The sequence below is a fragment of the Somniosus microcephalus genome, unplaced genomic scaffold (assembly GCF_052327205.1).
Source record: "Somniosus microcephalus isolate GS21.2 unplaced genomic scaffold, FLI_Smic_1.0 unresolved_chr8, whole genome shotgun sequence".
Classification (NCBI taxonomy): Eukaryota; Metazoa; Chordata; class Chondrichthyes; order Squaliformes; family Somniosidae; genus Somniosus; species Somniosus microcephalus.
The window spans coordinates 37,851,002-37,918,551 of record NW_028225186.1 but is presented as its reverse complement, the minus strand read 5'-3'; the positions used below and the strand labels follow the sequence as shown (position 1 = coordinate 37,918,551).

The window sequence follows — 67,550 nt, the reverse complement described above, 5'->3', positions numbered from 1 at the left end:
TGTAGTTTGGGCAGAAAGTTTAAGGTACACATTTATTTGGTTATGGTCTGAGAGGGGGGATTGCTGCCTGACAGTGAATGCGTTGATATCGCAGGGGTCCAGGTCAGTGATTGTATAGTCCACCATACTAGACCCAAGAGTTGAGGAGTATGTGAGTCTCCCTAGGGAGTCCCCTCTGAACCTACCATTAACTATGTACAGGCCTAAGGCTCGGCAGAGTTGCACTACCTCCCTACCGCTTTTATTTATTTCACGATCAAGGTTGTTCCGATTTGCGATGGCTGGTGTGACATCTAAAGGGGTCTGGCCAAACACATGGTTGTTTCCCTGTGGGTCTATGAAGTCAGGTTCACAACCGGTCCTTGCATTTAGGTCCCCACATATTATCACCTTTCCTTGGGCCTGGAAATGGCTGATTTCCATGTGGAGAGTATCAAATAACTCCTCTTCGAAATATGGCGAATCTATTGGAGGTATGTAGATCGCACATAAGTAAACATCTTTTTTTGCTATTCCTATATTTTTATCTAGTTTTAGCCATACGTGTGATTTCCCCTGTTTTACCGGTGAGATGTGTTTGTCCAGTTCTCCCTTATACCACACCAATATTCCCCCGGAGGTTCTGCCCTTGAGTGTTTTAGTGTTCTTTACTGAGGGCACAATAATTTCATGGTACATTGGAGGACAGTGGGTCGGCATGTCCTTTTGGCACCATGTTTCTGTTAACACAATTATATCAATGTCTTTTATAGCTTTTAGGAATTCAGGGTCTGTACTCTTCATCCCAAAAGTTGAGGAGCGGAGGCCCTGGATATTGCAGCAGCTTATGTGGAAAGAACGCATTTATATAGTTCAATAAAACGAAATAAAATGGACCTATTTTGTGGGATGGGTGTGGAAACACTATTTTCTATAATGCTAAGTGATGATTTAGTATAAATTTCATGAGGCATGCACATATATCTATCTAATAATAGTAATAATACTGATAAGATAACAATAATGATAATGATAAATAACAATATTAATAATTTCTCTCTCTCTGTCTGTCTCTCTCTCTCTCACTCTCACTCACTCTCTCTCTGTCTCTCTCTCTCTCTGTCTCTCTCTTTCTTTCTCTCGCTCTGTCTCTGTCTCTCTGACTCTCTTTCTCTCTCTCTCTCTCTGTCCTAAAGTCCGGCAGCAAACAGCACACAGCACGGGTAAACTTGTCCATTCATAAGCAGAGAGGTTGTGTTAAATTTATATAGGACCATGGTTAGACGGCACTTAGAATACTGCACACAGTTCTGGTCTCCATTTCACAAAAAAATATAGGGAACTGGCGAAGGTGCAAACAAGATTGAGAAGGATAATACCAGAACTAAGAGGGTATAAATATCAGGAACGTCTGAACAGGCTGGCGCTCTTTTCTAGGGAAACAGGAGGCTGAGAGCTGACCTTTAAAATTCTATTAAATTATGAAGGGGTTTGATATTTCAAATTAATGAACAGATCTGCTTCGAACAGGGTTCAAACCATCACGCCTAAATCACATTGAACTTCGAGACCAACGCCGCAACCAATCAGATATCGCACCTGAAAATAAATCTCTTTGAAAAAGACACAGATACAGAATGATCATAGAATCATAGAATCATAGAATGGTTACAGCACAGAAGGAGGCCATTCGGTCCATCAAGCCCATGCTGGCTCTCTGCACGAGCACTTCAGCTAGTCCCACCCGCACACCTGCCCGTTCCCCGTAGCTCTGCAATTTTTGCTCATTCAGGTACTTATCCAAGTCCCTTTTGAAGGCCATGATTGAATCTGCCTCCGCCACCATTTCCAGTTACTAACCACTCACTGCGTAAACAAGTTTTTCCACATGTCGCATTTGGTGCTTCTGCAAATCACATTAAATCTGTGCCCTCCGGCTCTCGACCCTTCTGACATAAGAACATAAGAAATAGGAGCAGAACTCGGCCATTTGGACCTTCGAGCCATTTTCTGCTCTGACTAACCCGCTCATGATTTTGAAATGGCCAGGGATTGACATGATCTGTACAAACAGCACATCCCATTTAAACAGACACGGAATGATCTGGGACTGACTGTACAACCCTTTTAAAAAGAAACAGAATGATCCGGGACTGACAGTACATCCCTTTTAAACAGACACAGAATGACCAGGGACTGACAGCACATCCCTTTTACACAGACACAGAATGACCCGGGACAGACAGCACATCCCTTTTAAACAGACACAGAATGATCCGGGACTGACAGCACATCCCTTTTAAACAGACACAGAATGATCCGGGACTGATGGCACATCCCTTTTAAACAGACACAGAATGACCCGGGACTGACAGCACATCCCTTTAAAACAGACACAGAATGACCCGGGACTGACAGCACATCCCTTTTAAACAGACACATAATGACCCGGGACTGACAGCACATCCCTTTTAAACAGACACAGAATGACCCGGAACTGACAGCACATCCCTTTTAAACAGACACAGAATGATCCGGGACTGACAGCTCATCCCTTTTGAACAGACACAGAATGATCCGGGACTGGCAGCACATCCCTTTTAAACAGACACAGAATGATCCGGGACTGGCAGCACATCCCTTTTAAACAGACACAGAATGATCCGGGATTGACAGTTGATCCCTTTTAAACAGACACAGAATGACCCGGGACTGACAGCACATCCCTTTTAAACAGACACAGAATGAATCACTTTCGTACTGGGACAAACAAGTCGTTTGCATCATTCAGTCCAAAAAAGCTGATGGTTACGAAATTCCTGAATTGATGAACCACAGGCAGCCTTCAGTTGTCTGTAAAGAAGCAGACTCTCTAACATGCACCTTGCACATTAACCCACCAGGGTGCACACTCGCCTTTACTTACACTGCAGAACTGCTTACATTCACCGTGCCTGTTAACCCACCAGGTGGGGCACATTCGCCATCATTTTTAAAGTATAATTATATTAATAGCAATTTTTGTTGAAAAAATCTATTATTTTCCCCTAATACCCTGGTCTAGCAAAAGTCTATCGATCTCAGATATACAATCATTAAATGATCTAGCAACAACTGCCTTTTGTGGGAGGGAGTTCCATTGTTCGACCTTTCTTTGTATGAAGAAATGGTTCCTAATTTCTCTCTTGAACGGCCTGGTTCCTATTTTAAGGTTTGGTCCCCTTGACCTAGACTCTTCCTCACCCCCCCCGCACCCCACACCTCCCCCCCCGCCACCCCCCATCCCTCGCCCCAGTGGAAAACGTTTCCCTCTGTCTACTCTATTAATTACCTTCAATATCCTAAAAATCAGAATCTGCCCACATGGCATACTGGTAAGACAGGTAAACGCCCAAAGGATCCAAGGAAAGTGACAAGTTGGAAGCAAAGTGTCGTGGTCGATGGGAGTTTGTGACTGGAAGGCTGTTCAGTGGGGTTTAGGATGGCTCAGTACTAGGTCCCTTGCTTTTTGTGTTATATATCACTGATTTAGACTTCAATGTAGGATTAAGAAGTTTGCCGATGTTGTATAAACATTGTCCATGTGGTTGTTAGTGAGGAAGAAAGCTCCAGGCTGCAGGACGTTATCAATGAATTGGTCAGGTGGGCAGAAAAGTGGCAAATGGATTTCAATTCGTGGAAGTGAGAGGCAATGCATTAGGAGAGGGCTAACAGGACAAAGGAATACACAATAAATGGTAGGATATTGAGTAGCGTAAAAGAACAGAGGGACATTGGAGAGCATGTCCACAGGTCCATGAAGGTAGCAGAACAGGTAGAAAAGGTGGTTAAGAAGGCAATTGCAAAAGACTGCGGATGCTGGAATCTGAAATAAAAACAAAAAGAGCTGGCAATATTCAGCAGGTCCTTATTTCAGATTGCCTGCTGAATATTTTAGGCATTTCTGTTTTTATTTCAGATGAGCTGCTGAATATTTCCAGCATTTTCTGTTTTTATTTCAGATGAGCTGCTGAATATGAGAATACCAAGGTCAAGGAAATAGAAACAAGAAACTGTGAAGGCAGCAAGAAGTAAAATAAAAAGGCTAAACTGATCTTTGGCTGCTAATGTGGCTGGCGCCAACAATGTTACACCTTGCTGTTAGAAACAATGTAAGGCAGAGTGCAGAAGTTACACAGACAATAGGCGATCAGAAAACACATTACCGTGATTGCAAACGCATTACCATAATGGTTAGGTGATCGGGAACCCATTACCAGGATATTTACTTAACTGTAACCCATTCAGTAAAATGTGACTTCTTTATTTCAAACTGCCAGGCCAGGAAATCAAATTAACTGTTTATACAGCTCGGGATTGGTGCAGACTGTACGATGTGTTAATGTCTTCTCAAATGCAAGTATAATAATGTAACACACTGTACGACAAACTGCTTGCTCTTTTGGATTCGCAGACTCTTGCAGGAGTTGGTGTCGATATATCAGAGTAAGACTCCGCGGATAATAAATCGTTTGAATTCTCCAGTTGTTCGACTCAGTGTTTACTGAACCAGACTGAGGGTAAAAGAATCCGTTCTAACATTTGGTGTCAGAAGTGGGATCTCAACGGACAGTCACGAAGAGTTTGCGAACTAGGAGCTGAATCATCTCGGACGTGGAGGGAGGAAATGGGCCCCCGATGTGAGTAATTTTTGTACTGCCTCGGTTTTCCTCCGATTCCGCCAGTCCGACGATGAGTTAGCCAATCGCTAACTCCCGTGTGGTGTCTCGCCGAGATCCAGGTCAGTCTGGCGAATACTGGAAGGGATAGGTGATTAGGTCAGTGATCGGATATCACTGAGGGTCATTGATCGGATATCACTGAGGGTCAGTGATCGGATATCACTGAGGGTCAGTGATCGGATATCACTGAGGGTCAGTGATCGGATATCACTGAGGGTCAGTATACATACTGAGGGAATAACTAGGAACTGTGTAAACTTAGAAATAACACTTGTGTCAGGTAAAGAGTGTCGACCTTGTATCTCACTTGGCCCGCCTAGGCTCTGAACAAGTTTAAAACGCGACTGTGTAAAGTTCACAAGGGGAGTAAGATGGGCAACTGTTTAGATACCACGAATGAATCGGGTAGCGCCTTACAGACCCTTTGTGAACAACATCCTGACAAAGCGAAGCAACTCAGACAGTTGTCAGGAGGATTGAATAAGAAATTAGGAAGTGATCAATGGCCACTAGGAGGAACTAAGAATCTAGATGCCGCTAAAAAGGCTCAAGAACTAATTTGGAAAAGTAACAGGGGTACCACAGCCAAAGAACTAATTGCCCTATGGAGACAGTACTGTCAGGAACTGAAAGAAACTTCCTTGTTAGCAAGCTGGCAGGATAATGCCTTAAAATTAGGAATAGCACTTACAGGGGGAGGGGGAGTCAAATCAGTAGAGGTATTGAAAAAGGAATGTGCTCATGAGAAACGCTCAAAACAGGAGTCTGAAAAGACCACGAGCGAGCCTGGAAAGGCTGATAAGAGTGGATTACGTAATCCAATGGTTGGCCTTGTCTTGACAGAGGGAGATGCTGATGATGATTTGGACGAATGGAATCACAGGGCTCAGGTTGTTCCCCACGCTCCCCCCACCGTACGTTAACATTTATCCCCCGGTGGCACCCGCACCAGCTGTACAAACCACCACGCCGACACCTCAAGTATCTGCCAGTGCCGTTTCCCCGCTGCCGTCAGTCATGGTTCAAGTAAATAATCCCCCGCCGGTCCAGATGGGAGACCAACAACCGGATCCCCAGTTTACCGACCCTGTTGCCTTTAACACCCGACTCAGGACTAAGAATAATCGGCCCCCGACGACACCCTCCGCACCCCAACCCAATCCATCAAGGTCACGAAAACGGAGAAATCAAAGGCAGATGATTCAAAGTCAGAGACTAGATTCAGAGCCAGAGTACCCTCAAGGCTTTAAGGTCCTTTTAGAGTGCCGGGACCATAGTGACATTGAGAGTGGAGATTCAGGAGACGACTTGCCATCCCTGGAATCAGAATCCGATACCGAGAGACCCGCCAGACATAAACCGACACCCCGGCAGTTTCCGGTGAGACAAATGCCTAACCCTGCCTTTAATGCAAATATTCCAGTGGCCGCCGATAACCCCCGAACCATAGGTATCTTCTACCCCTGGATACCTAACGAGATAATGGCTATCTTAGCCGGGATGCCAGATAGGAAGAAATCCCCCACCTTCTTTGTAGAATTCCTCCGCACTACTATACTCGTCTATAATGCTGAATCAAGAGACTTATGGGCGTTAGTACAGCAGATCTTGAATCCCGCCGAACATGCAAGGTTAACCTAGGCTTTGAGGATCATGCCACATTCGAGGCTCAACACGCACAGAGTGCTGCTCGTCAACGCGCCATACTCACTGCTTTAACCACTAGCCTGCAGAAACCCATTGATATAGTCAAGGTGTTGGATGCTAAACCACGAAAGGGCGAGGGAGCAGAGGAATTCCTAGAGAGATTCTCTGAGGTATATCGGAGTCAGCCAGGAGATGCTAATTACCGGAACGGAACAAACTCACTGCAATACTGTGCTATCCTGATAAATTGTCTACCAACCTCGGTGTCTGAAGCAATTAAGACTAACAATATGGACCGGTCAGAGAATAGTCCCAGCCAGATGGCCAGGGCAGTGAAATATTATTGGAAAGAGAGTAAGAGTCAGGAGAGTCAGCCCCAGGTCAAGGTCAAGACTGAGTACATGATAAAAAAGGAAGAGCCAAAGCCCACCTAAGATGTGATAGGATATCAGACGGAGCCCCAGTACTGCGTCCCAGGGTGGGTTGATAGACAAGGGTACAGAGATACCAGCCATCCCAACGGACCAACCGTCCCTAATTATGGCCCACCCTACGCTCCCCCAAGACAAAATTTCGGCGATAGAGGAAGAGGAGGGAGGCAAGCAGGGTCAGATACCTGTTTTAAATGTGGCCAGCAAGGCCATTGGAGCAGGGAATGTCCCTCCCGAAGATAAGGAAGAGGGGGCCACATGCAAGGACAACGGGAAGGTTGACAGGGAAATCGGGGACTAGGAAGATATGCAGACTTCTCCCAGAATAATCCGTTTCCCCAGAACTGACTAGCCAACCTCGTGGCGAACGGGTTCCAGTCAGACAAGGAGCACCGTTCTATCCCTGCTGATTGAAGGGAGCCGACATACGTTTCTGGTAGACACCGGAGCTGCTATGTCATCTGTCTGATCAGAGCTCAATCTCCCTAAATCCGGGGAGACACAAAGCCTGTCCGGATTCCAAGGACAAGTGTGCCAGTACCCAATATCAGAACCAGTTGAAGTAACATTTCAAAATGAGTCTGTGAAACACCAATTCGTGATCACAAATGGGCTGGATTGCAATCTCATGGCCAGAGACCTGTTATGTGCATTTCAATTAAGAAGCATTGCACTACTATCAACCCAGCATGTTTTCTCACAGAACCACCCCTCGAACAAACAGACCCAGGACAATATTGTCTATTTTTAATCAAGGAAGATACCTCCGTCAGTGAGGATCTATCTGATGCCACAATGCAGAGTCCTGACACAACCATGTATGTAGATGGAAGTGCGTCCATCAGTCCCCTTGGGAAAAGAATTTCTGGATATGCAATCGCAGATCAGGACAGTAATACTTTGGAGTCTGCCGCCTTTGAGTTTCCGTATTCCGCCCAACAAGCAGAACTGTTCGCATTAATACGAGCTTGTATCTCAGGGAAGGAATTAAAGGTTAACGTTTATACAGACTCGAGATATGCCTTCGGAGTGGTTCATGATTTCGGACAATTATGGAAAAACAGAGGGTTCCTAACCTCTGCAGGAACACAGATATCCCATCAGAAATTAGTATCTGATTTGCTACAAGCCCTCATGCTACCAAAACAGATCTCCGTGATAAAGTGCTCCGCACACACAGCAGGACAGACCCCTGTAGATATAGGAAATAGATGCGCAGACCAGGAAGCTAGGGAAGCATCCCAGGAACAACGAGTGGTTGCGCCTAGAATGATGAGCCAGACTAAAAGCTCAAATAAAAGCAAGTCTCCCTCGGAAAAGCCAATGCCAACCATCCAAGACGTCATTAAGTTACAGGAGGACGCTCCTGACCGTGATAAGGGACTGAGGAAACAGCTCGGTTGTACATATGATTGTGTGTCTAAATTATGGGTCGCCCCTGCCGAGCAAAACTTGTATGTCAGATGAGCTAGCATTATGGGCTATTGAATGTATACACTTTGCAACTCATTGTGGTACCAGAGTGATGCGCTATCAATTACTCATAAAAGACTGAGAGTTAGAAGAGTAACTAAAGGCTTTTATTAACAACAGAATGGAGGTCTGCCTCGAGTGGTCGACCGGTCCAGGATACAATGGGCTGTAAAGCAGTCACCTTTATACTAGGACCTGTGGGAGGAGTCAGCCGAGGCATGTCCAGGCATGTACACAGTGGAATACAAACAGGACAAACAGGAATACAAACAGTGGTTTACCACATTCACCCCTTGTTTAAAATTAAGTCCGGCGGGGTGAAGTGTATTAAAAGTTAGTGTATTGGAGTCTCTCCGGAGGTCTTGTCTGCCGCTGTGATTGGCGTGGCGACGGCAGGGGTAGTGAAGCTTCCGGCGTCGAGTCCAGCGTAGGCTGTGACACAGGCGTGTCGTCCTCGTACATGTCGAGCGGGTCGCGGGGCCCAGGCCTGCCGTCTGCTGGGGCAGGATATCGGATCGTGGGGGGGGTGGTAGTGGGTAGTGGGTTACTGTTGTCCCCGAGGGTGCAAGGTCTCTTATGGAGACTGTGTCCTCCCGCCCGTCCGGGTATGCGATGTAAGCATACTGGGGGTTGGCGTGGAGGAGGTCGACCCTCTCGACCAGGGGGTTCGTTTTATGGGTCCTCACGTGTCTTCTCAGTAGGACCGGCCCTGGGGACGTCAGCCATGGCGGTAGCGATGTCCCTGATGTGGACTTCCTTGGGAAGACAAACATTTTCTCATGAGGGGTGGCGTTAGTGGCAGTGCAGAGCAATGACCGAATAGAGTGGAGCGCATCGGGGAGCACATCCTGCCAGCGGGAGTTTGGAAGGCCCCTCGACTTTAAGGCTAGCAGGACGGCCTTCCAAACTGTCGCATTTTCTCTTTCCACCTGTCCGTTCCCCCGGGGGTTGTAACTGGTGGTCCTGCTTGTGGCAATACCCATAGTTAGCAGGTACTGACGGAGTTCGTCGCTCATAAACGATGAGCCCCGGTCGCTATGGATATAGCTGGGGTAGCCGAACAGGGTGAAGAGGTTGTTCTGACATTTAATGACCGTGGCACTGGTCATGTCCGGGCAGGGGAAGGCGAACGGGAAACGGGAGTACTCATCAATAATATTGAGGAAGTACACATTGCGGTCGGAGGAGGGGAGAGGCTCTTTAAAATCAACGCTCAGGCGCTCGAAGGGGCGAGTGGCTTTTATCAGGTGGGCCCTGTCTGGTCTATAAAAGTGTGGTTTGCACTCAGCGCAGACTTGGCAGTTCCTGGTCATGGTCCTGACCTCCTCAATAGAGTAAGGCAGGTTGCGGGCCTTGATGAGGTGGAAGAACCTGGTGACCCCCAGGTGGCAGAGGTCATTGTGGAGGACCCGTAGTCTATCGATCTGCGCGCTGGCGCAGGTGCCACGCGATAGCGCATCCGGGTGTTCATTTAGCTTCCCTGGCCGGTACAAGATCTCGTAGTTGTAGGTGGAAAGTTCGATTCTCCACCTCAAGATCTTGTCATTTTTGATTTTGCCCCTCTGCTTGTTGTTAAACATAAAAGCAACTGAACGCTGGTCAGTGAGCAGGGTAAATCGTTTTCCGGCAAGGTAGTGCCGCCAATGACGCACAGCCTCCACAATCGTCTGGGCCTCCTTCTCAACAGCGGAGTGTCTGGTCTCCGGGCCTTGGAGGGTTCGTGAAAAGAAGGCCACGGGTCTCCCCGCCTGATTGAGGGTAGTGGCCAGGGCAAAGTCGGACGCGTCGCTTTCCACCTGGAAGGGGATGGATTCGTCCACTGCGTGCATGGTGGCTTTGGCAATGTCCTCCTTGATACGGTGGAAGGCTAAGCGGGCCTCTGCCGTCAAGGGAAAAGAGGTGGACTTGATCAGCGGACGGGCCTTGTCCGCATAGTAGGGGACACACTGGGCGTAATAGGAGAAAAACCCTAGGCACTTCTTCAGGGCCTTGAGGCAGTGGGGCAGTGGAAGTTCCATAAGGGGACGCATCCCGTCGGGGTCGGGGCCGATGACTCCGTGTTCCACAACACAGCCAAGGATGGCGAGGCGGTTTGTGCGGAATATGCACTTCTCCTTGTTATATGTCAGGTTTAGGAGTTGGGCGGTGCGGAGGAATTTTTCGAGGTTTGCGTCATGGTCCTGCAAGTCACAGCCGCAGATGGTCACATTGTCCAGATATGGGAAAGTGGCCTGCAACGCATTTTGATCTACCATCCGGTCCATCTCCCTTTGGAAGATAGAGACCCCGTTGGTGGCGCCAAAGGGAACCCTAAGGAAGTGATAGAGGCGGCCGTTTGCCTCAAAGGCAGTGTACTGGTGGTCCTCAGGGCGGATGGGGAGCTGGTGGTACGCTGATTTCAGGTCAATGGTCGAGAAGACGCGGTACTACGCAATCTGGTTGACCATATCAGCTATACGGGGGAGTGGGTAGGCATCCAGCAGGGTGTAGCGATTTATTGTCTGGCTGTAGTCGATGACCAGGCGCTGCTTCTCGCTGGTCTTAACGACCACAACCTGGGCTCGCCAGGGGCTGGTGCTGCCCTCAATAATCCCTTCTTTCAGGAGCCGCTCCACATCGGTTTTAATGAAAACCCTGTCCCCGGCACTGTATCGCCTGCTCTTTGTGGCGATGGGCTTACAGTCGGGGGTGAGGTTAGCAAACAGTGGTGGGGGGGTGACTCTGAGTGTGGAGAGGTTGCACCTGGTGCGCGGCGGGCAATTTGGAAGCTGCTGGCTGCGGACTGTGAGTGGGGGTAGAGGTCCACCGTACGCCATCGTAGCACTTTTAAGGTGGCACTGAAAATCTAACCCCAGCAGGACGGCAGCGCAGAGGTCAGGCTGGACCAGAAGTTTAAAATGATCGTACACGGTCCCGTCTACTACGAGTGTCACCATGCAGTAGCCGCCGATGTCCGCCGACTGGGACTCGGAGGCCATAGAAATCCGCTGTTGCGCAGGCAGGACTGGGAGAGAGCAACGCCGCACCGTGTCGGGGTGGATGAAGCTCTCCGTGCTCCCAGAGTCAAAAAGGCAGAATGTATCGTGACCATTTACCTTAATGTCCATTGTGGAACTGGCCAGTTGTTGCGGTCTCGCTTGGTCCAGTGTAACGGATGCCAGCGTAGGGGTCGGTGTGACGCTGCGGGTATCAGATGAGGCGGTGTCGTCGGCCTGCTGCGTGCCGGCTGTCGTCCAAGATGGTGGCGTCCATGATCCCCATGTGGCTGGAGGCGTCCAAAATGGCTGCTGTACCGGTGATTCGCACACGGCCGGGGAGGTCCAAAATGGCGGCCCGCATGGCCCACACGCGGCGCTGCTGGGGTTCGTGGTGGCTTTGGCCCTGCAGACGCTAGCGTAGTGTCCCTTCTTCCCGCAGCCCGAGCAGATCGCGTTTTTCGCCGGGCAGCGCGCTCTGGGGTGTTTTGCCTGGCCACAGAAGTAGCATTTCTGGCCTTGGGGCACTGCTGTCTGGCCTTGGGACACTGCTGCGGTAGTTGGGCCGTTGTTGGGGTGTGGCTGGGGTGGCACGGCGCTATGAGGCGGTCCTACCGTGTCCCAGGCTGTCATTCCCCGCGGCGTCCACGGTGCAGAGGAGTAGGCATCCATGCCCTGGTAGGCTGCATCCAACGATAGTGCGAGTTCAGAGGCCTTGTTGAGGTCGAGGTTACTCTGCTCCAACAGTCGCTGTCGTGTGTAATTGGATCTGTGGCCCGCTACAAAAGCGTCCCGGATAAGTTCCTCTGTGTACACGGCGGCCTTTACATCCTTACAACCACAGGCCCGGCCAAGCACAGACAGTGCCTGAAGGTATTCCACGGTCGATTCCCCAGGTTGTTGTTTACGACTCCCCAGGAGGTGCCTGGCGTACACTTCGTTCACTGGGCGCGTGTACTGGTCCTTGAGGAGCTTGATAGCATCCGCGTACGAGGTCGCGTCTTGGATGACCGAGTACACTCGGTGGTTCACTTTGGAGGTCAGGACATCCAGTTTGTCCTCGTCCGATTTGATTGCTTTGGAGGCGGTCAGGAATTTTTCGAAACACTTAAGCCAGTGAGTAAACTTGATGGATGAGTCCGCCTCCCGATGATCTAAGTCCAGGCATGCTGGTGTGAGGATCTTCTCCATTATAAAAATGTTGTTAATAAAATTGATGCGCTATCAATTACTCATAAAAGACTGAGAGTTAGAAGAATAACTAAAGGCTTTTATTAACAACAGAATGGAGGTCTGCCTCGAGTGGTCGACCGGTCCAGGATACAAAGGGCTGGGGAGCAGTCACCTTTATACTAGGACCTGTGGGAGGAGTCAGCCGAGGCATGTCCAGGCATGTACACAGTGGAATACAAACAGGACAAACAGGAATACAAACAGTGGTTTACCACACAGAGCAACTAGTGACAAGTTATTAGCTACATGGTGGCATCCTAGATTACAAGCTCTGGCTCAAGGTATTAGCAGCCGCTGCCTCATTTGTCAGCAGCATAACCCGGGAAAAGGCATACTTGTGAAATGGGTAAGACGCCGTTACCCATGGGTCCCATTGAGACCCTCCAGATGGACTATATTGAGTTAGAAAGGTGTCAGTGTTATAAATATGTACTGGTTATTGTTGATGTATTTAGTAAGTGGATTGAGGCCTACCCGACTACGGATAACAAAGCCTCCACTGTTGTAAAAGTTTTAATGAGAGAAATTATTCCAAGGTACGGAATTCCAAACCGATTAAGTTCAGACAACGGCCCTCACTTTGTGGGTCTGGTAAACAAGGAGTTCTGCACTCAAATGGGCATCCAACAGCAGCTACATTGCGCCTACAGGCCACAGGCCGCCGGACTGGTCGAGCAGGCTAATCAGACCTTGAAAAATAAACTTGCCAAATTACAGGCCGAGACGGGAACTACATGGCTCAAATTACTCCCCGTGGCCTTGTTCCAAATACGTACTATCCAGGCTGGTGCCACCCCAACTGCTGCCAAAGTAGAGGGAAAGAGTGCTTGGGTCCACCTCCACCACTGTAAAACTGTCAGTAATGCTATGCCTAAAACTTAAAGAATGCTAACCTCTCTTGCTTCCAAGAAATCTCTCCCTAAACAGACGTGCCGCGCCGACCAGCCATGCAAACGTCGCTGTGGATCCTCTCTATCAGTGCCCTGATCACCCTTGGAATAACTCAACGGCCCAGAAGGTGGACATGCCGGCGGAACCAACCCAAGCGGGTACACCACCTATGCCACGGAGACGTGCTTCGGTGCAATGATGATAACCCAGGCGGGTTCGGGAAATGGAACGTGATCAACTGGGACAGCTACATTGGGCTTATTAGACAGCCCCACCGCTCGCTAATGCTGAGTTACATAGACAGAGGAACATTGCCATGCCATTGGACCAAGTGTAAATTTGATTACGCCTGTTGACGCCAGGTGACCAAGTCTGTTACTGCAGGACCATGCAACAGAACTACCGATAACAAGGGACAAAGCTGTTATCCAAAGTCCAACCAGGAAAAGAAAAGAAGTGGACTGCCCCCTATGAGCAGCTTCGACTATTCGAGGGTAGAAGGTACCCTCACAAAGAGACGTAAACGAGATCTCCAACACACTTTCCCTGAAGAAACCCCGACGGGCAACCTATTCCTCCAGACTCACGCAGCCCTATTCTCACCAGAGTCAATTGTTTGTTATCCGCCCCTGATATCTGTTGAGGGGGTGTTTACCCCAACCCCGGTTATTGTTCCCCCGGACTTTCTTTTAGATGCTCACCTTCTCCCTCCCACAAACAATATAACAATACCCTATACCTTAACCCCGCCCGCAAATTGCCTGAAACCAAGCAGGAACCCTGGTGGCTATGAGAATTGTTGGAATGGGACGGGCTATGGCTGTAGGTCAGTATGGGTTAAGCAGAACTACACCTGCTTGGTGACACGCTGCCTCCACCATCAGTGTACGATAGGACCAGACACCGGTAGCTGCACATGTGAGCAATCCGTATGTGTGTCAATAACCGAAGGAGTACAAGTTTTATGTGGAGAAGGGGATGGGACAACTCTGAAGGTAGGGGGGGGAACCTTTATGCTAGTTAAAATAGCTAATACCCAGCCTACTGATACTCGTGAGTTCCAAGGTTTTGACTATTTCCTTCCCCCGAGCCATTTAAGCACAAGACAGAAACACATATCCGTGATATATACCAAACCAGGCTACTGTTTCTTGAGCCAAGGAAAAGCCACTAATTTCATGGTAGTAGATACCGCCCCCAGACGGTAGCCATCGCTACCTTAACCGCTACCACAGTACCCTGCCCCTCCCAATGGACATCCCACCGAAAAATAGTAGTCAGGGCAGCCTCGAAAGAGTTTTGCTCCAAGTGGAAAAATCCTGAATCTCTAGGAGGACACAGAACCTCTATAGGATATGGATTTGCTGGCCTGTTCTCTATAGGCTATATTGGAGCCTATCTGGCCGCCAATAACCGGAACTACCTTATCTGTGGCCTCACCATCCTGGGTATGCTACCATGGGGGCCCTCGACGCAGTCACTAAAGAATTGTCGGAACTCAGGTTATTCACTATGCAAAACAGATATGCCCTAGACTACCTGCTGGCCCGAGAAGGTGGTGTCTGTGCAATAGTAAAAGGTAAATGCCTTATGGGAGTCCGAGACCAGACAAAGAACATCACCCACTTTATCACTAAGATAAGGGAACAAATGGATAATATGAAGGAAGCAAGTAACTGGGGAGATTGGGGATTTGGAGGATGGTATGACTGGTTGATAAATATGGCTATGTACCTAGTAGTTGCAATCGCCTGTATTTTTATTGGACTAGCAATCATGAAATGTGTGCTAGGAAGAATGCAGCTAGTTTTGGAAAAAAATAGGTAGCCCGAAGATGTTAATGGTAAGACTGACCAATGAATGTGAAATGAAGGAAGTAAAGTACGATGACAATGAAGAATTTGATCGACTAAATAAGATAGACGTAACCGAATAACGGTTGGTTATCATAGAATGATAAAAGGAGGGATTGAGAATACCAAGGTCAAAGAAATAGAAACAAGAAACTGTGAAGGCAGCAAGAAGTAAAATAAAAAGGCTAAACTGATCTTTGGCTGCTAATATGGCTGGCGCCCACAATGTTACACCTTGCTGTTAGAAACAATGTAAGGCAGAGTGCAGAAGTTATACAGACAATAGGCGATCAGATACACATTACCGTGATTGCAAACGCATTACCATAATGTTTAGGTGATCGGGAACCCATTACCAGGATATTTACTTAACTGTAATCCATTCAGTAAAATGTGACTTCTTTATTTCAAACTGCCAGGCCAGGAAATCAAATTAACTGTATACGTGCACAGCTCGGGATTGGTGCAGACTGTACGATGTGTTAATGTCTTCTCAAATGCAAGTATAATAATGTAACACACTGTAGGACAAACTGCTTGCTCTGTTGGATTCGCAGACTCTTGCAGGAGTCGGTGTCGATATATCAGAGTAAGACTCCGCAGATAATAAATCGTTTGAATTCTCCAGTTGTTCGACTCAGTGTTTACTGAACCAGACTGAGGGTAAAAGAATCCGTTCTAACAAATATTTCCAGCAGTTTCTGTTTTTATTATTGGTTAAAAAGTCCAAGGGAATATTTTCCTTTATTAGGCGGCAGGTGGTTAAGGCAAATGGTATCTTGGCCTTCATAGCGAGAGGGTTTGAGCACAGGAACAGGGATGTCTTGCTGCAGTTGTACAGGGCACATCTTGAGTATTGTGTGCAGTTTTGGTCGCCTTATCTGAGGAAGGACATTCTTGCAATGGAAGGAGTTCTGCAATGATTCACCAGGCAGATAGCTGGGATGGCAGGAATGATGTATGAGGGGAGATTGTGTCGATCGGGCTTATACTCACTGGGGTTTAGAAGAATGAGAGGGGATCTAATTGAAACGTATAAAATTCTGACAGGACTGGATTGACTAGATGCAGGAAGGATGTTCCCGATGGTCAGTGAATCCAGAACCAGGTGTCACAGACTAAGGATAAGGGATAAGCCATTTAGGACAGAGATGAGGAGGAATTTCTTCATCCAGCGAGTGCTGAACCTGTGGAATTCTCTACCACAGAAGGCAGCAGAGGCCAATACATTAAATATATTCAAGAAGGAGTTGGATATATTTCTTAAGGCTAAAGGGATCAACGTTTATTGGGAGAAAGCAGGGACCGGGTACTGTATTTGGATGATCAGCCATGATCTCACTGAATGGTGGAGCAGGCTCGAGGGGCCGAACGGCCTACTCCTGCTCCTATCTTCTATGTTTCTATGTTTGTATTAGCCAAGGCACAGAATTCAAGAACAGTCTGGTTATGTTTGAACAGTATAAAACACTTGTTAGGCCACAGCTAGAGTACTGCAGACAGCTTTGGTCACCACAGTACAGGAAAGATGTTAATGCACTAGAGAGGGTACAGAGGAGATTTACTAGGATGTTGCCAGGACTGGAAAATTTTAGCTGTAAGTAAAGATTGGATAGGGTTGGGTTGTTATCTTTGGAGCAGAGGAGGTGGAGTGGAGACATAATTGAGGTGCATAAAATTCTGAGGGGCCAAGATATAGTCGATAGGAAGGACCTATTTCCCTTAGCAGAAATGTCAATGATCAGGGGCGTAGATTTAAAGTAACTGGTAAAATGATTAAAGAGGAGTTGACAAGAACCATTTTCACACAGAGAGTGGAGCGGATCTGGAAGTCACTACCGATCACATTAATAGAAAGCCCTATGGACATGTACTTGAAGTGCTGTAAGTTACAGGGCTACGGACCCAGAGCTGGAAAGTGGGATTAGGCAAAATATCTCTTTTTCGTCCGGCAAAGACACGATGGGCCGAATGGCCTCCTTCTCTGGCGTAAATTTCTGTATTTCTATGATCACTGCCCTTAATCTTCAATATTCCAGGGAATACAAGCCTAGATTATGTGATCTCTGCTCATAGCCTAACCCTTGGAGCCCTGGTAACACACTCGTGAATCTGCACCGCACATCCTCCAAGGTCAATATATCCTTTCTAAGGTGCAGTGCGCAGAACTGTACACAGTGACCTAACCAGGCCTCTGTGCAGCTGTCACACAACTTGCTTCCATTTATATTGTGCAGGGAAGTTGTCTAATAGTTTGCATAGGTCATTTCACTGTTGAAAAGTTACATTTGCACAGCTGCGATGGCCGAGTGGTTAAGGCGTTGAACTTGAAATCCAATGGGGTTTCCCCGTGCAGGTTCGAACCCTGCTCGCAGCGATTCTACTGCAAATTCTTTATTTTATTTCATCGGTTCCCTGTGGAGATCACTGGCCCCGAAACTGATTAGAATTCCCTCCACTGCACGTTATGACACTGATTAACCCAAAGCTGTTGTTCCAATTGGAAACACTAATTTGTCATCAATTAGAAATTGTGCATTTGTTTGAAACTATTTGCAAAGATCAGTGAGAAATTTACACATAAGACACCACGTAAAAATTCCATTTAATAAAGAACCCTGCAATGTTAGGAAGGAAAAGAGTGGAAACGCGGTTTGGTTTTCTAAAGTTGAACCCGAATTAAAAAGTGTGTAAAACGACCACGGCAGGACTCGAACCTGCAATCTTCTGATAGCATTCAGAATTTACACCGAAGTCAGACGCCTTATCCATTAGGCCACGCGGCCACACAAAAGTAAACTCAACAAATCCTAATAATGAGTGATTAAACTCCGTTACTGTGTTCATTTCATTAACAACAGAGAATACTGGAAACACTCAGCAGGTCAGGCAGCATCGAGTGAGGGAGAAACAGAGTTAACCTTTCAGGTCGAACCCTTCGTCAGAACTGGAAAAGGTTAGGGAAGAGGGATTATTAAGCAGGGGTGGGTGGAGGCGAGGTAAGAACAAAGGAAATGTCTGTGATAGAATGGACGGCAGGAGAGATTGACTTACAAAAGGGATGATGGTGCAAGGCAAAAGGAGAGGTAATAGGACAAGTTAACGAACAAAAGATGGCTCAAGATGAGGTGTGAATGATTATGGCAGAAACATTAACAACTGTCATGTGAGGAAAAATGAGAACAAATTAAAAAAATTAAAGAAATACAGGGGCCAATTTACAGACTGAAATTGTTGAACTCGGTGTTAAGTCCAGAAGGCTGTAAAGTGCCTAATAGAAAGATGAGGTGCTGTTCCTCGAGCTTACGTAGAGCTTCATTGGAACAGTGCAACAGGCCAAGGAAGGAGAGATCAGAGAGGGAGTGGAGCAGATAATTATAGTGACAGGTGACCGGAAGCTCGGGGTCACACTTGCCGACTGTTCTGCAAAGCGGTCACCCAATCTGCATTTGGTGTCACAATGTAGATTCAGCGAATACAGTAACTACATTGGAAGAAGTACAGGTAATCGCTGATTCACCTGGAAGGAGTGTTTGGTGCCCTGGGCGATGGGAAGGAAGGAGTTAAAAGGGCAGGTGTTGCATCTTCTGCACTTGCATGGGATGGTGCCAGGCGAAGGAGAAGGGGTATTGGGGTGATAGAGGAGTGGACCAGGCTGTCTTGGAGAGAGCGGTCCCTTCGAAATGCTTAAAGGGAGGAGGGGAAGATGTGTTTGGTGGTGGGATCATGCTGGAGGTGGTGGAAATGGCGCAGGATGATCCGTTGAATGTGGAGGCGGGTGGGGTGAAAGGTGAGGACAAGGGGGGAACCCTATTATGTTTCTGGGAGTGAGCGGAAGGGGTGAGAGCAGTCGTGCGGGAAATGGAACAGACTCGGTCGCGTATCATGTCAACCATGGTAGAGGGGGATTCTCAGTTGAGGAAAATGGAAGACATACCGGAAGCACTGGTATGGAAGGTGGCATCATCAGAACAGATGCAACAGAGACAGAGAAACTGGGAGAATGGAATAGAATGGAATGGATAAATCCCCAGGGACTGATAATCTACATCCTAGTGTACTTCAGGAAGTGGCCCTAGAAATAGTAGATGCATTGCTGGTCATCTTCCAAAATTCGATAGACTCTGGAACAGTTCCCATGGATTGGAGGGTAGCTAATGTTACCCACTATTCAAAAAAGGTGGTAGAGAGAAAACGGGGAATTATAGACCGGTAAGCCTGACATCGGTAGTGGGGGAAATGCTATGTGGCTGTGGTGTATTTGGACATTCAGAAGGCTTTTGAGAACGTCCCGCACAAGAGATTAGCGTGTAAAGTTAAGGCACATGGGATTGGGGGCAAGGTACTGACTTGGATAGATAACTGGTTGGCAGACAGGAAGCAAAGAGCTGGAATAAACGTGTCTTTTTCCGAGTGGCAGGCAGTGACTAGTGGGGTACCACAGGGATTGGTGCTAGGACCCCAGTTATTCACAATATATATTAATGATCTAGATGAGGGAACTAGATGTAATATCTCCAAGTTTACAGATGACACAAAGTTGGGTGGGCATGTGTGCTGTGAGGAGGATGCCGAGAAACTCCAGTATGATTTGGACAGGTTGGGAGATTGGGAAGAAGCATGTCCGATGCAGTATAATGTGGATAAATGCGAGGTTGTCCACTTTGGTGGCAAAAACAGGAAGGCAGATTATTATCTGAACGTCAATAGATTGGGAGAAGGGGAAGTGCAACTAGACCTGGGTGTCCTTGTGCACTAGTCGCTGAAGGTAAGCATGCAGGTGCAGCAGGTGGTTAAGAAGGCAAATGGTATTTAGGCCTTCGTAGCGAGAGGGTTCGAATACAGGAGCAAGGATGTCTTGCTACAGTTGTACAGGGCCTTGGTGAGACCACATCTTGAGCATTGTGTGCAGTTTTGGTCACCTTATCTGAGGAAGGATGTTCTTGCCATGGAGTGAGAGCAGTGGAGATTCACCAGACTGATACCTGAGATGGCAGGAATGACATATGAGGAGAGATTGGGTCTTATACTCGCTGGAGTTTAGAAGAATGAGAGGTGATCTCATTGATACTTATAAAATACTAACAGGACTAGACAGACTAGATGCAGTAAGGATGTTCCCGATGGCCGGGGATTCCAGAACCAGGGGTCACAGCCTAAGGATAAGGGGTAAGCCATTTAGGACAGAGATGAGGAGGAATTACTTCATCCAGAGAGTGGTGAACCTGTGGAATTCTCTACCACAGAAGTCAGTGGAGGCAAATTCATCAAATATATTCAAGAAGGAGTTAGATATATTTCTTAAGGCTAAAGGGATCAAGGGATATGGGGAGAAGGCAGGGACAGGGTACTGAATTTGGATGATCAGCCATGATCTCATTGAATGGTGGAGCAGGCTCGAGGGGCTGAATGGCCTACTCCTGCTCCTACCTTCTATGTCTCTATGTCTCTATGTTTCTATGAGCCCTTACAGCAAGTGTGGTGGGAGGAAGTGTGTTCCAGGTAGCTGTGGGAGTCAGTGGGCTTATAGTGGATGTTGGTCGATAGCCTATCCCCAGAAATGGAGACAGAGAAGTCGAGGAAGGGAAGGGAAGATTCGGAGATGGACCATGTGAAGGTGAGGGAAGGGTGGAAATTGGAGGCAAAGTGAAAGAAATAATCTCGTTCAGGGCGAGAGCAGGAAACAGCACCAATACAATCATCGATGTACCGGAAAAAGAGGTGAGGAAGGGGACCTGAGTAGGACTTGAACAAAGAATGTTCCACATATCCCACAAAAAGGCAGGCATAGCTAGGACCCATGCAGGTACCTATAGCAACACCTTTAATTTGGAGGAAGTGAGTGGAATCAAAGGAGAAGTTGTACAATGTGAGAACAAGTGCAGCCAGGCGGACGAAGGCGGTGGTGGATGGGGACTGGTGGGGCCTTTGTTCAAGGCAGAAGTGGAGCCGCTTAAGGCCGCCCTGGTGGTGGATGGAGGTGTAGAGGGAATGGACATCCAGAGTGGAAAGGAGACGTTTGGGGCCAGGAAACTGGAAACTGTTAAAGTACGGAGGGTGTTGGAAGAATCGTGCATGTAGGTGGGAAGGGACTGGACAAGTCGAGAAAAAATAGAGTGAAGACAGGAAGAAATCAGTTCTGTGGAGCAAGAACAGGCTGCAACAATTGGTCAACCAGGGCAGTCCTGTTTGTGGATCTTGGGAAGGATGTAGAAGTGGGCAATGCAGTGTTGAGGAACTGAGAGGTTGGCGGCCATGGGGGGAAGATCTGCAGAGGAGATGAAGTCAGTGACAGTCTTGGAAACAATTGCTTGATGTTCAGTAGTCGGGTCATGGTCCAGGGGGAGGTAGGAGGAGCTGTCAGTGAGTTGCCGTTCAGCCTCTGGATGGTACAGGACTGTTCTCCAAACAACAACAGCACCACCTTTGTCAGCAGGTTTAATGACAATGTTAGGGTTGGATCGGAGAGAACGGAGTGCTGCAAGTTCAGAGGGAGTTAGGTTGGAGTGGGTGAGGGGAGCAGGGAACTGGAGATGGCCGATGTCATTTCAGTCTCATTCTTTGCACTCCAAACCAACAGAGAGAGTAGACAATGGTAATGCAGTAGATGTAATTTATCCGGATTTTCAGAAGGCCTTCGATAATGTACCCCATAATAGACTGATGAACAAGGTCAGAGAATTCAGAGTCAGCCGAGAAGTAGCAGACTGGATTACTGGCTGGTTTAAGGAGAGAAGGCAGATAGTCCGACTACCGGGTCGCTTATTCATAGTGGCAGAAGGTGGGTAGTGGTGTTCCACAAGTATCAGAGCTGGAGCCACTGCTGTTCGCAATTTATTTTAACGATTTAGACTTAGTAATCAGAAACACAATTTATAAATTTGCAGATTACACCAAATTGGGGGGGATAGTCAATACTGGGGAGGACTGCAACAAGTTACAGGAGGACATTAATAAACTTGCAGAATGGGCATAGCTTTGGCAAATGAATTTGAACACAAATAAGTGTGACGTATTTCATTATGCTAGGAAGAATAGGGAGGTCAGCTTAAAAGATCTTTAAAATTATGAAAGGTTTTGATAGAGTGGATACAGAGAGAATGATTCCACTTGTGGGGAAGAGCATAACTAGAGGCCATCAATATAAGATAGTCAGCAAGAAATCCAATCGGGAATTCAGGAGAAACTTCTTTACCCAGGGAGTGGTGAGAATGTGGAACTCGCAACCACAGGGAGTGGTTGAAGCGAATAGTTTAAATGCATTTTAGAGGAGGCTAGGTAAGCAAATGTGGGAGAAGTGAATAGAGGGTTATGCTGATAGATTTAGATGAGGAAAGACTGGAGGAGGCTCGAGTGAAGCATAAACGGCGGCATGGACTGGTTGGACCGAACGGTCTGTTTCTGGCGGTATGTTAATAATGAGTGATTAAACCCCGGGATTGTATTTATTTCAGTTCTATTCTTTGCACTCCAAACCAATCAGCAGCTGTGAACCGTTCACTGATTGAAATACGAGAAGTCCCGATGGATCTGGAATTGTTCATTTAATGTTGGAAACGCTCCGCAGGTCATAACTCAGGATTTCCAGCTTTGCTTCAAAGTATTGCAGGTCCCGTGTGAGTTTCCATCCAAACTTTTCAACAAATAACAAAATCAAGAAACTACCCTCTCTACCAAAAATCAAATGGCCCGTACGGGGATCGAACCCACGACCTTGGCGTTATTAGCACCACGCTCTAACCAACTGAGCTAACCGGCCATTGGGTTTGGTGCATGTGTATAAGCTTATATTTTCGAGACTCTAGCTGACGATTTCCTGCATTAATCTTTCAGCATACACCTGCAGTTGTCAATCATACACTATCCTATCGGCAAATACTGTACATATGGCACTGTGTGCCACACATGACAACAGCCAACACAAGTGACAGGCAATGGCCAGCTCCAACAAGCGAAAGTCTAACCACCGCCCCTTCACATTCAACAGCAAGACCATCACCGAATCCCCCACCACCATTCCCAACAACAACTTGCATTTATATAGCACCATTAACGTAGTAAAACGTCCCAAGGCGCTGCACAGGAGTATTTTCAGACAAAACATTTGACATCAATCCACATAAGGAGAAATTAGGGCAGGTGACCAAAAGCTTGGTCAAAGAGATAGGTTATAAGGAGCGTCTTAAAGGAGGAAAGAGAGGTGGACAGGTTTAGGCAGGGAATTCCAAAGCTTAAGGCAACAGGAAGGTTGAGCGATTATAATCAGGGATGCTCAAGAGGGCAGGATTAGAGGAGCGCAGATATCTCAGGGGGTTGTGGGGTTGAAGGAGATTACAGAGATAGGGAAGGGCGAGGCCATGGAGGGAACAGAAAAGCAAAATATTATTGAAATGGAGAGAGACTACAGAATGCTGCGGTTAAGAGGGATCTAGGTGTCCTCGTACATGAAACACAAACAGTTAGCATGCAGCAATTAAGTAGGCAAATGGAATGTTGGCCTTTATTGCAAGGGGCATGGAGTATAAAAGGAGGGAAGCCTTGCTACAACTGTACAGGTGAGGCCACGCCTAGCGTGCTGCATACATTTTTGTTCTCCTTATTTAAGGAGGGATATACTTGCATTGGAGACAGTTCAGAGAAGGTTCTCTAGGTTGATTCCTGGGATGAAGGGATTGTCTTATGAGGAAAGGTTGAGCAGGTTGGGCCTATACTCATTGGAAGTTAGAAGAATGAGAGGTGATCTTATTGAAACATATAAGATTCTGAGGGGGCTTGACAGGGTAGATGCTGAGAGGCTGTTTTCCCTCATGGGGGAATCTAGAATCAGGTGGCATAGTTTCAGAATAAGGGTTTGTCTATTTAAGACGCAGATGAGGAGGAATTTCTTCTCTCAGAGGGTTGTGAATCTTTGGAATTATCTACCCCAGAGAGCTGTGGAGCCTGAATCATTGATCATATTCAAGGCTGAGATAGACAGATTGTTGAACTATCGGAGAGTCAAGGGTTATGGGGGAACAGGCAGAAAAGTGGAGTTGAGGCCAAGATCAGATCAGCCGTGAACTTATTGAATGGTGGAGCAGGCTCGAGGGGCCGAATGGCCTACTCCTGCTCCTATTTCTTATGTTCTTATGTTCTTATAAGGGCAGCAGGTGCATGGGAACACCATCACCTCCAAGTTCCCTTCCAAGTTACACACCATCCCGATGTGAAAATATATCACCATAACTTCATCGTCACTAGGTCAAAATCCTGGAAATCCCTCCCTAACAGTACTATTGGAGGACCTTCACCACATTGACTGCAGCGGGTCAAGAGGGCTTCTCACTACCACCTTCTCAAGGGCAATTAGGGATGGGCAATTAATGCTGGCCTTGCCAGCGATGCCCAAGTCCTAGGAACAAATTAAATTAAATTAAAATAGTCACGACTGTATGTGGCAGGATTGCAGAGCTTTGATCTGATCCGTTGGTTGTTGGATCGCTTAGCTCTGTCTACACATGCTGTTTCCATAGCTTAGCATGTGTGTAGTCCTGTGTTGTAGCTTCATGAGGTTGTCACCTCATTTTAGGTACGCCTGGTGCTGCTCCTGAAATGCTCTTCTACACTCCTCATTAAACCAGGGTTGGTCCCCTGTCTTGATGCTAATGGTAGTGTGAGGAATATGCCGGTCCATCAGGTTACAGATTGTGGTGGAATACAATTCCAAAACTGAGGCCCCCTCTGCCCTCTCGGGTGGACATAAACGATCCCATGGCACTATTGGAAGAAGAGCAGGGGGTGGTGAGGTTTACCCCGGTGTCCTGTAGCCAATATTTATCCTCAAATCACCATCACTAAAACAGGTTATCCTCGATTATCACATTGTGGGAGCTTGCTGTGCACAAATTGGCTGCTGCTGTTTTTCCTACATTACAACAGTGACTACAACTACATTGCCTGTAAAGCGCTTTGAAACGTCCTCAGGTGAAAGGCGCTGTAGAAATCAGAGTCTTTCTTTTACAGCCTTCGAAGTCACAGAATCACAGAAACCCCACAGTGCAGATAGAGGCCATTTCGGCCCATCGAGCCTGCACCGACACATATCCCACCCGATCCCCGTAACCCCTACACCAACACATATCCCACCCTATCCCCGTAACCACACGTATTTAATCCCCCTAACACTAATGGTCAATTTACCACAGCCAATCAACCTAACCCGCACATCTTTGGACTGTGGGAGGAAACCGGAGCACTGACAACTGACAAAAACCAAAAATCAACATAAATTGAATTTAACAGCCAAAGCTGTTAAAGCAGGCTGGTTAGCTCAGTAGATTAGAGCGTGGTGCTAATAACGCCAAGGTCGCGGGTCCGATCCCTGTACGGGCCATTTACTTTTTGATGGTGTGGGTAGTTTCTTAATTTTGCTATTTGCTGAAAAGTTTGGAGCTGCAATACTTTGAAGCAAAGCTGCAAAACCTTAGTTCTGCCGAGAGCTCAAGGAACTGGAAGGTTGACCCTGTGTCTATCAGTCCACAGATGGCGCTGACCTACAAATTACTCCTACTGGTCGCGTGGCCTAATGGAAAAGGTGTCAATCTGCGGTGTTAATTTTGAGGTTATCAGAATATTGCAGGTTCGAGTCCTACCCCGGTCTTTTTACACACTTTTTAATTGGTGTTCAGTTTTATAAAACCAAACCGTGTTCCCACTTAGTAGCTGAAGGTGATTCCATAGCAAACACTGCAGGGCTCTTTATTAATTAGTATTTTTGATGCTGCTTTGTGTGTGTATTGCTCACTAGTTCCCCAACAAATCCACAATATCTAATTGATGCCGATAAATTATTCGTGTTTCAATTGGAACGTTGGGTTAATCAGTGTAATAAAGTGCAGTGGAGGGAATTCTGATCCATTTCGGGACCAGTGATCGCCACAGGGAGCCGATGAAATAAAATAAAGAATTTGCATCAAAGTCGCTGCGAGCAGGGTTCGAACCTGCGCGGGGAAATCCTATTGGATTTCGAGTCCAACGCCTTAACCACTCGGCCATCGCAGCTGCAAGCTCACATCAAGAAAATGCTTTCTATTGTGAGTGAGACAGGAACGAGCTCAGCGAAGACAGGGCATAAATACTCACCGATAAATCCAGCAGGGAATTCAGGATTAACTTCTTTGCCCAGAGAGCGCTGAGAATGTGGAAGGAGCTCCCACGAGCAGTAGTTGAGGCGAATACTACAGATGCATTTAAGAGGAAGGGAGAAAGGAATAGAAGGATATGCTGATAGGATTTTTAAAATTCGTTTATTGGATGTGGGTGCGCTGGCAAGGCCAGCATTAAATGCCCATCCCTAATTGCCCCTTGAGAAGGTGGTGGTGAGCCGCCTTCTTGAACCGCTGCAGTCCGTGTGGTGAAGGTGCTCCCACAGTGCTGTAAGGGAGGGAGTTCCAGGATTTTGACCAGGCGACGATGAAGGATCGGCAATATACTTCTAAGTCAGAATGGTGTGTGACTTGGAGGGGAACTTGGAGGTGGGGGTGTTCCCATGCGCCTGCTGTGCTTGTCCTTCTAGGTGGAAGAGGTTGCGTGTTTGGCAGGTGCTGCTGAAGAAGCCTTGGTGAGTTGCTGCAGTGCATCTTGTAGATGGTACGCACTGCAGCCACGGTGCGCCGGTGGTGGAGGGAGTGAATGTTTAAGGTGGTGGATGGGGTGCCAATCAAGCGGGCTGCATTGTCCTGGATGGTGTCGAACTTCTTGAGTGTTGTTGGAGCTGCACTCATCCAGGCAAGTGGAGAGTATTCCATCACACTCCTTACTTGTGCCTTGTAGATGGTAGAAAGGCTTTGGGGAGTCAGGAGGTGAGACACCCGACGCAGAATGCCTAGCCTCTGACCTTCTCTTGTTGTCACAGTATTTATGTTCAATGGTAACTCCCAGGATGTTGGTGGTCAGCTCCTTTCTTCATGTTGGACCAAGGTTTTAATGAAGTCGGGAGCCGACTGCTCTTGGCAGAACCCAAACCGGGCATCAATGAGCAGGTTATTGGCCAGTTAGTGCCACCATACAGCACTGTGGATGACACCTTCCATCACTTTGCTGATGATTGAGAGTAGAGAGTAGACTGATGGGGCGGTAATTGGCTGGATTGGATTTGTCCTGCTTTTTGTGGACAGGACATACTTGGGCAGTCTTCCACATTGTTGGATAGATGCCAGTGTTGTAGCTGTACTAGAACAGCTTGGCTGGAGCACAAGTCTTCAGAATGATAGCGGGGTGTTGTCAGGGCCCAGAGCCATTGCTGTATCCAGTGTGCTCAGCCTTTTCTTGATATCACGTGGAGTGAATCGAATTGGCTGAAGACTGGCTTCTGTGATGGTGGGGACCTCAGGAGGAGGCTGATATGGATCAGGCCAGGTGGTCCGTCCAGCTTCATTTTTATTATTTTGTTTCATAGCGGTTTGTTACAACTGAGTGGCTTGCTAGGCCATTTCAGAGGGCAGTTAAGAATCAACCACATTGCTATGGGACTGGAGTCACACAAAGGCCAGACCAGGTATGGACGGCAGATTTCTTTCCCTGAAAGACATTAGTGAACCAGATGGGTTTTTACGACAATCCGATAGTTTCATGGTTACCATTACTGATTCTAGTTTTATTTGGGGGGTGAGGAGAAATAGAGAAGGAGGAGGCTCGTGTGGAGTCCAGTTCGTGCAAATGCACTGTTTCTGTGGGGCAGACTCTATAATATTATGTAACACCCGTTTTAATCAGACACAGAATGATCCGGGACTTACAGCACATCCCTTTTAAACAGACACAGAATGATGCGGGACTGACAGCACATCCCTTTTAAACAGACACAGAATGATCCGGGACTGACAGCACATCCCTTTTAAACAGGCACAGAATGACCCGGGACTGACAGCACATCCCTTTTAAACAGACACAGAGTGATCCTGGACTGACAGTACATCCCTTTTAAACAGACACAGAATAATCCGGGACTGACAGCACATCCATTTTAAACAGACACAGAATAATCCGGGACTGAAAGCATGTCCCTTTTAAACAGACACAGAATGATCCGGGACTGACAGCACATCTTTTTAACAGACACAGAATAATCCGGGACTGACAGCATGTCCCTTTTAAACAGACACAGAATAAACCGGGACTGACAGCATGTCCCTTTTAAACAGACACAGAATGATCCGGGACTGACAGCATGTCCCTTTTAAACAGACACAGAATGATCCGGGACTGAAAGTAGACCCCTTTTAAACAGACACAGAATAATCCGGGACTGACAGCACATCCATTTTAAACAGACACAGAATAATCCGGGACTGAAAGCATGTCCCTTTTAAACAGACACAGAATGATCCGGGACTGACAGCACATCCTTTTAACAGACAAAGAATAATCCGGGACTGACAGCATGTCCCTTTTAAACAGACACAGAATGATCCGGGACTGACAGCATGTCCCTTTTAAACAGACACAGAATGATCCGGGACTGAAAGTAGACCCCTTTTAAACAGACATGGAATGCTGCCTGACCTGCAGAGTGTTTCCAGCATTTCATCTGTTTATACTTCAGATTTCCAGCATCAGCACTATTTTGCTTTTGTAATAGAATTTTAAGTAATTGGCTCTGTGGCGCAATGGATAGCGCATTGGACTTCTATTTGTATGACAGATTAAGGCATTCAAAGCTTGTGGGTTCGAGTCCCACCAGAGTCGGATTTTGGGTCAGGGTTCGGTGGTTCCTCCACTGACGGTACATTTTGCAGGAAATCGGTAATTCAGAGAAGGGAAACTACCGCCCGACACTTTCCCTCTGAGTACTCTCAACCCCTGAGTCAGTTACACAGAAGCAGGAGGAGGCCATTCAGTCCCATGGCCGTTTTACATAGGAACAGGGGGAGACCATTCAGTCCCATGACCCTTTTACACAGTAACAGGAGCAGGCCATTCAGCCCCTTTAGCCTGTTATACAGGAACAGCAGGAGGCCATTCAGTCCCTCGAGCCTGTTACACAGGGACAAGAGGAGGCCTTTAACGCCTCGAGCCTGTTGCATTGGACAGGAGGACGCCGTTCAGCGATACAAGATCTGTACAAGAACAGTAGAACTCCATTCAGCCCCTCGAACCTGTTACATAGGATGAAGAGGAGGCAAATCAGACCCATGATCCAGTTATAAAGGAACAAGAGGAGGCAATTCAGACCCACGAGTCTGTTTCACAGGAACAGCAGGAGGCCATTCAGCCCCTCAAACCTGCCACACATGAACAGGAGGAAGACATTCAGTCCCTCAAGCATGCTACACTGGAACAGGAGGAGGCAATTCAGACACACGAGTCTGTTATACGGGAACAGGAGGAGGCCATTCAGCCCCTCAAGCCTGTTATACATGAACAGGAGGAGGCCATTCAGCCCCTCGAGCCTGTTATGCATGCACAGGAGGATGCCATTCAGCCCCTCGAGCCTGTTACACAGTAACAGGAGGAGGCCATTCAGCCCCTCAAGCCTGTTACATAGGAACAAGAGGAGACAATTCAGACACACGAGCCTGTTATACAGGAACAGGGGGAGGCTATTCAGCCTGTCGAACGTGTTATACAGGAAAAGGAGGAAGCCATTCAGCCCCTCAAGCCTATTAGACAGGAACAGGAGGAGGCCATTCAGCCCCTCGAGCCGGCTACACAGGAATAGGAGGAGGCCATTCAGCCCTTCAAGCCCGTTATACATGAACAGGAGGAGGCCATTCAGCCCCTTGAGCCTGTTATACAGGAACAGGAGGAGGCCATTCAGCCCTTCGAGTCTGTTATAAAGGAACAGGAGGAGGCCAATCAGCTCCTCGGGTATGTTACACATAAACAGGAAGAGGCCATTCAGCCCTTCGAGCCTATCATACAGGAACAGGAGGAGGCCATTCAGCCCCTCGAGCCTGTTATGCAGGAACAGGAGGAGGCTATTTAGCCTGTTATGCAGGAAAAGGAGGAAGCCACTCAGCCCCTCAAGCCTGATATACAGGAACATCATGGGCAAGGAAACCTCCTGCTGATTACCACCTACCACCCTCCCTCAGCTGATGAATCAGTGCTCCTCCATGTTGAACACCACTTGGAAGAAGCACTGAATGCAGCAAGGGCACAGAATGTACTCTGGGTGGGGACCTCAATGCCCATCACCAAGAGTGGCTCGGTAGCAGCACTACTGACCGAGTTGTTAGAGTCCTGAAGGACATAGCTGCCAGTCTGGGCCTGCGGCAGGTGGTAAGGGAACCAACACGAGGGGAAAACATATTTGACCTCCCCCTGACCAATCTACCTGTCACAGATGCAAAACAGTTCAAAAAGTATTCATTGGCTGTAAAGCACTTTAGGATGTCCTGAGGTCGTGAAAGGCCTGTAGAAATGCAAGTCTTTCTTTGACAGCCTTCAAAGACAGTGACTTTGCGGGCAAAGACCAGAAACAGGGATGGTACTATAGATGCACTTTACAGATGGGCAGGTTAGCTCAGTTGGTTAGAGCGTGGTGCTAATAAAGCTCAGGTCGCGGGTTCGATCCCCATACGGGTCATTTATTTTTCGAGGGAAGGTTAGTTTCTTAATTTTGTAATTTGTGAGCAGTTTAAAAGTTTAAAAAGTTTAGAAGGAAAGTCACACGGGACCTACAAAGCTGCAAAATCTTAGTTCTATCGAGATTTCATGGACCTGAAAGGTTAACCCTGTGTTTTTCTGTCCACAGATGTTCCCTGACCTGTGGAGTGTTTCCAACATTTAATGAACATTTTCAGATCCAGCATCTGCTGCATTTCGCTTTTTATTTTACCGCAGTGTCCTCGCTTCTATTAACAAAAGTCAAAATTAAGTTGTAGCTAACGGGAAATGGGCCTTGCTATTTCTGTGAGCATTAGTGGTTCAGGAGTAGAATTCTCGTTTGCCATGCAGGCGACCTGGGTTCGATTCCCGGCCAATGTAGGTTAAACTTTTTAACAATTTATTTCAGAGCAAACACATCACATGAAACATTAATAATAAATTGGCTGTTCCTGTGTAACTGGATCAAGGGAATTAATGGCCTCCACCTGTTCCTGTGTAACAGGCTTGAGGGGCTGAATGTCCTCCTGTTCCATTGTAACAGGCTCGAGGGGCTGAATGGACTCCTGTTCCAGTGTAACAGGCTTGAGGGGCTGAATGGCCTCCTCCTGATTCTGTGCAACTTGCTCGAGGGGCTGAAAGGCCTCCTCCTGTTCCTGTGTAACAGGCTCGAGGGACTGAATGGCCTTCTCCTGTGTAACAGGCTCGAGGGGCTGAATGGCCTCCTGTTCCAGTGTAACGGGCTCGAGGGACTGAATGGCCTCCTCCTGTTCCTGTTTGACAGGCTCAAGGGGCTGAATGGCCTCCTCCTGTTCCTGTTTGACAGGCTCGAGGGGCTGAATGGCCTCCTCCTGTTCCTGTTCGACAGGCTCGAGGGGCTGAATGGCCTCCTCCTGTTCCGGTTTGACAGGCTCGAGGGGCTGAATGGCCTCCTCCAGTTCCGATTTGACAGGCTCTAGCGGCTGAATGGCCTCCTCCTGTTCCTGTTTGACAGGCTCGAGGGGCTGAATGGCCTCCTCCTGTTCCGGTTTGACAGGCTCGAGGTGCTGAATGGCCTCCTCGTGTTCCTGTTTGACAGGCTCAAGGGGCTGAAAGACCTCCTGTTCCAGTGTAACAGGCTTGAGGGGTTGAATGGCCTCCTCCTGTTCCTGTGCAACATGCTCGAGGGGCTGAATGGCCTCCTCCTGTTCCTGTGTAACAGACTCGAGGGGCTGAATGGCCTCCTCCTGTGTAACAGGCTCGAGGGGCTGAATGGCCTCCTGTTCCAGTGTAACGGGCTCAAGGGGCTGAATGGCCTCCTCCTGTTCCTGTTTGACAGGCTCGAGGGGCTGAATGGCCTCCTCCTGTTCCTGTTTGACAGGCTCGAGGGGCTGAATGGCCTCCTCCTGATCCTGTTCGACAGGCTCAAGGGGCTGAAAGGCCTCCTCATGTTCCGGTTTGACAAGCTCGAGCGGCTGAATGGCCTCCTCCAGTTCCGGTTGGACAGGCTCGAGCGGCTGAATGGCCTCCTCCTGTTCCTGTTCGACAGGCTCGAGGGGCTGAATGGCCTCCTCCTGTTCCGGTTTGACAGGCTCGAGGGGCTGAATGGCCTCCTCCAGTTCCGGTTTGACAGGCTCGAGGGGCTGAATGGCCTCCTCCAGTTCCGGTTTGACAGGCTCGAGCGGCTGAATGGCCTCCTCCTGTTCCTGTTTGACAGGCTCGAGGGGCTGAATGGCCTCCTCCTGTTCCGGTTTGACAGGCTCAAGGGGCTGAATGGCCTCCTCCTGTTCCTGTTTGACAGGCTCAAGGGGCTGAATGGCCTCCTCCTGTTCCTGTGCAACAGGCTCGAGGGACTGAATGGCCTCCTCCTGTTCCTGTTCAACAGGCTCAAGGGGCTGAATGGTCTCCTCCTGTCCCAGTTTGCAAGGCTCCAGGGGCTGAATGGCCTCCTCCTGTTCCTGTGTAACAGGCTCGAGGGACTGAATGGCCTCCTCCTGTTCCTGTTCGACAGGCTCAAGGGGCTGAATGGTCTCCTCCTGTCCCGGTTTGACAGGCTCGAGGGACTGAATGGCCTCCTCCTGTTCTTGTTTGACAGGCTCAAGGGGCTGAATGGACTCCTCCTGTTCCGGTTTGACAGGCTCGAGGGGCTGAATTTCCTCCGCCAGTTCTGGTTTGACAGGCTCGAGGGGCTGAATGGCCTCCTCCTGTTCCTATTGAACCATGTTTCAGGCACTGAAGTGGCTGATGTTCCGATTGTGCCCTCTGCTGTCCCGGCGCAGAAAGAAACACAGTGCCAGTGTATAAAAGCCCAAATCCTTGTACTTTCTTTCTTTCTTTGAATCTTTCTTTCATTTCTTCCTTTTCTGTGCCATATGCTCCTTAATCTATTGTTCCTTAGTGATAGATGTGTTCATATTTGCCGGTTTCAACGTGTTCATTGCTTCTGCTGATTTGAATTGTGTCGAAAAAGTGAGCTGAATTTCTCCACCTGTATGAAGCATCCTTGGGTTCGAAGCTGTTTTGGTTTCAATCAAACAAATGCACAGATTTCTCGAACTCGCTGAGCCTTTCCTGGCCAGTATTTGTTTCTTGCTTCCTTGCATTTGGAAAGGCCCAGGCTTCATCCCCGGCCTGTGCTGAGGGAGCTGACCAGAGCCTGGGCAGCGGTTACAATTGGTGTCTGTGGCCCTGTGTTAGGGAGAGGGTGAATGAGCCTGGCTTCTTGTCCACTCGCCCTGCTGGCTGTGGGCAATGGCTGAGCAGAGGACCAGTTGTGATGGGTGTCAGCAGGAGGGGAGAGGTGGAGAAGGGAAGTTGTAAAGATAAAGAAAGGGACTCCCAGCTGTGACAGCTGCTGCTGCCCACAGTAGGCAGTTTGGACAGTGGGTTACCGCAGCCCATTACACACACGAGCCAATCCAGCCTCCTCGTGGACTGCCTTCACTTACACTTCTCCTTTTTAAGATGAAACTGTCATTTTATTCATGTGACGTCTAAACCACATCCCCTCTGATTGTCATTTCAAAACCATTGCACTTACAGTCTCAGCTCAACATCGGCAAACCCCAGCAGCAAGCAGGTGAGATTTACAATCTCTTAATGATCAATGATCTTTCACAGGAACGTGTCAAATCAGTGCTATGTTGTTAAAGTCAACACAGGATGTCAAGGTCTTAGAGAGGGTGCAGAGGAGATTTACCAGAATGGTACCAGGGATGAGGGAAATCAATTATGTGGAGAGACTGGAGAAGCTGGGGTTGTTCTCCTTAGAGCAGAGAGGGTTAAGAGGAGATTTGATAGAGATTTTCAAACTTATGAATAGTTTTGATAGCGTAAATAAGAAGAAAGTGTTTCCACTGGCAGAAGGTTCGGTAACCAGAGGACACAGATTTATGGTGATTGGCAAAAGAACCAGAGGTGACATGAGGAAACATTTTTTTTAAGCAGCAAGTTGTTGTGATCTGGAATGCGCTGCCTGAAAGGGCGGTGGAAGCAGATTCAATAGTAACTTTCAAAAGGCAGTTGAATAAATACTTGAAGGAAAAACATTACAGGGCTATGGGGAAAGGGCAGGTGAATGAAATTAATTGCAAAGCTCTTTCAAAGTGCCGGCGCAGGGCTATGGGGAGAGAGTGGGGCACTGGGGTTTTTTGGGATTAATACAGGTCTATGGGGTGTGAGTGGGGCAGTGGGATTAGTTTGGGATTGATTCAGGGCTATGGGGTGAGAGCGGGGCAGTGGGATTAGTTTGTGATTGATACAGGTCTATGGGGTGTGAGCGGGGCAGTGGGATTAGTTTGGGATTGATTCAAGGCTATGCGGTGAGAATGGGGCAGTGTGATTAGTTTGGGATTGATTCAGGGCTATGGGGTGAGAGCGGGTCAGTGGGATTAGTTTGTGATTGATACAGGTCTATGGGGTGTGAGCGGGGCAGTGGGATTAGTTTAGCATTGATTCAGGGCTATGGGGTGAGAGCGGACCAGTGGGATTAGTTTGTGATTGATACAGGTCTATGGGGTGTGAGCGGGGCAGTGGGATTAGTTTGGGATTGATTCAAGGCTATGCGGTGAGAGCGGGGCAGTGGGATTAGTTTGTGATTGATACAGGCCTATGGGGTGTGTGTGGGGCAGTGGGGTTAGTTTGGGGATTGATACAGGGCTATGGGGAGATAGCGGGTCAGTGGGATTAGTTTGGGATTGTTACAGGGCTTTGGGGAGAGAGTGGTGCAGTGGGATTAGTTTGGGATTGATACAGGTCTATGGGGTGTGAGCGGGGCAGTGGGATTAGTTTGGGGATTGATACAGTGCTATGGGGAGATAGCGGGTCAGTGGGATTAGTTTGGGATTGTTACAGGGCTTTGGGGAGAGAGCGGGACAGTGGGATTAGTTTGGGATTGTTACAGGGCTTTGGGGAGAGAGTCGTGCAGTGGGATTAGTTTGCGATTGATACAGGTCTATCGGGAGATAGTGGGTCATTGGGTTTAGTTTAGTATTGCTGTGGCAAAGACCCAGAATTAACACAGTGGGCCGAATGGTCTCCTCTGCTCTGTAAATATCTATTGTTGGAGACTCCTGGGCAGCTTTTAACACACCATTTGCTGTACATTTCCTCTCCATATTCTTCTCTAAATGTTCACTGACGGTTCCTTCACAGCTACCCAGGCTCCCTGTTTTTCGTGTTAGCAGCAAATGTCGATACGTCTGCCTCCTGTACCCAAGTCCAGATTGTTGAAATAGCAAGAAGGGCAACGGTCGCAGCAGTGATGCAGGGGGGCCAACTCTTTACATTGTCCAGTCAAAAAAACACCCAATAACTACCGCACTCTGCTTCTGTCTTTTAACCAGCTTCCTGGTTTCGAGAACGGTTTCTAGTTGAGAATTAATTTTATCCCATATAAGGACATAGAAACATAGAAACATAGAAGATAGGAGCAGGAGTAGGCCATTCGGCCCCTCGAGCCTGCTCCGCCATTCAATGCGATCATGGCTGATCATCCAAATTCAGTACCCGGTCCCTGCTTTCTCCCCATACTCCTTGATCCCTTTAGCCTTAAGAAATATATCCAACTCCTTCTTGAATATATTTAATGAACAGACCTCTATTGCCTTCTGTGGTAGAGAATTCCACAGGTTCACCACTCTCTGGGTGAAGAAATTCCTCCTCATCTCAGTCCTAAATGGCTTACCCCTTATCCTTAGACTGTGACCCCTGGTTCTGGACTCCCCGGCCATCGAGAACATCCTTCCTGCATCTGGTCTGTCCAGTCCTGTCAGACTTTTATAAGTTTCAATCAGATCCCCTCTCATTCTTCTAAACTCCAGCGAGTATAAGCCCAATCGACCCAATCTCTCCTCATACGTCATTCCTGCCATCCCAGGTATCAGCCTGGTGAATCTTCGCTGAACTCCTTCCATGGCAAGAACATCCTTCCTCAGATAAGGCGAACAAAACTGCACACAATACTCACGATGTGCTCTCACCAAGGCCCTGTACAACTGCAGCAAGACATCCTTGTTCCTGTACTCAAACCCTTTCGCTACGAAGGCCAACATACCATTTGCCTTCTTAACTGCCTGCTGCACCTGCATGCTTACCTTCAGCGACTGCTGTACAAGGACACTCAGGTCTCGTTGCACTTCCCCTTCTCCCAATCTATTGCTATTCAGATAATAATCTGCCTTCCTGTTTTTGACACCAAAGATCATAACCTCGCATTTATCCACGTTATATTGCATCTGCCATGCTTTTGCCCAATCACCCAACCTGACCAAATCATACTGGAGTTTCTCAGCATCCTCCTCACAGCACACACGCCCACCCAGCTTTGTGTCATCTGCAAACTTGGAGATATTACATCTAGTTCCCTTGTCTAGATCATTATTATATATTGTGAATAGCTGGGGTCCAAGGACCGATCCTTGCATTGCCCAACTAGTTACTGCCTGCCGCTCGGAAAAAGACCCATTTGTTCCAACTCTTTGTCAACTGCCTGCCAACCAGTTCTCTATCCAAGTCAATACCTTGCCCCCAATCCCATGTGCCATAACTTTACACGCTAATCTCTTATGCGGGACCTTATCGAAAGCCTTTTGAAAGTCCAAATACACCACATCCACTGGTTCTCCATTGTCTATTTTACCAGTTACATCCTCAAAAAATTCCAGTAGATTAGTCAAGCACGATTTACCTTTTGTAAATCCATGTTGACTTTGTCCGATCCTGTCACTGTTATCCAAGTGCTCTGCTATTACATCTTTTATAATGGACTCTAGCATTTTCCCCACGACCGATGTCAGGTTTACCGGTTTGTAATTCCCATTTTTCTCTCTACCACCTGTTTTGAATAGTGCGGTAACATTAGCTACCCTCCTGGGTACTGTACCAGATTCCATCGAATGTTGGAAGATGATCAGCAATGCATCTAATATTTCTAGGGCCACTTCCTTAAGTACCCTAGGATGTAGATTATCAGCCCCTGGGGATTTATCGGCCTTCAATCCCGTCAATTTCCCTAATGCCATTTCCCTACAAATACTGATTTCTTTCATTTTCTCCCTTTCATCAGACCCTATAAGACCATAAGAACATAAGAAATAGGAGCAGGAGTAGGCCAATCGGCCCCTCGAGCCTGCTCCGCCATTCAATAAGATCATGGCTGATCTGATCCTAGCCGCCAATCTACTATCACAGAACCATCTCCTGAATCTAACAGAATTAGACACACAAAATAGGAGCAGGATCAGGCTACACAGCCCCTGGGCCTGCTCCGCTACCCACAGGGCCATGTCCGATCCGAACCTAGACTCATGTCCAAATTCCTGCCCGCTCCCCGTAACCCTTAATTCCCTTTACTTCTAGGAAACTGTCTATTTCTGTTTTAAATTTATGTAATGATGTAGCTTCTACAGCTTTGTGGGGCGGCATATTCCATGGACCTACCACCCTATGAGTGAAGTAGTTCCTTCTCATCTCAGTTTTGAAAGAGCAGCCCCTTATTCTAAGACTATGCCCCCTAGTTCTCGTTTCACCCATCATCGGGAACATCCTGCCCACATCCACCCGATCAAACCCCTTCACAATCTTATATGTTTCAATAAGATCGCCTCTCATTCTTCTGAACTCCAATGAGTAGAGTCCCAATCTACTCATCCTCTCCTCATATATCCATCCCCTCATCCCCGGGATTAACCGAGTGAACTTTCTTTGTACTGACTCGAGAGCAAGTATGTCTTTGCTTAAGTATGGACACCAAAACTGTATGCAGTATTCCAGGTGCGGTCTCACCAATACCTTGTACAACTGAAGCAATACCTCCCTATTTTTATATTCTATCCACCAAGCAATGAAAGCCAACATTCCATTGGCCTTCTTAATCACTTGCTGCACCTGCATACTAACATTTTGAGTTTCATACACCAGGACCCCCAGATCCCTTTGCACTTCAGCACTTTCCAGTTTCTTGCCATTAAGATAATAAATTGCTCTACGATTTTTCCTGCCAAAGTGCATAACCTCACACTTTCCAGTATTGTATTCCATCTGCCAAATCTCTGCCCAACTACTTTGCCAGTCTATGTCCCCTTGCAGGTTTTTTATGTCCTCCTCACTCACTACTTTCCCTCCCATCTTAGTATCATCTGCAAACTTCGATATATTACACACGGTCCCCTTCTCCAAATCGTTAATATAGATTGTAAAGAGTTGGGGACCCAGCACTGACCCCTGTGGAACACCACTAGTTACTGATTGCCAGTCTGAGAATGAACCATTTATCCCAACTCTCTGCCTTCTGTTAGATAGTCAATCCTCTATCCATGCCAGAATATTACCCCCAATCCCGTGATTTTTTATCTTAAGCAATAATCTTTTGTGTGGCACCTTGTCAAATGCCTTTTGGAAGTCTAAATACACTACGTCCACTGGTTCCCCTTTATCCACCCTATATGGTACTTCCTCAAAGAACTCCAGCAAATTTGTCAAACTTGACTTCCCCTTCATAAAACCATGCTGACTTTGTCCTATTAAATTATGATTATCCAAATGTCCTGTTACTGTCTCCTTAATAATGGACTCCAAAATTTTACCTACCACAAACTTTAGGCTAACCGGTCTATAGTTTCCAGCCTTCTGTCTACTGCTCTTTTTAAATAAGGGTTTTACGTTAGCAGTTTTCCAGTCTGCTGGGACCTTTGCTGAGTCCAGGGAGTTTTGGAAAATTATTACCAATGCATCCACAATCCCTACCGCCACTTCCCTCAAGGCACTATAATGTAAGCCATCAGGTCCAGGTGATTTATCTGCCTTGAGTCCCATTATTATACCGAGTACCACTTCCTCAGTGATTTTGATCGTGTTTAGCTCCTCCCCACTTTTAGCAACCTGTTTGTCCAGTGTTGGGATATTCTTAGTGTCCTCTACTGTAAAGACTGATACAAAATATTCATTCAGTGTTTTTGCCATCTCCATATTTCCCACCATTAATTTCCCGGTCTCATCCTCTAAGTGACCAACATTTACTTTAGCCACCCTTTTTCTTTCTTTATAACTATAAAAACTCTTACTATCTGTTTTTATATTTTTTGCTAATTTACTTTCATAATCTATCTTCCCTTTCTTAATCAATCTTTTTGTTATTTTTTGCTGTCTTTTAAATTTTTCCCAATCCTCTATACTCCCACTAGATTTGGCTACCTTATATGCCCTTGTTTTTAGTCGAATACTATCCTTAATTTCTTTACTTAGCCACGGATGGCTGCCTTTTTTTTTACACCCTATTCTTCTCAGTGGAATATATATTTTTTGGAAGTTGTAAAATAACTCCTTAAATGTACACCACTGATCATGTATCGTCTTACCCTTTAATCTATTTTCCAATCCACTCTACTCAATTCCGCTCTCATACCTTCATAGTCTCCTTTATTCAAGCTTAGCACGCTTGTTTGTGATCCAACCTTCTCACCCTCTAATTGAATATGGAATTCAACCATGTTATGGTCACTCATTTCAAGGGGATCCTTTGCTAGGACATTTTAAATTAATCCTGTCTCGTTACACAGGACCAGATCTAAGGTTGCTTGCCCCCTGGCCGGTTCAGTTACATACTGCTCAAGAAACCCATCCCTAATACACTCAATGAACTCATCCTCAAGGCAGCCCTGCCCAATTTGATTTTTCCAATTAATATGATAGATAAAATCCCCCATAATTATAGATGTTCCCTTATTACAAGCCTCAACTATTTCCTGATTGATACTCCATCCAACAAAGTTGCAACTGTTCGGAGGCCTATAGACTACGCCCACTAGTGTTTTTTTCCCCTTATTATTCCTTACCTCCACCCAAACTGTTTCATTATCCTGATCTTTTGACCCAATATCATTTCTCTGTATTACAGTGGTTCCTTCCTTTATTAACATAGCCACCCCACCTCCCCTTCCTTCCTGCCTGTCCTTCCTGATCGTTAAATAACCTGGTATGTTTAATTCCCAGGCATTGTCACCCTGCAGCCATGTTTCTGTAATGGCCACAAGATCATACCCATATGCAGTTATTTGTGCCATTAACTCATCTATTTTGTTACGAATGCTACGTGCATTCAGATAGAGAACTTTCAAATATGTTTTGTGACACTTAGTTCCTGCTTTTGCCCTTTTTATTACTTTACCTTTTACTCCATACCTTCTGCCCCTTCCTGACACGCTCTGGTTTTTAATTTCCCCACTGCTACCTAAGCCTATGACCTTCTCTGTTGTCATTTTTATTATTTGCTCTCTAGGAACCTCCCCCCAACTAGTTAACTTAAAGCCCTCTCTGCAGCCCTAGTTAAATGATCCGCCAGGACTCTAGTCCTAGCACTGGCCAAGTGAAGCCAGTTCCAACAGAACAGCTCCCTCCTGCCCCAATACTGGTGCCAGTGTCCCAGGAAGCAAAACCCATTTCTCCCACACCAGTCTTTGAGCCACGCATTTAACTCTCTAATTTTATTTGTCCTAGCCAAATTCGCTCGTGGCTCAGGTAATAATCCAGAGATTATTACCCTTGAGGGTCTGTTTTTTAATTTGACCCCTAGCTGCTCATACTCCTTTAACAGAACCGGCTTCCTAGTCCTATCTACGTCGTTTGTACCAACATGGACCACGACAACTGGATCCACCCCCTCCCACTGCAAGTTTCTTTCCAGCCCAGAGGAGATGTCCTTAACCCTGGCACCGAGTAGGCAACACAGCCTTTGCGACTCTCGCTCTCGGCTGCAGAGAACTCTATCTATCCCCCTAATAATACTATCCCCTACCACTACAACATTTCTATTTACTCCCCCCTCTTGAATGGCTCCCCGTTCCACGGTGCTGTGGCCAGGTTGCTCATCCTCCCTGCAGTCCCTGCTCCCATCAGCCGTGGCTCAGTGGGAAGCACCCTTGCCCTGAGTTACTCTCGCTCTCCCCACTCCAGTGACTTGAGCACAAAAATCCACGCTGACACTTCAATGCAGTACACAGAGTGTGATGCACTGTCGGAGGCGCCGTCTTTCAGATGAGATGTTAAACCGAGGCTGTGTCTGTCCTCTCAGGTGGGTGTTAAAGATCCTATGGCACTATTTCGAAGAAGAGCAGGAGATTTCTCCCCTGGGTCTTGGGCCAATACTTATCCCTTGATCAACATAATTAAACAGATTATCTGGTCATTATCACACTGCTGTTTGTGGGAGCTTGCTGTGCGCAAATTGGCTACCACATTTCCTACTTTACAACAGTGACTACACTTCATTGGCACTAAATCGTTGGGACGTCCTGAGGTCATGAAAGGCGCTGTTGAAACGCAAGTCTTTCTTTTTTCTTTCTCTGGGAGCTCACCCACCACCAATGTTAGGCCGACTGGTCTGCAGTTATCTGATTTATCCCTTTAACTCTGAAGAGAGTTGTTATATTGGCAACTGCAGGCATGTGGCCCAACTTCCATATCCAAGGTTTAGATAGAATTTTACAGCACATACACAGGCCATTCGGCTCGACCGGTCCATGCCAGCGTTTATACTCCACACGAGCCTCCTCCCACCCTACTTCATTTCACACTATCACCACAACCTTCTATTCCTTTCTCCCTCAGGTCCTTATCTAGCTTCCCCTCAAATGACATTCGCCTCAATCACTCCTTGTGGTGGCATATTCCACATTCTCACCACTCTCTGGGTAAAGAACTTTCTCCTGAATTCCCTATTGGATGAATTAGTGACTATCTCATATGTATGGCCCCCAGTTTTGGTCTCCCCCCACAACTAGAAATATCTTCTCTCTGTCTACCCTATCGAATCCCTTCAAAATTTTAAAGACCTCTATCAGGTCACCTCTCAGTCTCTTTTCTAAAGAGTCCCAGCCTGTTTAATCTTTCCTGATAGTTGAAAACTGTCAGTTCTTGTTCAAACCTTTTGTGCAGCTTCTCCAGTGCCTCTATATCTTTTTTGTAATATGGGGACCAGTGCACAGGATGTTTGGAGCATTGTTCTCAAAGCCTCTGTTATCTCCTCTCTGTCTTCCCTCAGTATTCGAGAACACAGTCATCAGGGTCTGAGGCCTTTGGCACTTCAATACAAAGAGGAAGCAACTCTTAATGAGAAAGTAGTCGTGGCCTGGGAGAGCCGCAGGTGAAGATGGAATGGGCGAGGTATGCGAGAGCGTGAGGTGTTCAGAGGAGTAAGGGGTCTTCAGGAAGTTGGTAATATCTGGACAGAAATGAGCCTTCCGCATATCACAGATATTAAACATGGGAATGGCTTTTCAGAGTAGTGGAGAACAGAGTATCCATGGCAGCAGGTTAACTGATTTGCTTAATTTCTACTAAACTGACAATGTAAACCATCTCTGACTTTACAGGGTGTTCTGGCAGCGACAGAGAAAAAACATCTCACACACACAGAATTTTTCTTGAGTGAGGTCCTGCAAAACATCTGAACCCTCGGATGGAAGATGGAGGCTGTGATGTTGAGACTGAGCGTTGAATGGCTGCTGCTTCTCTGTGCCATCTCCTGCAATGTGTTGGTGCCCACAGTCCCCGGGTACAGTTTCAATAACAGCATGCAGGATGCCAACCACAATGCTACCTTTCAGTGCGTCCACTGCTTCCTGACACAGGTCTCTAGTGCCGTGTCCGACCTCCCAGCCAGCACCGTGCACTTGAACATCTCCCACAACAGGCTCACCCAACTGCAAGCGGACAGCTTCAGCACCCTCTCCAAGCTGCTCACCCTGCGGCTGGATTACAATCGGATTGAGAGTGTTTGCTGTGGTGCATTCAGTAATCTCTCCAGCCTACTGACCCTTATCCTGTCCTACAACAGTATCTCTCGTCTGAACTCTTCGGGCTTCCAAGAACTTGAAAAGTTAGATCAACTCCTGCTCCATCACAACCGCTTAGTCACAGTTGAACCCAAAGCATTCGCTGCATTGGACAATCTTCAAACACTTTTCTTAAGCTTCAATAATCTCCAGAATTTCTCCCATCTGGTGAGCGCTTTCTCTGGGCTCAGTAATCTGACGCTCCTGGATCTGGGCAACAATCAACTCGCCTCCCTACAACATCGCACCGCCCTCCCTCTGAAACCTTTCCCTCTCTAACAACTCTCACAATATTTGACTGCCAACGGAACTTCCTCAGCAACATTCTCAAGTTGGATCTGTCCAATAACAAACTCTCCGATGCTTTGGAATATTCTAAAGTTGACCTGAGGAACATCTCGTGTTTGATCATCAAGAACAACCTCTTAAAAAACACCGAGTTTCTCAAATCTGCAAACCTGGATCTACAGAATGTTCAATTCTCTGGGTTAAGGCTGCACAACCAGAGTCACCTGTCCAAACTGTGCCACTATCTGGATCTCAGGCCTATGAAGAGCCTCGTCCTGCAGAACAATCGGATCGTATTCCTCCCTGCCCATTCCCTATCCCAGTGCCCACCCAGCACCAGCTGGGATTTATCACACAATCTCCTCACATCTGTGGCCTGCTTTGAATTTGCATCGATAAGAAAGCAAGTTGTTTCTTTCATTACCAAGCACAACAGAGTCAACAAGTTACCTTCCTGTTACAAGGATGGGAAGGCAGTCGCGGTGTTTCCCAAGCTGTCGCTCCTAACCTTTCGCTACAACAGGATTTTCACCATTTATAGTCACGCCTTCTCTTATGCTCCCCATCTCCGGACCCCAAAGCTGAACATTAACAACATTGCTGTTATCAACAAGGCTGCCTTTTCTAACCTCACCAACTTGCAGGAGCTCCGACTCGACAACAACCTCATAACTGACCAGTTCGGAGCAGGGAGCAGTGAGGTGAGCCTGATATAAAAACCGGCGTGAGTACCGAGGCCTGATCAGTTCGGAGCAGGGAGCAGCGAGGTGAGCCCGGTATAAAAACCGCCGTGAGTACCGAGGCCCGACCAGTTCAGAGCAGGGAGCAGCGAGGTGAGCCCGGTATAAAAACTGGCGCGAGTACCGAGGCCCGACCAGTTCGGAGCAGGGAGCAGCGAGGCACACCAACTCAGCAGCGGGGAGAGAGGTAAAAAGTAATCAGAGTGTGACGTCACCAGGGAGCAGGTAAGTGATTGGTTGGTGAGTATTTCTCTTTTTTAAACTTTAACTCTGTAGTTTATAGATACGAGGGTCTTTTCTGGTGTAGCAGGGACTGTTGGTAGACTATACAAGCGCCTTAGAGATATCTTTAACTGGTGATAGTGAATTAATTTAAATTAATTAAAGGGTAAGTCATGCCAGGAGAGTCCAGCCCCGTGTTATGCTCCTCTTGCTCTATGTGGGAATTCAGGGACACTGCTGGTGCCCCTGATGACCACGCATGCCGGAAATGCATCCAGCTGCGGCTACTAGCAGACCACATTGAGGCACTGGAGCTGCGGGTGGATGGGTTGTGGAGCATTCACGATGCAGAGAGTGTCATGGATAACACATTTAGTGAGTTGGTCACACCGCAGGTAAGGGCTGCACAGGAAGAAAGGAAATGGGTGACCAACAGGAGGAGCAATAGAAGCAGGCAGGTAGTGCAGGAGACCCCTGTGACCATTCCCCTCTCAAACAGGTATACCGATTTGGATACTGTTGAGGGGGATGACTCACCAGGGGAAGGCAGCAGCAGCCAACTTTCTGGCACTGGGGGTGCTCCTGCTGCCCAGGAAGGGAGGAAAAAGAATGGGAGAGCAATAGTGGTAGGGGATTCTATAGTAAGGGGAACAGATAGGCGTTTCTGTGGCCGTAGACGTGAATCCAGGATGGTTTGTTGCCTCCCTGGTGCCAGGGTCAAGGATGTCACTGAGCGGCTGCAGGGCATTCTGGAGGGGGAGCGTGAACAGCCAGAGGTCGTGGTCCACATTGGTACCAACGACATAGGTAAAAAGAGGGATGAAGTCCTGCAGCAAGAATTTAGGGAGCTAGGTGGAAGATTAAAGAGCAGGACCTCAAAGGTTGTAATCTCTGGATTACTCCCGGTGCCACGTGCTAGTGAGTATAGGAATAGGAAGATAGAACAGATGAATGCGTGGCTAAAGGGATGGTGCAGGAGGGAGGGCTTTAGATTCCTGGATCACTGGGTCTGCTTCTGGGAAAAGTGGGATTTGTACAAGTCGGACGGTTTACACCTGAACCAGAGGGGAACCAATATCCTTGCGGGGAGGTTTGCCAACACTGCTGGGGGGGGTTTAAACTAACTTGGCAGGGGGATGGGATACAGAGTGGAGCTATAGTAGGGGGTGATTTACAGCCAAATACAGAGGAAAAAACAAGTCAGCTGGGAAGGCAGAGCAAATATGTGACGGCAAAAGGGAATATGGCAAGGCTGGGAGGCATTTATTTTAATGCAAGGAGTCTTGCAAATAAGGTGGATGAACTGAAGTTGTTGTTGAACACATGGGAGTACGATATTTTTGCTATCACGGAGACATGGTTGAGGGAGGGTCAGGACTGGCAGCTCAATATTCCGGGGTACAGAATCTACAGGCGAGACAGAGGGGGGTGTAAAAGGGGAGGGGGTGTTGCAATAATAATTAAGGAGTCAATTACTGCTGTAAGGAGGGACGATATATTCGCGGGTTCCTCTAATGAGGCCATATGGGTAGAACTTAAAAACAAAAACGGGGCAAGCACTTTGCTGGGAGTGCACTATAGGCCCCCAAACAGTCAGAGGGAGATAGAGGAACAGATTTGTAGGCAAATCTCAGAGAAGTGCAAAAATAATAGGGTAATAATAGTGGGGGATTTCAACTTCCCCAATATTAATTGGGATAGTCAGAGTGTGAAAGGCTTAAAGGGTGCAGAATTCTTAAAGTGCATCCAGGAGAGCTTAATGAGACAACATGTAGAAACTCCTACAAGAGAGGGGGCGGTACTGGACCTAATTCTAGGGAATGTAGCCGGGCAAGTGGTGGAAGTGTCAGTAGGAGAGCATTTTGGCGACAGTGACCATAATTCGGTGAGGTTTAAGGTGGTCATGGAAAAAGACAAAGACGGCCCAGAAATAAGGGTTCTAAATTGGGGGAAGGCCGATTTTAATATGATAAGGCAGGATCTGGCCAAAGTGGACTGGGAGCAGCTACTTATAGGAAAATCCACATCAAAGCAGTGGGAGACTTTCAGAAGGGAAATAGAGAGAGTACAACGCCAACATGTTCCTGTAAAGGTCAAGGGTGGGACCAACAAGCAAAGGGAACCTTGGATGACAAGGGATATACAAAAATGCATGAGGAAAAAAAGGGGGGCTTTTGGCAGTTACAAAAGACTAAGGACGGAGGAATCCCGAGAGGAGTATAAAAAGTGCAGGGGCATACTTAAAAAAGAAATTAGGAGGGCGAGGAGGGGCCATGAAATAACACTGGCGAGCAAAATAAAGGAAAATCCTAAGATGTTTTATAAGTATATTAAGGGCAAGAGGATAACCAGGGAAAGGGTAGGGCCCATTAGGGACCAAAGTGGCAATCTGTGTGTAGAGCCAGATGATGCAGGCGGGGTTTTAAATGATTTTTTTGCATCTGTGTTCACTATGGAGAAAGACGATGTAGACATAGAAATCGGGCAAGGGGACTGTGACATACTTGAACATATTAGCATCGAGAGGGAGGAGGTACTAGTGGTTTTAGCAGGCCAAAAAGTGGATAAATCCCCAGGCCTGGACGAGATGTATCCCAGGCTGTTGTGTGAGGCAAAGGAGGAGATTGCAGGGGCTCTGACACAAATTTTCAGAACCTCACTGGCCACAGGGGATGTACCAGAGGACTGGAGAACAGCTAACGTAGTACCATTATTCAGCAAGGGTAGCAGGGATAAACCAGGGAATTACAGGCCAGTGAGCCTAACATCTGTGGTAGGGAAATTATTGGAAAAAATTCTGAGGGACAAAATTAGTCTCCACTTGGAGAGGCAAGGATTAATCGGGCATAGTCAGCATGGCTTTGTCAAGGGTAAATCATGTCTGACCAATCTGATTGAATTTTTCGAGAGGGTGACGAGGTGTGTGGATGAGGGAAATGCTGTGGATGTGGTTTACATGGACTTCAGTAAAGCTTTTGACAAAGTCCCGCATAGGAGACTGATCAAGAAGGTAAGAGCCCATGGGATCCAGCATGCCTTGGCGCGTTGGATCCTAAACTGGCTGAGTGGCAGGAGGCAGAGGGTGATGGTCGAAGGTTGCTTTTGTGACTGGAAGCCTGTGTCCAGTGGGGTACCTCAGGGATTGGTGCTAGGTCCTTGCTGTTTGTGATCTACATAAATGATTTGGATGAGAATGTAAAAGGTATGATCAGTAAGTTCGCAGATGACACGAAAATTGGTGGGGTGGTAAATTGCGAGGAGGAAAGCCTCAGGCTACAGGACGATATAAACGGGTTGGTCAGATGGGCGGAAAAGTGGCAAATGGAATTTAACCCTGAAAAGTGCGAGGTGATGGATTTTGGACGGACAAATAAGGCAAGGGAATACACAATGAGTGGTAGGACCCTAGGAAGTACAGAGGGTCCGAGGGACCTTGGTGTACATGTACATAGGTCCCTGAAGGCAGCGGAACAGGTAGATAAGGTGGTTAAAAAGGCATATGGGATACTTGCCTTCATTAGCCGAGGCATAGAATATAAGAGCAGGGAGGTTATGTTGGAGCTGTACAAAACGCTGGTGAGGCCACAGCTGGAGTACTGTGTGCAGTTCTGGTTGCCTCACTATAGGAAGGATGTGATTGCTTTGGAGAGGGTGCAGAGAAGATTCACAAGGGTGTTACCTGGGATGGAGCGCCTCAGCTATGAAGAAAGACTAAACAGGCTGGGGTTGTTTTCCTTGGAGCAAAGAAGGGTGAGGGGGGACCTGATTGAGGTGTACAAAATGATGAGGGGCACAGATAGGGTAGATAAAGAGGAACTTTTCCCCTTAGTAGGGGGGTCAATAACAAGGGGGCATAGGTTCAAGGTAAGGGGCAGGAGGTTTAGAGGGGATTTGAGGAGGAACTTCTTCACCCAGAGGGTGGTTGGAATCTGGAACTCACTGCCTGAAAGGATGGTAGAGGCAGGAACCCTCACAACATTCAAGAAGCATTTGGATGAGCACTTGAAATGACATTGCATACAAGGCTATGGGCCAAATGCTGGAAAATGGGATTAGACTGGACAGGGATTGATGGACGGCGCAGACACGATGGGCCGAAGGGCCTCATTCTGTGCTGTCTAACTCTATGACTCTATGAACACAGCTTCAGCAACCTTGGGAGTCTCAGGAATCTCAATCTCAGAAACAACAAGATCTCAATTGTTTTCAGCAAGGTGTTTGCAAATCTCAATAACCTGAACACATTGGACCTGGGAGGGAGCAAAATTCGAAGCCTGACCAGCCAGTCTTTCTGTGGATTACATAACCTGACCAAGTTTATCTCGATAGGAACTGTATAACCTGTATCAGCAGGGAGATCTTCGACATCCTCCCATCATTAGGAGTGTTGGACTTTGCCAGTAACCGGATCAGATTCAACACTGGCCTGATTGAAGGATCGCCCTTTGTTAACCTCACAAACCTCTACATTCTCAAACTAAAAGCCCAGCAACCCTACGGCATCATCATTATTCCTCCAAAGTTTTTCAATGGCCTCATCTCTTTAAGAGACCTGTATATAGGAGAGAATAAAATGTCACTGTCCAAAGACGGATTTGAAGACCTGATCAATTTGAGAATCCTCTCCATGCCCGATGCTTGCAATGGGATCCATAATCTGAATCCAGGGATCTTCAAGAATATCCAGAGTCTAGAGAGACTCAACCTTGAAAATGTCGGCCTCCAATCCATGTCTCTTGACGTCTTTGGAAACATTTCCAACCTCAGGACATTGTTCTTGGGGGATAAACGCCATTCAGATCATCAATAGCCCGGTTGTGGAACACCTGCCCTCCCTGACCTACCTGGATCTACGGAAGAACCCGTTCCCCTCCACCTGTGACATCAGTTGGTTCCAAAACTGGTCCCTGTCCAACCCCAGGGTGCAGCTTATCTATTTTTACAACCAAACCTGTGCAGATTGGCCAACCGAATACTTGTACAAGTTTGATACTCGCGTTTGTTACTTGGACATTGGGCAGATCATGTTCCATATAACAGTGCCGGTCTTGATCTTGTTCATGTTCATCCCTATATTCTACAGCAAAGGGTACTGGCACATCAAGTATGGGTTTTATATTTTCCAATCGTGGTTGAATGACCACAGAGGGAGAGGAGAGAGTCAGCAGTCCTACAGGTATGATGCATTTGTCTCCTATAATTCTCAGGACGTAGACTGGGTTCTGCAAGTGTTGGTGCCAAACCTGGAAACGAGAGGACCTCAATGCTTCAAACTCTGCCTCCACCACAGAGATTTTGAGCTCGGCAAATATATCATCGACAACATCGTGGACAGCATCTACCAGAGCAGGAAGACCATCTGTGTGATGAGCCGCAACTACCTGTACAGCGAGTGGTGCTCCATGGAACTGCTGCTAGCGAGCTCCATTCTCTTCCACGAGCTGAAAGATATCATCATCCTGATCTTCTTGGAGAAGATTCCAGATGCTGAACTCTCAACCTACCACAAGATGAGAATGGTCATGAAAAGGAAGACCAACATCCAGTGGCCATCAGACGTCGAAGCTCAAAAACTGTTTTGGGTCAAAGTGAGAAAAGCGATTAAAGGCTCCAACTGGGCCAAGGAGAGGAATCCCGCTGCTGAATGTTACGCTTCAAGGCCTAGAAATCCGCAGTCTTACCGCAGGCCCTTAAGGCCCGAGTCAGGGAAACATGGTGGCCGCCGCACTTCCCACGTGTTTTGGAGTTTGCCGCTCAACTTACCGCCCTGTGTTAATTGTGATCAACTCCCCCAGTGGCTGCATAATGGCCGGTGGAAGGCTGCTGACATTCAGTGGGCGAGATTGCAAATGGCTTTGCAGGACGACCTCGAGCAGCTCTGGCCCTACGCCTGGCTGAGACTGAACCACCTTGGCATGGGCAGCAGCAGCCAAGGCTGGCTGACAGGCAGCAGCAAGGGCAATGGAGAAGGGGCAGAGGTGGAAGTAGGAATGCTGTCATCCTGCGAGAGGGCAGCAGGTTCCTGCTCCCCAGACCCACTGCTGCTCCCCCCGGGGCGGTGCATCAACATTCCTAGCAATCTGTTGGAGACCAGATGGCTGAGCAGCTGTGACACCCTGCAAGCCCCGTTCGACACTGGTAAACACAGCCATGGTGGCAGCAGTCTGAGCATGGGTGGCCGCAAGCTGAGGTTGCAAGAGAGCGCTCTGATATAGCGAGACCTTCCAAGTGGCGCTACAAATGGAATTATAATGAGGTGCTGCTGCATTAAAGAACCTCCCATTTAAGTAGGGCAGAAAGCAGATGCCAAACATGACTTGCAGTTAGACTGCACCCGATATTGGCCCATCTGTTGAGCGGTAAACCAATGAGCAGCGGATTTAGTGCAGAGATCATCACTATAATCATGTAAAAGAGCACTCAGCATGAATTTTGCGTGCTACTTAGAATACTTTGTCCAGACACAGCTAAGTAGTGCTGAGCCATGACTCCGCCAGTTTTCGGGCCATATCCGATTTCCTGGCACATGTTCCTCAAAGCCCCTTTGTTTCTAATGGCAGGGCTCCCACTCATCTCAGAACCCGCTGCCACGAGCTTCCATCCACCTCTGACACAGTCCCTCCTCATCGTTAATCCTGTCATAGCTGCTATTGACCCAGGATAAGGCCAAGGTACAGACATACAATATAAGCACAGAGTAAAGCCTTAATCATCTGGCCCCACAAGTCGGCTCACTGTCGTCTTTCCATCGAACATCTGCTTGAATCTGGGCCAGGCTGATGGCGTGAACGACTCCTCGGTCCGTGGTAATCTGACACTGGTGGACATTAATCCACAGCACAAGACTGTCCACACTGGAGCCCAACAGTAAACCTCAGTGACATTCCCAGTGGCCTCAGGATTGGCCAGTGTGATAAATCTAGCTAACAAACCTTTCATATTATCTGCTAATTTTGATAAATACTTGCTCCCATGACAGGATAGCCCTGCTGCTATCCATTGCAGGTAATTCCAGGATATACCTGGCCGGAACGTGATTACAGGTAATGTCCAGCCACCCCTGGTGGGACAATGATTACTGGTAATGCAAGGATACCCCTGGTGGGACGGTGATTACAGGTAATGCCCGGATACTCATTGTTGGACGGTGGATACATGTAATGCCCAGATACCCCTGGTGTGACAGTGCTTAGACGTAATGCCCAGATACCCCTGGTGGGGCAGTGATTACAGGTAATGCCCACATACCCCTGGTGGGACAGTGCTAACAGGTAATGCCCAGATACCCCTGGTGGGACAGTGCTTACAGGTAATGCCGAGATAACCCTGGTGGGACAGTGATTACAGGTAATGCCGGATACCCCTGGTGGGACAGTCATTACAGGTAAGGCCCAGGTACCCCTGTTGGGATGGTGCTTACAGGTAATGCCTGGATACCACTCGTGTGAAGGTGATTATAGGTAATGCCCAGAAACCCCTGGTGGGACAGCGAATACAGGCAAATCCCGGATACCACTGGTGGGACGTTGATTACAGTTAATGCCCGTATAGCCCTGGTGGGACGGTGAATACTGGAAATGCCCAGACACCCCTGTTGGGACAGTGATTGCAGGTAATGCCCAGATACCCCTGGTGTGATGATGAATACAGGTAATTCCCAGATAACCCTGGTGGGACAGTGATTACAGGTAATGCCCAGATACCCCTGGTGTATCAGTGATTGCTGTTAAGGCCCGGAGACCCCTGGAGTGAAGGTGATTACAGGTAATGCACAGATAACCCTGGTGGGACAGTGATTACTGGTAATGCCCAGATACTCCTGGTGTGACAGTGATTACTGGTAAATCCCAGATACCCCTGGTTGGACGGTGATTATAGGAAACACTCAGATACCACTGGTGTGTTGCTGATTACAGGTAATGCCTGTATACAACTATTGTGAAGGTGATTACAGGTAATGCCCGATACCACTGCTGGGACAGTGATTACAGAAAATGACCAGATATCCATGGTGTGAAGGGTATTCCAGGTGATGCCGAGATACCCCTGGTGGGACAGTGATTACAGGTGATACCTGGAAACCCCTGGTGTGAAGGTGATTGATGGTAATTCCCAGATACCGCTGGTGGGACATTGATTACAGGTAATGCCCGGATACCCCTGGTGGGATGGTATATACAGGTAATGCCCTATACCACTGGTGGGACAGTGATTACAGGTAATGGCCAGATACCCCTGGTGGGACAGCGATTACAGGTCATGCCCAGATGCCCCTGGTGGGAAGGTGATTACAGGTAATGCACAGATACCCTTGGTGGGACAGTGATTGAAGGTAATGCCCGGCTACCCCTTGTTGGACTGTGATTACTGGTAATGCCCACATACCACTGGTTTGAAGGTGATTACTGGTAATGCCTGGATAATCCTGGTGGGAGAGTCATTACAGCTAATGCTCAGATACCCCTGGTGTGACAGTGAATATAGTTAATGCCCAGGTACCACTGCTGGGACAGTGATTGCAGGTAATGCCCAGATACCCCTGGTGGGATGGTGATTACAGGTAATGCCCAGATACTCCTGGTGGAATGGTGATTACAGGTAATGCCCAGTTACCCCTGATGGGACAGTGATTACAGGTAATGCACACATACCGCTGGTGGGACAGTGATTACAGATAATGCCCGGATACCTCTTGTTGGACCGTGATTACTGGTAATGCGCAGATACCACTGGTGTGAAGATGATTACTGGTAATGCCCGGATAATCCTGGTGGGAGAGTCATTACAGCTAATGACCAGATACCCCTGGTGGGACAATGAAGACAGTTAATGCCCAGATACTCCTGGTGGGACAGTGATTGCATGTAATGCCCAGATACCCCTGGTGGGATGGTGATTACAGGTGATACCCGGATATCCCTGGTTGGACGGTGATTACAGGTAATGCCCGAAAACCGCGGTTCTCTGTGGAATGAAGCACGCTGTCAGCCCCAGGGCTTTCCTCAGATGGTTGTGTGCTGTCCTCGCCCACCCCTGGAATAGGGCCCTCCAGACTGATGCACAGCGAGTCAGCTACAGATTAAGAACATACAGCCCATCGAGGACCGAGTAATTGGGCGGCAGCTCACCAGCCCGGCTTCCACATCTGTGGGGTCCAAAGACTGGAGGAAAGGCTGCCGAGACTGCAGAAGATAAATGAGCCCAAGGCAATGATTAAGCGGGCACTGGCACTGCTGACAGAGGCAGGAGAGAACCAGTGCCCTCAGCCTCTGTACATTTATAGCACTGCTCTGTCTATCGGACACCAGCGGGTAGCAGCATTGACTGAAAATGAGGAATATGATACTGAAATCCACACACCCATCACTATGTTACAAAATCATTTTCAAAGACTTGCATTTCTATACCACCATTCACCACCTCAGGACTTCCAAAACTCTTCACAGCCAATGATGTACTTTTTGAAATGCAGTCACTGTTGTAATGTAGGACACGTGGAAGACAGTTCGCGCACAGCTAGCTCCCACTAACAGCAATGTGATTTGGCCAGTTAATCTGTTCTTTAGTCATGTTGATTGAGGATAAATATTGGCCCAGGACACCAGGGAGAATGACCCTACTCTCTTTCGAATAGTGGCCGTGGGATTGTTTACATCCACCTGAGAGAGCAGTCTAATGCCTCAGTTTAATGTCTCATCAGAAAGACGGCACCTCCTACAGTGCGGCACTCCCTCACTTCCGACGGTGCAGTGGTTCCTCAGTACTTCGCCTCCGATAGTGCAGCACTCCATCAGTACTGACCCTCCAACTGTGCGGCACTCCCACGGTCCTGCCCCTCCGAGAGTGCTGCGCTCCCTCAGTCCTGCACCTCCAACAGTGCAGCGCTCCCTCAGTACTGACACTCCGACACTGCAGCGCTCCCTCAGTACTGACCCTCCAATAGTGCTGCGCTCCCTCAGTACTGCCCCTCTGACAGTACAGCGCTCCCTCAGTACTGCCCCTCCGACAGTGCGGCACTCCCTCAGTGCAGACCCTCCGACATTGAAGCGTTCCCTCAGTACAGACACAATAGTGCAGTGCGCCCTCAGTACTGGCCCTCCAGCTGTGCGTCGCACCCTCAGTACTGCCCCTCCAACAGTGTGGCTATCCCTCAGTACTGACCCCCCAACAGTGCAGCGCACCCTCAGTACTGCAACTCCGATAGTGCAGCGCCCACTCAGTACGTTCCGTTCGACAGTGCAGCGCTCTCTCAGTACTACTTCCCATGCGACAGTGCAGAGTTCCGTCAGTACCGCCCCTCCAACAGTGAAACACTCCCTCAGTACTGCGCCCGAAAATGCAGTGCTCCCTCAGTACTGCCCCTCCGACAGTGCAGCGCTCCCTCAGTACGGCCCCTCCAACAATGCAGCGCTCCCTCTGTACTGCCCGTCTGAAAGTGCATCGCTCCCTCAGTACTGCCCCTATGACATTGCAGCACTCCCTCAGTAGTGTCCCTCTAACAGTGCAGCGCTCCCATGTTATTGCTCATCCGACAGTGCAGCAGCCCCTCAGTACAGCCCCTCCGACATTGCAGCAATCCCTCAGTTCTGCCCCTCTGACAGTGTGGCAATCGCTTAGCACAGCCCCCCTGACAGTGCAGTGCTCCCTCAGTACTGCCCCTCCAACAGTGCAGCGCACCTTCAGATCCGCCCCTCCAACATTGCAGCGCTCCCTGAGAACCGCCCCTCCGACAGTGCAGTCCTCCCTCAGTAACGCCCCTCCGACAGTGCAGCCCTCCCTCTGTACTGCCCTTCCGACATTGCAGCGTTCCCTCGGTACTGCACTGGCAGTGTCAGCCTGGATTTTTATGTTTAAGTCTCTGAAGTGGGACTATGAACCCACAACCTTCTGACTCAGAAACGAGATTCTGACCCACTGAGCCGCAACTGACTCAATCCAGATATCATATGCCACAAGCGTAATAAACCTTGGGGCGTTCTTAAATACGTTCCCATTGTTATTGGCTGGTGAATCACGGAGTCCAGTTTGGAAGTCCCACCCGCTGGTCTCTCCATCCAATCCCCATCAGTGTCGCTGGGCTTTCTGCCGGAGTGACTGCAGGAGACCAGCGATGATCCCATGGGATCTCGGGACAGGGATGTTACAGCGTGGCTCACGCATGGCTCGCAGTCGCAAGAGGCCCTGCCTCGATATTTATAAAATTGTACAGTGTTTGAATTGTGCCGTATCCCTTTCAAGATGCTGGACAGGAGGGTGGGCAGTACAAGGCTTCAGGCTGCAGGAATTTATCAATGGACTGGTCAGGTGGGCAGAACAGAGACAAATGCAATTCAATTCGGAGAAGTGTGAGGTAATGCATTTGGGGAGTGCTAATAATGCAAAGGGATACACATTAAATGGTAGGACACTGAGAAGTACAGAAGATCAGAGGGACCTTGGAGAGCAGGTCCACATATCCCTGAAAGTAGCAGGACAGGTAGATAAGGTGGTTAAGAAGGCATAGGGCATACTTTCCGTTATTAGCCGAGGCATAGAATATAAGAGCAGGGAGGTTATGCTTGAACTGTATAAAACACTAGTTAGGCCATAGCGAGAATACTGTGTGCCGTTCAGGTCACCACATTAAAGGAAGGATGTGATTGCACTATGAAAGGTGCGGAGGAGATTTACGAGGATGTTGCTTGGGCTGGGGAATTTTAGCTATGAGGAACGATTGGATAGGCTGGGGTTGTTTTCTTTGGAACAGAGGAGGCCGAACGGAGGCCTAATTGAGCTGTATAAAATTAAGAGGGGCCTAGATAGATTGGATAGGAAGGATTTATTTCCCTTAGCAGCAGGGTCAATAACCAGGGGGCATAGTTTTAAAGTAATTGGTCGGAGGTTGAGAGGGGAGCTGAGGTGAAATATTTTCACCCAGAATCTGGAACTCACTGCCTCAAAAGGTGGTCGAGGCAGAAACCCTCATCACCATTAAAAAGTACTTGGATATGCACCTGAAGTGCCATAACCTACAGGGCTATGGGCCAAGAGCTGGAATGTGGGATTAGATTGGATAGCTCTTGTCGCCTGGCACAGACAGGATGAGCCGAATGGCCTCCTTCTGTGCTGTAAATTTCGATGATTCTATGATAAGGACACACGGGTGTGTTATATCCAGACTAGTCATTTGCCGCTTCATCCGTTGTTGAATAAATTACCTCAAGTGTCAACCGTGGCTGGTGGGTCGCACACTTGCCTCGGAGTCAGAAGGGCAGGGGTTCATCTACCCCACAACGCTGATTACCCGGGTATGTCCAATCCACATAAAAGGAATAAATCATTGCCCAATCATTCCACTCCCAATCCATAGTAAAGTGATGGAAGGAATCATCAATAATGTCATCAATCTTAAACCGCTCACCAATAATTCACACACTGTTAATCTGGCTAATAACCTGCTTATCGATATCCTGCTCACCCACTGTGCTGCCTTCCTTCAGGTGAATGTAAGAGAATGTCTTTCAGTTTGCTAAATGTATATTCACAGTAAGCTGTGTTTCCACGTATTTTGTTAAGTTACATGCCAAATGCACTGTGTTGCTCAGGCGTACCTAAATTTGTGTATGCATATCAGATATGTGCTTGTGTACTAATGTGTGCTTCCATTTCTGTATTGTATTTCAGTTGCACAATAAGAATCTTTCAGTAAATTTTACAAGAAAAGTCAAGCCTTGTGATTTTTATGGGAAGATATCAAGTTGTTAGCGACCTGTCTAGCTCTGCATAGGAATGCGCTGCAAGGGCAAAATACCCACCCTCACTTCGAGATCCGCCCAGAATCACCACGGCTTCACAATAAGAAATTCGATGTCTGCAACGGTTTGAACACAGCGAAACGACCCCAGGCAGTAAGCAGGCAAATTAGATCAAAGCCCAGTCGAAGTAGATATGAGGAGGGGGGACAGAAGGCTGTGTTTAAAGCAGTGGGTTTTAGAGGAGGAACGGGTGATGTAGAGGCGTAGGGGATCCCAGAGTGTGGGCCCTAGGTGGCTGAAGGCATGGCCGCCAATAGTGGGATGAAGAGAGGCCTGCAGCGGGTAGGTTTGCAAGAGTCAGAGGGCTGGAGCTAGTTACAGAGATAGGGAGGTAAGAGGGATTTGAACACAAGAAAGATAATTCTAAAATCGAGGAGATGCCAGACGGAGAGCCAACGTAAATCATCGAGTGCAGGGGGGTGATGGGTGAACGGGATTTGGTGCCAGTCAGGATACGGACAACAGCTGAATTTTACGGAGGGTGGAAGATGGGAGGCCGGCAAGGAGATCATTGGAATAGGCGAGTCTAGAAGTAACAAAGTCATGGATGAGGGTTTCAGCAGCAGATAAGCTGAGGTGGGGGCAGAGTCGGGCGATGTTAGATTTTGGTCGGAAGTTCACCTTCAGCTTGAATAGAACACTGAGGCTGCGAAGAGTGTGGATCAGCCTCAGTCAGTGGCCAGGGGGAGAGCTGGCGTCCGAAGCTAGTGAAGAGAGTGGGTGGCGGGGACCGAGGACAATGGCATTTTTTCCCCCAATATTTAACAGGACGAAGTTTCTCCACAGACAGAACTGGATGTCAACGTGACAAATCATAGGCAGTGGAGTGGTCGAGAGAGGTGGTGGTGATATCAGAGTACATGTGGAAAAGGATGATGTGTTTTCGGATGATTTCTCCGAGGGGCAGCATGTAGATGAGAACTAGCAGGGGGCCAAAAATAGATCCTTGGGGGACACCTGAGGTGACGGTGCTGGAGTGGGATGAGAAGCCATGAAAGGAGATTCACCGGCTGCAATTAGGTAGTAAGGGTAGTACCAGGAGAGGGCAGTCCCACCCCGCTGGACAACAGTGGGGAGTCGTTGGAGGAGGATGGAGTGGCCAACCGTGTCAAAGGCTGCAGTCTGGTTGAGATGGACGAGGAAAAACAGTTCACCAAGGTCAAAGTCACAGAGGATGTCATTTTTGATTTTATGGGGCCGTTTTACATCAGAATATAAGAAATAGGAGCAGGATTAGACCAATCGGCCCCTCGAGCCTGTAGCGCAATTCAATAAGATCATGGCTGATCTGATCCTAACCGCCAATCTACTATCACATAACAATCTCCTGAATCTAACAGAATTAGACACACGAAATAGGAGCAGGATCAAGCTACACGGCCCCTGGGCCCGCTCCGCTATCCACAGGGCCAGGACCGTTTCGAACCTAGACTCATGTCCAAATTCCTGCCCGCTCCCCATAACCCATTATTCCCTTTACTTCTAGGAAACTGTCTATTTCTATTTTAAATTTATGCAATGATGTAGCTTCTACAGCTTTTTGGGGCAGCATATTCCATGGACCTACTACCCTCTGAGTGAAGTAGTTCCTCCTCATCTCAGTTTTGAAAGAGCAGCCCCTTATTCTAAGACTATGCCCCCTAGTTCTAGTTTCACCCATCATCGGGAACATCCTCCCCGCATCTACCCGATCCAACCCCTTCACAATCTTATATGTTTCAATAAGATCGCATCTCATTCTTCTGAACTCCAATGAGTAGAGTCCCAATCGACTCAACCTCTCCTCATATGTCCATCCCCTCAACCCCGGGATTAACTGAGTGAACCTTCTTTGTACTGACTCGAGAGCAAGTATGTCTTTTCTTAAGTAGGACACCAAAACTGTATGCAGTATTCCAGGTGCGGTCTCACCAATACCTTGTACAATTGAAGTAATACCTCCCTATTTCTATATTCTATCCCCCTAGCAATGAAAGCCAACATTCCATTGGCCATCTTAATCACTTGCTGCACCTGCATACTAACCTTTTGTGTTTCGTGCACCAGGACCCCCAGATCCCTTTGTACTTCAGTACTTTCCAGTTTCTTGCCATTAAGATAATAACTTGCTCTAAGATTATTCCTGCCAAAGTGCATAACCTCTCACTTTCCAGTATTGTATTCCATCTGCCAAATCTCTGCCCACTTATTTAGCCTGTCTATGTCACCTTGCAGGTTTTTTATGTCCTCCTCACTCACTACTTTCCCTCCCATCTTAGTATCATCTGCAAACTTTGATATATTACACTCGGTCCCCTCCTCCAAATCGTTAATATAGATTGTAAAGAGTTGGGCACCCAGCACTGACCCCTGTGGAACACCACTAGTTACTGATTGCCAGTCCGAGAATGAACCATTTAACCCAACTCTCTGCCTTCTGTTAGATATCCAATCCTCTATCCATGCCAGAATATTACCCCCAATCTCGTGATTTTTTATCTTAAGCAATAATCTTTTGTGTGGCACCTTGTCAAATGCCTGTTGGAAGTCTAAATACACTACGTCCACTGGTTCCCCTTTATCAACCCTATATGTTACATCCTCAAAGAACTCCAGCAAATTTGTCAAACATGACTTCCCCTTCATAAAACCATGCTGACTTTGTCCTATTAAATTATGATTATCCAAATGTCCTGTTACTGTCTCCTTAATAATGGACTCCAATATTTTACCTACCACTGATGTTAGGCTAACCGGTTTATAGTTTCCCGCCTTCTGTCTACAGCCCTTTTTAAATAAGGGCGTTACATTAGCAGTTTTCCAGTCTGCCGGGACCTTTGCTGAATCCAGGGAGTTTTGGAAAATTATTACCAATGCATCCACAATCCCTACCGCCACTTCCCTCAAGACCCTCGGATGTAAGCCATCAGGTCCACGTGATTATCCGCCTTGAGTCCCATTATTTTACCGAGTAGCACTTCCTTACTGAATTTGATCGTGTTTAGCTCCTCCTCCCCTATAGCCCCCTGTTTGTCCAGTGTTGGGCTATTCTTAGTGTCTTCTACTGTAAAGACTGATACAAAATATTCATTCAGTGTTTTTGCCATCTCCATATTTCCCACCATTAATTTCCCAGTCTCATCCTCTAAGGGACCAACATTTACCTTAGCTACCCTTTTTCTTTTTATATAACTATAATAACTCTTACCATCTGTTTTGATATTTTTTGCTAATTTACTTTCATAATCTATCTTCCCTTTCTTAATCAATCTTTTTGTTATTTTTTGCTGTCTTTTAAAGTTTTCCCAATCCTCTATCCTCCCACTAGATTTGGCTACCTTATATGCCCTTGTTTTTAGTCGAATACTATCATTAATTGCTTTACTTAGCCACGGATGGCTCTTTTCTTTTACACCCTTTTCTTCTCAGTGGAATATTTTTTTTTGGATGTCGTAAAATAACTCGTTAAATGTACACCACTGATCATGTGTCGTCTTACCCTTTAATCTATTGTCCCAATCCACTCTACTCAATTCCTCTCTCATACCTTCATAGTCTCCTTTATTCAAGCTTAGCACGCTTGTTTGAGATCCAAGCTTCTCACCCTCTAATTGAATATGGAATTCAACCATGTTATGGTCACTCATTCCAAGGGGACCCTTTACTAGGACATTTTTAATTAATCCTGTCTCGTTACACAGGACCAGATCTAAGGTTGCTTGCCCCCTGGCCGGTTCAGTTACATACTGCTCAAGAAACCCATCCCTAATACACTCAATGAACTCATCCTCAAGGCAGCCCTGCCCAATTTGATTTGTCCATTTAATATGATAGTTAAAATCTCCCATAATTATAGATGATCCCTTATTACAAGCCTAAACTACTTCCTGATTGATACTCCGTCCAACAGAGTTGCAACTGTTCGGAGGCCAATAGACTACGCCAACTAGTGTTTTTTTCCCCTTATTATTCCTTACCTCCAACCAAACTGTTTCATTATCCTGATCTTTTGACCCAATATAATTTCTCTGTATTACAGTAATTCCTTCCTTTATTAACATAGCCACCCCACCTCCCCTTCCTTCCTGCCTGTCCTTCCTGTTCGTTAAATAACCTGGTATGTTTAATTCCCAGGCATTGTCACCCTGCAGCCATGTTTCTGTAATGGCCACATGAGCATTCCCATATGTAGTTATTTGTGCCATTTACTCGTCTATTTTGTTACGAATGCTACGTGCATTCAGATAGAGAACTTTCAAATATGTTTTGTGACACTTAGTTCCTGCTTTTGTCCTTTTTATTAATTCACCTTTTACTCCATGCCTTCTGCCCCTTCCTGACACGCTCTGGTTTTTAATTTCCCCACTGCTACCGATGTCTAAGACCTTCTTTGTTGTCATTTTTATTGTTTGCTCTCTAGGAAACTCCACCCCACTAGTTAGTTTAAAGCCCTCTTTACAGCCCTAGATATATGATCTGCCAGGACTCAAGTCCCAGCACTGGCCAAGTGAAGCCCAACCTAACTTGTGATATATAGGCCTCCAAATAGTAATATGGAGGTGAGGGAAGGCATAAAAAGGGAAATTAGAGAAGCGTGCGATAAGAGCACAGCTGTCATCATGGGTGACTTTAATTTACATATTGATTGGACTACCCAAATTAGTAAAAATTCTGAGGAGGAGGAATTCCTGGAATGTTTTCGGGACGGTTATCTGGACCAATATGTCGAGGAGCCGACTCGAGATCAGGCCATTTTAGACTGGGTATTGTGCAATGAGAAGGGACTTATCAGCAATCTTCTTGTACGAGGCCCCTTGGGTCAGAGCGATCATAATATGATCGAGCTCTCAGTCGAGATGGAGAGTGAGGAAATTGAATCAGAGACTAAGGTCCAGAACTTAAATAAAGGGAATTACGAGGGTATGAGATGGGAATTGGGTAAGATTGATTGGGTGGTGTTTCTGGGGGGATTGACAGTGGATAGACAATGGCAAGCATTCAAAGATAGAATGGAAGAATTCCAGAACATGTTTATACCGGTTTGGCATAAAAATAAACCTAAAAAGGTGACTCAACCGTGGAGAACGAGGGAAATTAGGGACAGCATAAAATCAAAAAAAAGGGCATATCAACTGGCAAAAAAAAGCACCAGACCGGAAGATTGGGGGCAGTACAGGATACAGCAAAAGAGGACAAAGGGATTAATCAGGAAGGGGAAAATAGAATACGAAAGTAAACTTGCAGCAAACATAAAGACAGACTGCAAAAGCTTTTATCGGTATATCAGGAGGAAAAGACTGGTAAAATCCCAAGTCGGTCCCTTGCAGTCCGATTCGGGAGAATATATAATGGAGAATAAGGAAATGGCAGAACAATTAAACTCATACTTTGGTTCTGTATTCACAAAGGAGGACACAAATAACCTCCCAGGAATATCGGCAAACATAGGGACTAATGAGAGGGAGGAGCTGACAGAAATTAGTATCTCTAGGGATATGGTGTTGGGTAAGTTGAGGGGACTGAAGGCCGACAAATCCCCGGGGGCTGATAAACTACATCCTAGGGTACTTAAGGAGGTGGCTCTGGAGATAGCAGATGCTCTAAGGATCATCTTCCGGAACTCCATTGACTCGGGAACAGTACCCGTGGATTGGAGGGTAGCTAATGTTACCCCAATATTTAAAAAGGGGGGTAGAGAGAAAGCAGGGAATTATAGACCAGTAAGCCTTACATCGGTTGTGGGCAAAATGCTAGAGTCCATTATTAAGGATAAAATAGCGGAGCACTTGACAAATGGGGAAAGGATCGGACAGAGTCAACATGGATTTACAAAGGGTAAATCGTGTTTGACTAATCTGCTGGAATTTTTTGAGGAAGTAACTGGTAAAATAAATGGGGGAGAGCCAGTGGATGTGGTGTACCTTGACTTCCAGAAAGCCTTCGATAAGGTTCCACACAAAAGATTATCATGCAAAATTAAGGCTCATGGGATTGGGGGCAAAGTATTAACGTGGATAGAGAACTGGCTGGCGGATAGAAAACAGAGAGTTGGAATAAACGGCTCGTTTTCGGAGTGGCAGGCAGTGACCAGCGGGGTGCCGCAAGGATCTGTCCTGGGACTCCAGCTGTTCACAATATATATAAATGATCTGGATCAGGGAATTGGATGCAATATTTCCAAATTCGCTGACGACACTAAACTAGGAGGAGGGGTGGGCTCTGATGAGGATGTCAGGAGGCTACAGTGCGATTTGGACAGGTTGGGGGAATGGGCAGATACGTGGCAGATGCACTATAATGTGGATAAATGCGAGGTTATCCACTTTGGGGGTAAAAACAGGAGGGTGGATTATTATCTAAATGGCAATAGATTGGGAGATGGGGAAGTGCAGAGGGACCTGGGTGTTCTTGTGCACCAGTCACTGAAGGAGAGCATGCAGGTGCAACAGGCGATTAAGAAGGCAAATGGTATGTTGGCCTTCATATCAAGGGGGTTCGAGTATAGGAATAGGGATACCTTACTACAGCTGTACAAGGTGCTGGTGAGACCGCATCTGGAGTATTGTGTACAGTTTTGGTCGCCCCATCTGCGGAAGGATGTTCTTGCCATGGAAAGAGTGCAGCGGCGATTCACCAGGCTGATACCTGGAATGGCGGGAATGACCTACGAGGAGAGATTGAATAGTTTGGGCTTGTACTCACTGGAGTTTAGAAGATTGAGAGGGGATCTCATCGAAACATATAAAATTATGGCAGGCCTGGACAGGCTGAATTCAGAGAGAATGTTTCCAATGGCCGGGGAGCACAGAACCAGGGGCCACAGTCTAAAAATAGCGGGCAAATCATTTAAAACAGAGATGAGGAAAAATTTCTTCACTCAAAGAATGGTGAGCCTGTGGAATTCCCTGCCACAGAGGGCTGTGAAGGCTAATTCAATAAATATTTTCAAGAGAGAATTGGATATATTTCTGAAGGCTAAGGGGATTAAGGGTTACGGAGAAAAGGCGGGGACGGGGTACTGAACTGGTAAGATCAGCTATGATCTCAGACGAAGATCAGCCATGATCTCATTGAATGGCGGAGCAGGCTCGAAGGGCCGAATGGCCTACTCCTGTTCCTATCTCTATGTTTCTATGTTTCTAACGGAACAGCTCCCTCCTGCCCCAGTACGGGTGCCAGTGTCCCAGGAAGCAAAACCTATTTCTCCCACACCAGTCTTTGAGCCACGCATTTAACTCTCTAATTGTATTTGTCCTAGCCAAATTCGCTCGTGGCTCAGGTAATAATCCAGAGATTATTATCCTTAAGGTTCTCTTTTTTAATTTGACCCCTAGCTGCTCATACTCCTTTAACAGAACCGGCTTACTAGTCCTATCTACGTCGTTTGTACCAACATTGACCACGACAACTGGATCCACCCCCTCCCAGTGCAAGTTTCTTTCCAGCCCAGAGGAGATGTCCTTAACCCTGGCACCGGGTAGGCAACACAGCCTTCGGGACTCTCGATCTCGGCTGCAGAGAACTCTATCTATCCCCCTAATAATACTATCCCCCACCACCACAACATTCCGAGTTACTCCCCCCTCTTGAATGGCCCCCCGTTCCATGGTGCTGTGGCCAGGTTGCTCATCCTACCTGCAGTCCCTGCTCCCGTCCCCACAGGGAGTAAGAACCTCGAACCTGTTGGTCAAGAGCAAGGGCTGCGGCTCCTCCAGCTCCACCTCCTGGATCCCCGTACCTGCCTCACTCATAGTCACACCGTCCTGTCCCTGACCATGGGCTACATCTGAATTACTTAACTTCATAGGTGTGACCACCTCCTGATCCACAGTGTCCAGGTACTTCTCCCCCTCATTGATGTGTCACAGTGTCTGAAGATCAGACTCCAGCTCATCAACACGGAGCTGGAGTTCCTTGAGCAGCAGACACTTGTCAGAGACGCAATCACCGTGAGCCTCAATAGGTGTTCACCGGCTCCCACATCTCGCAACAGTAACACATCACCTGCTCCATTCTATGTAATTAATTAAATTTTTTATTGTTAGTTATGGACACCCTCTGCCCGATTTTAGATGATAGTATCCCCTTTCATTAATTGGATTTAAATTAAATCAATCCCTCTAGTTACACCAGTTAAATGGTTTACCAACAGTCACTCTACACCAGAAAGGGCTTGGTACACCACAGCAACCTTAAAATCTAAAAACCACAGATTTAAGTTTTAAAACGAGAGAAATACTCCAACCAATCACCTACCAGTTTTGTGGTGACGTCACACCTTGAATACTTTTTCCCTCTCTCCTTGCCTGAGATTGAAGATTGGTGAGGCCTACCTGAGCCTATGGGGCCTCTTGTAGTCGCTCTGCCGCGCTGCTCCGCCTCCACCCGCTGCCGCACTGAGGCCTATCTGAGCCTCTGGGGCCTCTTGTCGTCGCTGTGCCGCGCTGCTCCGCCTCCACCCGCTGCCGATGCCGCACTGAGGCCTACCTGAGCCTATGGGGCCTCTTGTAGTCGCTCTGCCGCGCTGCTCCGCCTCCACCCGCTGCCGCACTGAGGCCTACCTGAGTCTCTGGGGCCTCTTGTCGTCGCTCTGCCGCGCTGCTCCGCCTCCACCCGCTGCCGATGCCGCACTGAGGCCTACCTGAGCCTTTGGGGCCTCTTGTAGTCGCTCTGCCGCGCTGCTCCGCCTCCACCCGCTGCCGATGCCGCACTGAGGCCTACCTGAGCCTATGGGGCCTCTTGTAGTCGCTCTGCCGCGCTGCTCCGCCTCCACCCGCTGCCGATGCCACACTGAGCGCTGTGCTTAGTGCTGTGAGATGGGCGGAAACCTGATTGGAGAGATGCAAACATGAAGCTGCGGGAAAGATGGGCACGGATTTGAGAGGCGACAACACATTCATGATCTCAGCCCATCAATTTCAGCTGCTTCATCAATGACCATCCTTCTGTCTGAATGCGGCAATTCTAGTGATTAGTTTCATTCACAAACTGCTCCAGTAATGCAGCAACCCATAGCCTCTCCGTGCCAGTCGTGCCTCAGTGTGTCTCACTCCCTCGCTTCTGCATCAGGAGGGTCCATGCATGAGGATTGGGACACTGACAACAAAACAGGAGAGAGCTGGATTGAGCGGGAGAGTGCGGGAGTTAGCGGGAGAGCTGGAGTGAGCTAGATTGAGCTGGAGTGATTGGGAGAGTGCTGGGGGTGCTTGAGGGAGCTGGAGAGTGCAGTGGGAGCAGGAGTAAGGTACAGTGAGCTGGGCTGAGCAGGACAGTGCTGAAGGGAGCTGGAGTGAGCGAGAGTGCACTGGTGTGTTCAGGAGAGTGCTGTGTGAGCTGGAGTGAGGTAGTGAGAGCTGGAGTGAGCTGGAGTGAGCTGGTGTGTTCGGGAGAATACTGTAGGAAATGGAGTGAGCTAGAGTGAGCGGGAGAGTGCTGCTGGAGCTGGATTGAGCTAGTGTGAGCGGGAGAGTGCTGGAGGGAGCTGGAGTGAGGGGGAGCATGCTGGGGGAGCTGGTGGGAGCGGGAGGGTGCTGGGGCAGCTGGAGTGATGTAGAGAGTGCGTTGAGTGCTGGCAAAAAATGGAGTGAGCTGGAGAGAGGATGAGTGAGCAGCAGAGTGCTGGGGAGCTGGAGTGAGCAGGAGAATGTTGCGGAAGCTAAAGGGAGCTGAAGTAAGCTGTAGTCAGCTGAGGGAGTTGGAGTGAGCAGGGGAGTGCTGCGGTAGCTGCAGGTTGCTGGGGGATCTGGAGTGAGCTGGAGATTGCTGGGGAGTGCTGGTGGAACTGCAGTTAGCACGAGAGTCCTGAGGGATCTGGAGAGTGCTGGAGGGAGCTAGAGTTAGCGAGAGAGTGCTGGATGGAACGGGAGGGTGCTGGAGTGAGCTAGAATGAGCTGGAGAGTGCTGGAGTGAGCTGGAGTGTGCTGGAGAGAGGTGGAGTGTGCTGGAGTGAGCTAGAATGAGCTGGAGAGTGCTGGAGTGAGCTCCAGTGTGCTGGAGAGAGCTGAAGAATGCTGGAGTGAACTAGAGTTAGCGGGTGAGTGCTGGATTGAGCTGGAGAGTGCTCGAGAGTGCTGTAGTGAGCTGGAGAGTGCTGGAATTCGGTAGAGCGAGCGTGAGAGTGCTGGGGAGCTGGAGTGAATGGGAGAGTGCAGGAGGTAGCTAGAGTGAGCTTGGGGGAGTTGGAGGGAACTCGAGTGAGCTGTAGAGTGCTGGGGGAGCCAGAGTGAGCGGGAGTTAGTCAGTCCTACTCACAGCACTATTCTCATTAGGCATTTGCATTCAGGAGCTGACCTTGTGTCCTTCATACACTGCTCTAACTGACTCGAAACTAACGCTTTGAACATCACGTAAAATCAGTGGACATATTCTGAACTTGAGCAATTGTGAACCAGTTGCAGAGCGTATGTCTTCAGTTCCCTGCGTGGCAAA

General features: G+C 47.8%; 5 non-coding genes across 5 annotated transcripts; 2 read left to right on the top strand and 3 right to left on the bottom strand.

Moving 5' to 3' along the window:
* The first annotated feature begins 17,498 nt into the window (after positions 1 to 17,498).
* Positions 17,499 to 17,580, top strand: trnas-uga (transfer RNA serine (anticodon UGA)). The gene has a single exon. It is a non-coding gene; the product is annotated as a tRNA-Ser (tRNA).
* Positions 17,581 to 17,899: 319 nt separating this feature from the next.
* On the bottom strand, positions 17,900 to 17,989 carry trnar-ucg (transfer RNA arginine (anticodon UCG)). The gene is given in 2 exon segments: positions 17,900 to 17,935; positions 17,953 to 17,989. It is a non-coding gene; the product is annotated as a tRNA-Arg (tRNA).
* A 4,899-nt stretch (positions 17,990 to 22,888) lies between these two features.
* Positions 22,889 to 22,962, bottom strand: trnai-aau (transfer RNA isoleucine (anticodon AAU)). Its single transcript has one exon. It is a non-coding gene; the product is annotated as a tRNA-Ile (tRNA).
* Positions 22,963 to 26,161: 3,199 nt separating this feature from the next.
* Positions 26,162 to 26,243, bottom strand: trnas-cga (transfer RNA serine (anticodon CGA)). The gene has a single exon. It is a non-coding gene; the product is annotated as a tRNA-Ser (tRNA).
* Positions 26,244 to 28,835: 2,592 nt separating this feature from the next.
* On the top strand, positions 28,836 to 28,928 carry trnar-ucu (transfer RNA arginine (anticodon UCU)). Its single transcript has 2 exons — positions 28,836 to 28,872; positions 28,893 to 28,928. It is a non-coding gene; the product is annotated as a tRNA-Arg (tRNA).
* Positions 28,929 to 67,550: the final 38,622 nt, after the last annotated feature.